Source organism: Choristoneura fumiferana, chromosome 27 (assembly GCF_025370935.1).
Source record: "Choristoneura fumiferana chromosome 27, NRCan_CFum_1, whole genome shotgun sequence".
NCBI lineage: Eukaryota > Metazoa > Arthropoda > Insecta > Lepidoptera > Tortricidae > Choristoneura > Choristoneura fumiferana.
In genome coordinates this window covers 8,477,516-8,528,827 of record NC_133498.1, presented here as the reverse complement: position 1 = coordinate 8,528,827, position 51,312 = coordinate 8,477,516, and the positions used below count along the sequence as shown (strand labels likewise).

Below are 51,312 nucleotides of genomic sequence, written 5' to 3'. Positions count from 1 at the left end.
AGAATAGAGTGGTCAGAGATAGCGATAAGTAACTGACTGGTTATTGGTATTTATGTATTGGTAATACTTATGTAACTTGATGCAGGCTTGGAATAAATAAAATTTTCGTTAATACTTACTAACTTTTACCCCGGCAAGGGTTTTGATGAAATAAAATCAAAGATTAATCTTTTTTTTACTGAATCAATTTCTGGGTAGGTACAGTCACCAGCATTAATATCTGACACAGCGGACGTGCAAAATATCTGGACACGACCTTCCGGCCCTAGAAATAGAGTCATATCAGATATTAATGCACGCTTGTTGTGTCAGATATTGGTGCTGATAAATAAATAAATAAATAAATATCACGGGACAATTCACACCAATTGACCAAGTCCCAAACTAAGCTTAGCAAAGCTTGTTATGGGTAGGTACTAAGCAACGGATAAATATAATTATATAGATATAGATACCCAAGACCCGAGAACAAACATTCGTATTTTTCATACAAATATCTGCCCCGACATGGGAATCGAACCCCGGGACCTCAAGCTTCGCAGTCAGGTTCTCTAACCATGTTTTAGATTAAGGATGAAGGCCGAGAAACTTATTTTTTTTTGAGTTTTAGAGTAATAAGGCATGTAGTTTTTTCGGTCATGTAATTTGATTTCATACAAAAGTCATATTTGTGTAAAATTCATTTTGCGTCGCCGTGTGGCATATACACTGGCACGACCTTTTGATATAAATGTCCCCCATTTAAGTTAAGTAAGACTGGGCCGGGCATGTCTGCCGGATGCACCCACAAAGATGGGCGCACAAAGCCACATGGTGGGTACCACATGACGGGCACCGACGGCAAGGCAGGCCGAGGCGGAGATGGCGAGATGGCCTGGACGCGGAAATTGAGTGAGTGGCCAAATATAGCTCTGGATAGGGAGATGTGGAAGTCAAGAGAAGAGGCCTTTGCCCAGCAGTGGGACACAGTTATAGGCTAAATATAATTTATATTTTAATAAGTTCAAAAAATTACCAGCATTATAGAGCTACGTCTTTTTCCTCAATCAATACAAACATAGTTTTAAACTAAACCCAGGATTATTTATACTTCATATTTTAACCGCATCGCCGACAGCATCTGTCTTTAAATATTAATTAACAGCACTAACCGTTCCGTCCGTCTGTCTGTCGTCGCACCTTATCTCCGGAACTTAATATATCTCTTAGCGGGGCTGTTAAAACGTCGCTAACTATAACGTGGTTAAATGACTAGCAAAATTTAATGACTGAACGTGTGGCTTTGTTTTTAAATGTTTCAGTAAAACAGTGTGTAAGTAAATATGGACTGTTTACTGAATGAGGCGTTATACTTTGCGGAGGTCCATATTAATGTACTATAAATAATTACTTCGCTCAACCTTACGATAGCTATATAGGCAACAAATGTGTGTTCATGCAGCTCACCACACCGTAAAGACATCTAATATCTGGTAGCTTGGTGAATAGTTGCGTTACTCTGATGATGAACTCTGGTTGGTTCGAAACGTGTCGGCGTAGTGCGGCAGGAGAGATAGTCGGGTTTATGTGATTTGTATGGAAGTGGAGGAGCTTGCTTACTTAAATATTATATACCTATTAACACAACAAGCACACGAACAACAACAAAAAACCGGCCAAGAGCGTGTCGGACACGCCCGAAATAGGGTCCGTAGCCATTACGAAAAATTAGTAAGTAATATTTTTCTAAGGATTTCGTTTTTTGTACGGAATATTCCAAGTTTAGGTATATTTTATACCTTAGGCTGCTATTTACTCTTAAAGTACTTACTAATAATTCTTAAGAAAACTTAACCGTTATAGTTTTCCTTGTAAGTTTGATATTACTAACATCCTATTTTTTAAAATTTTCCACCCATCAGTTTAGATTTAGAGAGTTGGGACGCTCGATTTTTATGAAAAATGCACTTAAAGTTGAATATTTTGCAAGCAAATGACTAAATCGAAAATCGTTCTAGCAACCCCCTATAAAATACCTATTCAACGATACCCCACATTACAAGGTTCGTTGAGAAAAAAAAACACCCCACTTTACGTCTATGGGGAGGTAAAATAAAAAAAAAATAAAAAAATATTGTACCATTTTGTCGGCGAAGTTTACATAGGAGTATATATTTGTGTAAAATTACAGCTTTATAGCATTGATAGTCCCTGAGAAAGCCGCGGACGGACAGACAGACATGGCGAAAATAAAAGGGTTCCGTTTTTGCCATTTTGGCTACGGAACGGAATTTGCGAGTAAAATTTTATATTTGTAAAAAAATATATATAATCATTCTTCCAAATATTGGCGATACGTTAGGCTGCGCTCTTGGCAGCGCCGCCCTCCGCCTCCTCCATGTGTCCTGCAGCAGCACGCGCAGCAGCTTCAGTACGGGCAATGACTCATTTACCGACCACGGCTCGTAAACAGTGTCGTAACATGCAGGCTACCTTGGTTGCAACCCCCCAAATAAAACCCTCGACCTTAATGTTCTTGTCGTGAAGCCCAAGGTCGGTAAATGAGTCAGTGCCCGTACTGATGGTGCTGCGTCGTGACCACGTGCACACGCACGTTGCGGCGCATGCTGCGGGAGGGGGAGGGGAGGGCGGCGCTGCCAAGAGCGCAGCCTAAGGTATCGTATATTTGGAAAAATTATATTTTTTCTTTTAGAAATATAACATTTTACTCGCAAATGTGATGAAAAACATTGTAGGTATGTCCCACGGGCGGTACTATAGAATTACGAACATCGACTCATTAAAGCCCTCAGTCTTCGACTTCGGGCTTCTAATAGACTCTCGTTCGTAATTCCTTATTTACCGCCCTTAAGACATAATGTACTAAAATAACCAAGACTCGAGAATCATTCGTATTTTTCATACAAATATACCGGGTGTAGCCTGTAATATGAGCAAATAATTAAAACATAGATCTTACTCCTCAAACAGCTGAACAACATTAGTCCAGCGGCTTTTAAAAATAATTAGTTTTTTAATTTTTATTACATATTTAAGTTTATTCGAAGTATCAATCTAAAGCAAAATGCTTGATGCTTGTAGCGTGACAGGCGACGTCAGTTGTGTTCTAGGATGGCGTACATTGATAGCAGTAGATATTTAATTTGTATCATCATCATCATCCCAGCCTATATACGTCCCACTGCTGGGCACAGGCCTCCTCTCAGAACAAGAGGGCTTGGGCCATAGTTCCCACGCGGGCCCAGTGCGGATTGGGAACTTCACACACACCATTGAATTGCTTCGCAGATTTGTGCAGGTTTCCTCACGATGTTTTCCTTCACCGCAAAGCTCGTGGTAAATTTCAGCCGTGGTGGCCTAGTGGTTTGACCTATCGCCTCTCAAGCAGAGGGTCGTGGGTTCAAACCCCGGCTCGCACCTCTGAGTTTTTCGAAATTCATGTGCGGAATTACATTTGAAATTATAATTTGTATGAAAAAGGAAAATTCAAAGACTCCATTATTTTTAAAAGTCGCTGAACTAATGTTGTTAAGGTTTACGAGGGCGATCTATGTTTTAATTTTTTGCTCGTCTTACAGGCCACACCCGTATATGCCCCGACCGGGAATCGAGCCCGGGACCTCAAGCGCCTTCACCTTAGGCCCCACATTATTCACAGTCCAGTTACGCAAAATAAATCTTGTAAACCCATACAAAAACCAAACCACAAAGATTTTTCGTCCCGAATCATTGACGCTGGCATTTTACGGTTCAATATTATGAAATATGGCGGCGTGCTAATTGGGAGCCAATTAGAAGTGTCACTGCGCATGAGAAATTGCTATTCTATTTTAGTTTCGGAGTGTAGATAGACGGATACACAGTAAAGCGCGTGGCAAATGGGGTTCCAACTAGTAAGATTGGTTTTTGGAGTCTTTTTGTATTTTTTCATTTCAACTCCAAATTTTGTTACTTTTACGGTCCCGTAAAATCCATATCGAAAACACAAATTGAAACATAGATGCAGAGAAAAACCAGAAAAAGAGACCAGCGCTGGGATTCGAACCCAGGTCCTCAGCATTCCGTGCTGCGTGCTATATCGCTACACTACCATTGGACTGGACTGGACTGGTCCAGTGGTAGTGTATTGGTATAGCACGCAGCACGGAAAGCTGAGGACCTGGGTTCGATTCCCAGCGCTGGTCTCTTTTTCTGGTTTTTCTGTGCATCTATGTTTCAATGTATTTTCGATTTCCAACTAAGTCAACTAGTATTAGTCGTCCCAGCCAGTACGTTCCACTGCTGGGCACATAAAGTTCCCACACAAGCCCAATGCGGATTGGGAACTTCAGCTTGTTTAAGGTGCGCGTGCCGCGGCTGCTGATGGGGACCGTCGCGTGTGCTGTCTTCTGGCCGAAAGACGTCGTATTCCGGTTCCGGGTCACCATGCCGCAGATGATAGCGACGTCGGGGACGGTGACTCAAAGGGGTCACGCCGCTTTGTCACCTAGTTAGTTTTAAATATTATTGATTATAAATAACATATGTTTGTAAGGTATTTACAGTATGGGCCAAAGTTGGAAATAAATGCATTTTTTTTTCATTTTGTCATTTTATATTTTAATTTTATATTATTGAATTTTGGTTTTGTTTAGTATAGTTTTAAGTTTATTTCAGTAATGTATGTAATGTATATGTGTTTTATTTCATGTGGTTTTGTATTGTTTTTGTTTTTTTATTTGAATTGAAATTTGGCATGTGTGTACTTTTTTATATGAATAAAAAAATATTATTATTATAACGTTTTAAACTTTCGTGATTCTCACTCATAGTCAGAATACCATGAACGGGACTTATGCACCCTATTTGTACACGAGTAATATTTACCTCGACGTTTCTGCAACGTTACAGTTGCCGTGGTCACGACAACGTTGCAGTGGACGTGTGACCACGGCAACTGTAACGTTGCCGAAACGTCGAGGTAAATATTACTCGTGTACAAATAGGGTGATAAGTCCCGTTTATGGTATTTTTTTCAATTTTATAAATGACCTTTATTTCGAAAATACAAACAGAGACATTATTCAATGATTTAAATAAAATAATACTAATAAGAAGAAGACAAAGAAAACTTACCTAAGAAACCTTAACTAAATATAACTATATATATATTATGGTATTTTGAATATTATTATTATTATATCATTGAATTACTTCGCAGGTTGTGCAGGTTTTTACGCGACATAATGAGTTTGCAGCAATCTAGCGAAAGAAGGCAGCGTATACTGCGCATTATAAATTTGACGCCAATGCAATGTCTGTCTGTCAGTCTGTGGCAGGCATCGTAGTTGTCTAACGGATAGACCAATTTCAATGCGTTTTTATGTAAAACGAGTTTCTTTGCGTTGGTTTTTAAAATCGATTCTGCCGTTTTTGAAAATTGAAGTTTAAAATGACAATGTTGGAAAAAAAATGGCTGATTATCACATTGAGTTTAAGAGCTGCAATGCCATAAGCAGACAGATACATATTGGCGTCAAACTCATAATGCCCTTTTTTGCGACTGTGGTTAAAAATAAGAAAGGACTTACGTGGTTGACTATTCCTACATTGAGAACCTAAACGTGTTACATTTCGCAAATTTTAAATTACCATTGCTAAATAGCTCTCATGTTAACTGGAATAAATCATACAAAGCTGTAAATCAGGCGTTAAGTCAGCCATGATTTAAGTGTTCGCGGAACCTACGCGACAAAGTCCTTTGATCTAAGTTGGGAGCAGAGTCGGCTTCGAATCTAAGTCACAAAAAATTCTAGGGAGTACTTTTGTTTCCAACTTCTATTTAAATAATCAAAATAAAACTTCAGACTAATAAGGTTTAGGTAAAAAAGTCATTTTTATTACAAGTTTTTTTTTGCTGACCGTACTTTTTGTTGACTGTACTTGCATTGTTAATTAAACTACATTTTGCATATCGAAAATACAAACTGAGACATGGATGCACAGAAAAACCAGAAAAAGAGACCAGCACTGGGAATCGAACCCAGGTCCTCAGCAATCCGTGCTGCGTGCTATAACCCCTACACCACCGCTGGCCAGGAATCTAGACACGATTTTTTCCTATGCATACATATCTCAGGTTGCTTATATTTTCTACTACGCTACTTTCGTCTAGGAATTTCGTGATCTGGCGGATTTTACGATCGGCAAATGCCAACTATTTATTATTAGTTATTTTATTTTCACCTCGACACCTCCTAAGTATACTGGTACAAGTGCATAATCATAATTTACAGGAGAGCTGTTCAAAGGTTCCAAAACCTGTAACTTTCTCATTTGATGATATAACTTTCAAAATTTTGCATTGGTTCCAAAGAAAATATTTGCTTTCTACCTGTATTCATGGAATTTTGAAATTTCTTATAGTTTTTGAGAAAAATGCAGATACACTACTATACGCGTATTTTACATCTTGTAGTTGTGCGGTATACTGAGCTAATTACCACTTGCTTCAGTATACGGCGTAATGTGTAGATTACTGATCTAACGATATTTTTATATTGTATATGAATTTTTCGATGAAATACTTATATGGCTTGCAATTAACAATAAAACAGATGCTCTTTTACCATCATCCATTGATTTATAAACGTTTTTATCACTTGCATCAATATACGCTAGCATTAGCATGTCACTTGTACCAATATACCGCTAGTAATGTTTTAAACGTGCTATGCAAAATACAGAAATATACCTTTATAAAAAACCTCACTTGAAATATAAATGGTTTTATTAAGAAAAGTAATTGTATTAAGTGCTTTAAATTAATGGAAGCACATTCAATGGATTCGTATTCCTGTTCAAATGTGTACTCGTATTTTATTGTGAAAGGTTCCTCATGTGATACATATATCGCACCCATTTGTATCCACATAACGGTTTAGCTATTTGTGCCTCTTCAGGGTTCCGTACCCAAAGGGTATAAACGGAAATCCTACAACTAAGACTTCGCTGTCCGTCCGTACGTCCGTTCGTCTGTCACCAGGCTGTATCTCATGAACCATGATAGTTAGACAGTTGAAATTTTCACAGATTATGTATAACTGTAGTCGATATAATATATATAACAAAAAATAGAACAGAATAAATATTTAAGGGGGGCCCCCATACAACAAATGTGATTTTTTTGCCATCTTTTTGCTAATGTCTAATGAATGTTGTATAGATGGTACGGAACCCTTCGTGCGCAAGTCTGACTGGCACTTAGCTCAAGACAAGCCTTGACATCAAATATTGAGTCAGTCAAAATATCTTTATTCAATTTAGATTCTAACAAGCACTTATGAATGTCAAAAAATTTACCACCGGTTCGTAAAAACCTCTATTGAGAAGAGTCTGGCAAGAAACCTCAGCAAGGTATATTTTGTAAACAGATTAACAATCATATTTTAATGATATCTATACATCACAAGTCACAAGTATTTAACACAACTACATATTTTAAACAGTTCTCAATTCGCTATTTGGAGTAAGCACTCGTCAATGCGGATCGGAATTATTTCAAAATTTCCCTATCCATGATATAATCATTAAATTTAATAATACGCCTTATATATCAATGTCTTCTTGACAATAGATAGAATAGAATAGATTTTTTTTTATTTATTGTTATTTGTTGTGAATTGTTGTATTCAATTTTGTGTCTGTTTTTGAGTCTTGGGAAAATTCTATAACTTCATACGGGTTACCCGTTTTCGCCATACGCATAGCCAGGTACCATTTCTTAGGTGTGTATTAAAAATGTGTATGGGGTGTTAAAACAAACCTGTACTATACTTTAAACCACATTAGGGCTACTAATTACTAATACGATGCAAGTGAAAAAACACTGTGATTCGAAAAAAAAAGTTTTGTATGGAAGTGGAGTCGCAAGAAGACTTTCTAATTTCAATGTTTTCATACTTATATCGTGTTAGTAATCAGTAGTCCTAATATGGGTAACAGTATAGTACAGGAATTTTTTTATCAACCTGTAGGTATATTTAAATTGACTGTTCTCATTTTAATTAAAGCATGCACGCCTTCGCCTTCTTTTTGGGGATGCTCAACTACCAGAATGCAATGTACCTAATACTGAAATGTTATATTTCTAGCACGCGTACATGTAGGTATAGCCGAGGAAACTGAATCACGTACCAGGGTGGAACCGTTGTACTACCAATGTTATGTTGACATCCCATACATTTTCCCAAGAAATCATAGCGAAATAGATCACGAAAAGGTTCCACATTGGTACATGATTCAGTTTCCTTGACTGTCTATGAGAAAAACGGCTATTAAAACATGATATAACGATCAAAACATGTTTTTTTATAGAATTACTATCAAATTATGTGCTCGTAGAACAGTTTAAACGGTCCGCACGCAGCGACGGCTAGCGCGTACACTGAGGCAACTGCCAGTTATGCTTGACTTCCCCGGCCCCGTGACAATATCAGTGCCGCGTATAGTGGTGCATGTCAGTTGCCTCAGTGTACGTTGCACCGATTAGCAAAACGGTGTTAGATGCATTCATATACGTCACTTTATTTCCAAAACTAATAGGAATATCCGTGCAAATTTTTTGTGGTAGGTAAATAATGAAATATTAATCACAAAATTGCAAAAAACTAAAAATCAGAATTTTGTCACTTGTACCAGTATACGTAGGAGGTGTCGACCTGTCCCGTATCTGTCTGTCTGTCTGTAATCAAATCTTGCAAGTTAAATTTGACAAACTTCCAGCAGTTAGATTGACTTGAAATTTGGAATACTTAAGTAAATCGCGTGACAATACAATAATCTGGTAGTGACATCCTGGTAGTCCGGCCAGGATCGTCTCCGCAGGATGGAACTCTTCAACGGTTAATAACGTCGACTTAAAATTTAGTATGCAAATGTAGTTTGGGTGACAATGCAAGTACAGTTAACAAAAAGTACAGTCAGCAAAAAAAGCTTGTATTAAAAATGTTTTTTTATGGTTAGGTATACTTATGACGAAAAAGAGATCAAATCTACTTTGCAAGTATCTTATGTCTTTCAATAACTTTTTGCATGGAAGTTTTAATATCGGTTTTTTTTTACTCTTGCGTTCAATTTTTCAAATATTTTCATTCATACAAACCTGACAGTGGGCTCGTGTTCTAAAGAATTCTATTTAATTAGTCCGCCAATAAGATTTTTAATAGTTTAATATTTCAAATCAAATAATTAATAATCTAATACCAAATGTCAAACAAAATTAAATGCACACACAATAAAATAAGATCACAAATGAAGTTAAGTAAAATAATAAAATACTTAACATTCTCTATTTCAATTAAAAATATCTTTAAGTGGAGGCAAAAAGCCCCCCTCGGGTTGCACCGGGCGCAAAAGTGGCCATCGCACTTGCCCCATTACTACGCTGAATAGCGAGTAACTAAATTGTACAACAAGAGCATAAAACGAGCCATTTTACCCAAGACGTTCATATAGCCACACGAGCCAGTACGGTGAGGGTGAGACACATCGAGGGGGAAATGGTTTGAATGCTCGAGTTTAACACTCTGCTTTTCACTTAGATTGCGAGGAAATGAAATAGTAACAGTGGAAACAATTATTCACTTTCTATATAACTTTTATTTTTCATTTATTATTGTTTAAATAAATATTTTTAGTTTTATTGAGTTATTTTGATTGATTTTTAGTTTTATATAAACTAAAAATTATTAAAAAGAATTAGAAACTTTTTTGTTTGTGGCTGTTGACGCCTGATTGCCTTGGTCTTAGACGAGGAGACGACTTAGACTTATATACGAATGTTTGTAAAGTTTGTTTGTTTGTCAGCTCAACCGATTTAGATGAAACTCGGTATACAGGTAGTTTGAGGCCCGGGAAAAGACATAGGATAGTTTTTATCCAGTAAAATTATATATGGTTCCCGCGGGATAGCGAGAATCAAATTCTACGCAGACTGCGTCGCGAGCAGCAGGTTTGTGAAAAATATAAGCTGGTCCAATCCCGCGAGAATTTTAAAAAAATCCTCCTTAATCCTCTCTCCTTCGGTCTTTTTTTCTTGGACTTTTTTCTTTTACAGTACTAAACATTTGTAGGCTCAAAGCCCATATTAACTACCTACATATTTCGTTGTTTAGCTAAATACAAAATCGACACGTATAAAAAAAACAGTTATTTTTTCGCATTTGAAATGGGAATTTTGCGATTTTCTTTTGAATCATTTGTGTCACTTTTACATTATTATTTAAGCAGCAATTTATTAAAGAATATTTGGATCTTATTTAATTTTTATATTAGGAATAGATGGAATGAAACGAAATATAGAATTTGAAAACCATAGATATAATTTATTACTTTTTACAATTAAAACTAAAACAGTCAAGACCGAACATCGATAATAGATTTGTTTAAAATTAAATATTTACAAAACGAAATTGGAAGAAAACATGATTAAGTTTATTTAAATTAAAATAGATACAATCAACGTCAAAAGTGTTAAAGAATTCAACACATTTTGTTTCTCACATTTTTTTTGGTGAAAGAAAAAAAAAACAACTTTATTTTTCTATTTATAATTCGATCGGAGGCCGTATTGCCGTTAGGTTTCTGACGCTCGCGATCGCAATCAAATGACAGTTTAGGATGCCAAATCTGTCATTTGAATGCGCCAGAAACGTTAGACAATACGGCCTCTGATGTAGTTTTCCCTTCACCAAAAAAAAAACAATGTTTTTATTCGTAAATAGCCTGATATTGTACTTACGGTATACTTAAAATTCCTACGTTACAATTAAATTACATCTTTCAATAACCATTTCGTCGATGTAACTGCAATGCTGCGTAACCAACAAAGACTAATGTCGTGTATCTGACTATAGAAAATTTTGTACAGCAGAGTTATAAAGTAAGTTTCTGGTACAAATTTCATTTTTAATACAAGTTTTTTACTGTACTTTTTGTTGACTGTACTTGTATTGTCACCCAAACTACATTTGCATACCAAATTTCAAGTCGATACCATTAACCGTTGAATAATTCTGTCCTGTTGAGACGATCCTGGCCGGACTATCAGGATGTGACTACCAGATTATTGTATTGTCACACAATTTACAATCCACCAAATTTCAAGTCAATCCAACGACTGGAAGTTGATCGAATTTAACTTGCAAGATTTGATTACAGACTGACCACGGGACAGGTGAAACTAAATAAAAGCTTGTAATTAAGTGACTTTGTGTATATAATACCAGCTGTTTATTATCAAATTGGCTACTTTTCGTAGATTGCGTGGAATTAGACAATGTTAGTTCCGCGTCATTGCAGTATCATCGATGATTTCTCATTTATTTTAAGTGCAAACTATAGTAACTGTGAATTTGACTTTATTCATTAATCTTACGCTATTTTGGTTACCATTATCGCATCATTTACCGAAATCCGCCTAAATTCTACCAAATTACACTACATCTGAAAATATGGCATCGAAAACGTAATTTCCAATTAATCATTGCCATTACTCAATCAAACATAATATTATAAATTATATAATTTACACTGTATAATAAAATGAATACTTTTTTATATTTCACCAAATGGTGGGGCAAGTATCTCAAAAAAAAATCCTTTTATGATCACTTAGTTGTTCGTCTGTCTGTCTGTTTGTTAGGGACCATTCAGGTATCAAGCTGAAATTAATATCAAATACTCAAGACTACGCTTTGAAGCAGTGAAAAAATCTAACTTTTAAGTCAACGGTATCAAAAGATATACACAGTGTTAATTAAATAACTGAAAAACTCAGACATCCCAACAATATTTTTTCATTTCAAGTTAGTTGATTGCATTTATTTTTTAATACCTTCATTATTTTAAAAGATATTCGTGTGTTTTGCTTAGTCAGTAATTCTACTACATTTCTAACTGCACTCATAATTTTTATTCATCAGTTGCGCTTTGACGTTTTTAGATGAAAATCACACATTGACACCAAAACGGCCAGTATTAAATTATCGAAATAGTATTCAACCTCGCTAAAATGTTTAATTGGCGCCTGTTGCAGTCGTAACTTTCAGACTCGGCACAATAAAAAAGGGATTTAAAAACACAAACACAACCTAATTTAAAACATAGTGTAATCGATTCTACTCTCGATTCTGAGCAAACTACTTTCTGGTTTTCAGTTATTAAATTAACGTTTTGTAGTCTTTTAAAATGGTGTTTCCGTAAAAATTGCCATAACTGAAAAACCTGTAGGGTAGGTACTTCCGGCTGTCCCAGTCCAGTCGCTACCAGATATATCGGAGCGGCCAAGGTGGTCAAAAATATCGGCACATGCACTCTATTATTAAGGTATTAGAGTTCATGTATCGATATTTTTGATCACCTTGGCCGCTCTGAAATGGCGACTGTACTAGTCAATGTTCAAAGTGTGGCATGATTATCTTTTAATAAAAAAAAAACATAAACACCTTGCACCTTACACCTTTACCGTCTTCAGTCAAACAGGGACAACTTATACACAGAAATATTTAAAATTTCTTGGACAACCTGGTTTATAATTATATTACTTTCTACAATAAAGAGTTTTTACAAGTTTGTGACTTAGCGATGATAATATAATTTATTATTATGACCATATTAAACTAACCAATATTAACGTATCTAAATGTGTATAGTTGGAATCACAAGGCAAAAATGCTGTAAACAGTTTTCGAGTTACGACATTTTTGTTTTCTTTACTTACCACATTTTTGTAAATGGCATTTTATCACTAAATACTTTTAATGCGAACTTATTCCCTAATATTCACGTTTTATTACAAAGAGAAATAAATAGTTATTATACTGTTATTTTAATTTTAAAATACAGGAACATTTTATATAACTTAAGTCTATTATACCACCTTATTACAGACAGGCCATTTTCAAAAACTTCAAACATTTTTGCTTTGTTTTTGAAATTAATTACCAGTCGATTTGATGTAAAAAGTGACAAAACAGATACAAAAAGACACTTCAAGACACTTTTTACTGTAACTGTTTATCAATTTTAAGTTAAATTAAGCCTCTACAAACTTGAACTATATTTACAAAATGTGTTTTTACAGTATAAACTAATCTGAGATTTTGCATCGTGAAAATAACACTATCTTCAAACGATGTTGTCAGAAATTCAATATTTACAATGATGTAGTGACAAAAGTCTGTCTCTTATTTTCCTTGACAAGTGGACCAATTAACAAAAATATAGTTCTGCACTACTACTACTACCACACTCAAAGACGTAAATCAACTTTCCTCAATATTTAACTCAAGAATATTTTCTCATTTTCATTAGAGAAATCATAATAATTATGTTAACTTAAAATAAAATTTGACTACTGCGAGTATAGCATTAAACCCATCCCAAAACTTAATGCAATTTGCTGTTGTTTTTAAAAAAAATTCGCTAATGATCAATTAAAAATGATGACTCTAAATGTAACATTAAGATTATTTTATCTCATAGAACCTACAATAAATTTTGAAATCGCAGTTTGAAACTTAATATCAGTCAAGGAAATTTACTATTCACTTTTACAAGTTACCATTTGATTTATGCCCTTAATACTCTGGTCTTTACGAGGATTAGGTATCTATAATCTATAGACTTGACCAGAAATAACATCCTTAAAGTATAACCCATAGTGACCGATTTGCCAAGGTTGATTTTAACTCATCATCATCATCATCATCGTTAACGTCCTAGTGCTCGACATACTAAAGCCCAATAGATGACACCCTGCTATCACCTCTATTGCTAATGACATAAAATAAAAACTGGCAACTGAGACAGTGATCAGCAGTCAGAATACTTTAACTTTACAGCTTATTGCCTCAAATTACTGTTTCGTTACAGTACTCCCCTTAATTTTTCAAACTTAAGTCACGCTTATTTCCTCTTCCTCGTCGCTCTCAGTGGCGGTGCTATGGTTGTACAAGCCCTGTGCCATGAGCTGCAATGCCAGGGGATTCCTCTGTCCCACTGCCTTCTTGATCTTGGCTCTCTTGTTCTGGAACCAGATCTTGATCTGAGCCTCCGCAAGACCCAGTTCTGAAGCCAGGGATTGCCGGCGGCGTTCAGTCAGGTAGCGGTTCTCGGCGAATTCGTGCTGCGGAAAAAGTGTATGGTTAGATTGTACTTTAAATCAAAGTATACATGCACCTGATGGGGCAAGCTTTACAGGGAATATCCTACGGCTGATATAATGATGATGATGATGATGCACCTAAAGGATTGATATGGTTCGCTTAAGAAATAGTGTGTCAAAGGGAAAAATTAGCTATCTGGTGGTTGAAGCACCACCTCACATACAGAATCGCAATGCTAGAGGATTGTAAATGCATTTCCAGCCTGGAGGGCTAAGATAGAATACTTTTTTGTATTAATAAAGGGCTTCTGTTCAATGGGATAATTTTGATAGAATACGTCGTATACCAGTATTTTTATCGGCGGTCTTACTCTTCACGCTGTGCAAGCACTGCTACTTTCAGAGAGGATTAGCGAGTACAAGGCGATCTGGATACCTAATTCTTGCCATACTGTTTAAAGTTTGGTCATTTTGACTTAAGTTATTGAAATTCATTTGCTTAATTGCCTTTCTTTTCTTCTGCCTTATTAAAATTATTTATTGTTCCTTAAACTACATTACGTTATTAAGGGAACCTTCCAATATCGCTAAAGCGCAAACTCGTCGACATGAGTGTCCTGCCCACCATAACCTACGGCGCGCAAACGTGGTCACTTACCGAAGCTCAAAAGTCCAAATTCAAGGTTTGCCAGCGGACAATGGAGCGTAGCATTCTTGGTGTCCGAAGAACGGACCATATTAAAAACACTGAGCTGCGCTCAAAGACTCGAATTGCTCACGTGGGCGTAAAGACAGCCATGTTAAAGTGGGACTGGGCTGGACATGTCTGTCGAATGAACCCAGAACGTTGGGCCAAAATTGTTACGGAATGGGTCCCTAGTGACGGATACCGTAATAGAGGCAGACCGAAGAGGAGATGGAGGGACGACTTAGATGCCTATAATGTGGGATGGCGGGAGCTCGCCTTTGATAGGCAGGAGTGGAGCAAGAGAGGAGAGGCCTTTGCCCAGCAGTGGGACACAAAAATAGGCTAATAAAAAAAACTACATTAATGTTTACCTTTAGCCTAGCGAGCTGAGCAGCACTGAACGCAGTTCTTGGTCTCTTTTCTTCTGTGGTATCTCGCTTTTTGACCCTCCTACTTCTAGGACCTGGTGACAAATAAAAAAGTAGTTAAGGTAAATATATTCTGAGATAACCTGCTAATGGCATAGATATCAGCATGGTGCCGTAGCAACTCAACTTGCACTGTATTTCCATTTTTACAAGACGTCAGTGTCGTCAGTAATGAAGAGTGTGGGAAAAATCACACAGTGTACAGTCGCAAGTACGGGAATGTGAACTCGAGTGGATGCTTTACGCTGCAAATGTGATTTTGGCATACCACACAGTCATATAAAGTGTGGTATGTCAAGTTAACAAAATATTCACGATATGATTATCGTGATATTGATTGTGGAAATGTTTCTACATAAGTACGCGATTCAGATTCTTCGACTAGGTATACATTGACAACGAGGTTTAAAATAATGAAAGAGAACATTTAATTTTGTACGTGGCATTTCGGAAAGAAAACATGGAAAAATAAGATCCGAAGATATTCTTGCCTTACATTTCCCTTGCAATATTAAGCCCACTTCACTGATGGGTCGTAAATTATAGGCTGAATTATTGTAATTAAAAAAACCTACATCTTATCGTAAAATTGTACTTTTGTAATAAACCAAACTTACTAAGCAATTACGAAGTATTTTTTTACAAAATCTTTAAGTATAATCAAAGTAAAAAAGAAATACTACCTTTCAGGTAGTAATTTTCTGCAAATACGTAAGTAAATTAAACGTTATATTGAAGACAATTAGAAGTAATGAAATATAATTTGTAACCCTTTTACCAAAATAGTAATTAACTACCGTAACGTCTTTTAAAATTGATCATTAATTATTTCGTAATGGAAGCCTTTCGGTTAATTATGGATTAAGTGAGAATGTAGTATCACAATTTATTTGTTCTTTCAATATTCGTATAAAACCATTAAAGCTCCAAGTAAAACATGAATTCTGAGCGCTGGTCACTGTCCCAGTATGTATTATTATTATTCCCCTCAATGGCGGCCTTAAGGCAAATGTCAGTTAAATTAAAGATAAATATATTCTTCTATTTCACGTTGTACGGTCATTGTAGTTTTTGCAACTTGATCAAAAAAATCCACAAACAACGCGGAGACAACTTGTGCATTAAAAAATGTGAGACACGAGAGCAATATAGAATTTTGTGATCACTGTTCACTGTTAAGGTTAATAGCCGCATAAAACACTTTTGATAAAATTATACTTCAACTAGCCAAAGAGGCAGAAATACCAAAATTAGATTTTGTCTACATCCGCCATGTTCGAATGCTACAAATCGAATCTCCGGCCCAGTATGTAGTTGCCATCCTTTCATAAGCCATAAAAGTGACCGCAGGGTGACCATTGGGCTTCACCGTGTCAAACACAAGGACATTTACCGTAACTAACTACCTACACCTATTTACTTTGTTATTTCGCTACCAAACTCTACATCACACAGTTATGAGGTAAGAAGAGCAAGGTTAAAAGGTTTTTTGGCTTAACTTTCTGATGACGATACTTGCTTTACATCCAAAATATTGCAGTGTCATCCAACCTACATACAAATACCAAATTTAAAGTAAAGTTCGAATAAAATTTGCCCCAAACTAACACGGCAAAGCTTGTAATAATCACAATATTACCGCACTTATTCATATCCCTCAACTCCACAGTCTACGCTACCCTATTTTTACAAACCCGTATTCCGCCCCACATCTGAAACCTAATAAATATTACATGGCATAACCTAATTGTGGAGATACAGCATTTTTCACGCCGTCATTGGGCGGAACCCCACCCACGCCAATTAACGAATAGGGGTCCGCAACAACGTGCCATAACGTCGTAAGTGGGATTATGTTTGCGGTAATAATTACTTACAGTTATGGTCCGAGTTGTATTTAATTTTATCGTAGGTAATTTTTTATATGAAATTGGATGTATTTAATGTAAACTTTTTTTCTTTCATTTATTTAGTCTTAAGTTAGCCCGCTGTATAGCCATGCATGCTGAATAGTCAGTCGAAATATCAAGTTATTGTTTTTTGGTATCTAATCACACATAAGCATATATTTTACAAAGATTACAAAATTAATGTCAGTTTACAACATTTTTTAGCTCTAATTAGTTACCTACTAAGTATTTCTAACATAATATGGGTTGTCTAAAATAAAGACCTGAATTAAAAAACAACGCGAAGGAATAATTACTGTCATTTTGTCTAAATTTCGTTTTTTTTTTAATACTTAGGTATTCAATAATTGATTGTAAGTCTAACCCGTAAGGGATTTTTAATGAACAATCATAAAAATCGTGTACTGCATTTCGTGTGCAGTGTATCTTGAGTTACGACGTTTTTGCTTTTTAGATGTCTAATTGAGTAATATTTTTTTATTACAGCTGAACGATGATGGCGGCTTATGTTCGTTATTAGATAAAGAAGCAATAGAATTAATTGATAAGATATTTTCGATTGTACTTACTCAGTAATAAAACTGTAAGTAGATGTGTTTTAAATGTACTTAAATACCTTTTTTTTTGTTTAAAATAACGAAGATGGAAAAGTATATAAAAAGAGTCATTGCTCTAAATACAGTTGTGCAGACAAATACAGGCTATTAAAAAAATAGACACAATTATGTATAAATATGATAATAAATACACAGAAAAACAGACACACACACACACATTATTTTTCTTTGTTTAGTAATCATAATCATTCAACCTAATTTAAGAGTACGTACCTACATTATGTAAAATTAAATTTAATATTCAATAAACATGAATTATATATATAACAGTACGATATTTCAATTCAAATTACGTTATAAAAACTACCTCCCGCATAGCAAAACACTTTAAGTGTAAAACTAAAAGAATCCAAGAAATCCAATTTCCGCGTGAAATATATAAAAATTTGCATAAAGTTAATGTCTTCTGAACACGAGGTGTTAATAATTGGTATAAGCGGGTTTATGAATAAAACCGCACTTACTACAGTTCGTTTTGAGCGGATATTAGTGTTGTAAGTTTAAATAGATATACTTTTAATTGATACAGAATTTATTGATGTTCTTTATAATCATATAACTGGTTCTTGTTAGGGAAAACAGTTACATCTGTTATTGTTTTTTCTTATAAGGAACTCTAAATCAAATATACTATAAGTAGGTGTATCTGAAATACTATTATAAAATGTGCAGATTTGTATCTATATATGTAAACCTTTTTCTGTGCAAAAATAAGGAAAGAAACACAACTGACAGCATTTGAGAATTTTGAGATACGTGTGAAAAGACAAAGTTATGCCTTTAAGGGATCTCTAAAATTAACTTTTCAGTAGATGGGAGCATTTAGTTAGGGATACAGATGCCACAATTATCTCGAAAACAGCTGTAATGATCTCGATGAATGTCTAAGGCAAGGGCTATTTTGCTAGAAACCTATCAGTAAATTAAAAAAAACTGAAAATTCAAAAACATCACAGTTATTCTGTAAGTAGGCCGCAAAACGCTCTTTTAAGTATTTTTTTGAAAAGAAGAACGCGCCGCATAGATTACGCGTGAGCAACTCAGTCTTTCGCTAATCGAGGCCACGCAAAATCCTTAAAATTAGGATTAAGGACTCACTTTAATTATTGTAAAATGCTTTTTGTTCTTTTGCTTGAATTAAACAGCTTAAATTATTATTATTATTTTTTAGATATTTCCATTTTTTTAGTGGTTGCTGGTAACCCAGGTACCTGCTATTAATTACTAATGCAGTAAATGGCTTCTAAATTTAGTTTACAGTTTCCCAATTTTAAAGCAATACAATCTTTTGCGGCTCAGTTTAAAATATGTACTAGATTCAGTCTAATCTGTTTAATTCAATTGTGCTAACACTATATTAAATCACTTTAGTATCGCGAAAAAGATCTAACAGTTTCGCGTGCGACTGTACCTACAATAAATTTAAGTAAATTAAATGCTAAACCACCTAACTACAGCTCTCTTGCCAATGCAAAAACAACCTTAAACCTATAGGAATGGAGTTGAAATTTGCACTGTAGGATATTGTATTTATGCTGTTTTTGCTTCGAATAGAAGCTATCAGCAAATGCTATAAACACTTCTGCGTCTTCCTGTGCTGAATTTATTTTCAATTTTTAAATAAAAAATCAAACGGGATTAGAAGTTAAAAAGCTTTGGATAAAGTTGAATTCCAATTGGCATTGTTAGAAGTAGACGGGTGTTAAATTTTACAGTTTTTTTTTTTTTTTTTTTAATATAAAGTCCGTTGTTTTTGTCTGAATGCAATAAAGTTTTCAGCTTAATACCAATTGTCGCTTTATTTTTGTTCAAATAAAATATATATGAATTGACGTCTGTGAGTACCTACTGAGTACGACGGGATATAAAAAAAATTACAATTCTAAATCATACAATTGACGTCATTTGTCTGAAATCTCTGCCAAATCTTAAGGCCAAACCACTAAAAATATTAAAACAATTTATCAATAAATTAAACCCAACAGTACCTACACTTTCTCTTTAACACTTCAAAATCAATAACAAGCAAAAAAACACGATTTGACGAAAATTGAATTTTATCGCTATAAGAATAGCACAGGAAATGTTCTAAACACAAATCTTTTCGGCCATTTTAAAAACGTACAGCGAATTGCTTTCCGTCACACGCTAAAACCAACCTTAGTTTAAAAAGTTACGTTATTTTTTTAAACAGCCGCGTTCGAACGTTAGGAAACAGTTTATCACCCTATAAAGCACCCAGCAAACTTTTTATTCGTGTTTTTAATTAAACAAAACGCTGCCAAAGAATTTCCCGTAACGAGGCGCAATGTTTTAGGCTGGAAAATACGGCTGGCAACTGTCGTCTTGAAAAAAAGAGTTCTAATGTGGATTCTGTTTTTGTTACGTCAGTGGGGTTAATTTAGTATCTATTTATTATGTAAATTGTCGAATTTCATAAGTATTTGACAGTATGAATACTGATGTACTTCTTTGTCTCTTTGTATCTATATATACATAGCTATGTAAAAGTTATCTATCTGAAATTGATGAAAATTAAGCAGGCAGGCGACCATCGATAGCATAGTTTTCATTCGACAACGAATGGGTATCCCCATACAAGGAGCAAACGCAACCAGCCTTTTGGACACTGCCCAATAGCAGAAGTTAGAGCGATATAATTAATGTAAATATAGCTTATTAGTTTTAGAGCAAGTAAATTTTAGTTGGCCTGACATAGCGTCAGAACGGGAGTTGTGGAGGTTGAGAGCGGAGGCTTTTGTCCGGAAGTGGGACCTCTATAGGGTTCTTAAAAAAAATCTTTTACCTACCTACAGCAATTTAGGTTTTTAAATAATTTTAGACACCACGCACCACGACAGCTGCAATGTGGCCGAAAAGTCGAGGTAATTAATGCAAAATTTTAGGTCGCGATTTAGTACCTACCAGGTAATCTATGTATAAATTATCTATGTTACTGCTTCTTCTTCAAAATAACAAAAAAGGAACTTATTGTGCATTTTTCCACTACTCTTTTTTTTAGCGACCGGAAGTCAAGCCCGCGTAAAAACTTTTTTCACGGTATTTTTGTTTTCCTCCACTACAGAATCCTCAGTAGGTACGCGAGTCCTGGCCGTTTCTTTCCTAACCCAGGAAGACCTTAGCCAACACATAAACAAATGTCCAACAGACGTGCAAAAAGACATAACTCTCGCAAACTGCGCAAGTTGGGTAGTTAGCATTCCGCACCAACCTTAATGGACATTTGTGAACCCTGCTTGAAGTATAGCTGGTTAAATTATAATGACTGTTAGTTTTAGAGTGAATTTGTATGAGACGGAACGAACATTGTAATCCTGATTAACATGTCTGTTTGTCAGACTTACTCGTTGAAATTATTGGCTAGAATAGTTTTTGTCCCGAATATTGGTAGACTTCCACTCAAAGGTTGACTGGCAGAGATCCCTTCAGGAATAAGTCCGCCTTTATTTTTCTTTTGTAACCTTTCTGTTTTTCCATTTTGTACAATAAAGAGTATAAACAAACAAACAAAACAAACTTCCTGCCGGGATAACGGTAAACAAATTCTAATAATATTGTTTCAAATATAAATGAGACATCTTGTGAATATTATGTGTTATTGTTACTTCATTAAGGTCTCTACCCATTACACCGTATCATACCATGATCGTAACAGCAGCGTGTCAGGCAAAAACATATTCTTTTCACTTCTCATGCTCATAAAATGTTACTTGGTCAGTCGATTTTGAGGTATAGGACTTAGAAATGACAATGTCGGGCGTTTTCCACTTTTTAACTTGCTTAAGTTAGGTTATTTAAGTATGAAAATCGAGGGGGACTTCGTTCTAGAGTTAGCCATGAAAAAAATGGTGCTCTCTTAATTAGTAAAGTCAGTATCTAGAGCGAGTACAATTGAACAAACTGAATCATCCCATGACATCCCATACTTTTGACAAGGAAATCATAGTGAAATCCATATTAATACTAACCGAAACCTACCTAAGAGATAACCGAATTCCATGCGGGCGAAGCCGCGGGCAAAAGCTAGTTGATTAATAAAATGTTCCACTCTTGTGCGTGCATCAGTTTGTTTTGACTGTACAGTACAACCATCCAATTATCGTTTTCATTTTCAGAATCGTACCTTTTTGGTCGCTGTACAAATGAGGCTGATAATTTATTTATCCCCAAGATAAATTGTTTATCCGCTGGATAAATTCATCACGGCAATTAGCCGAGGGGCAGAAAGTCGCAACTCGCAAATTAACGCTTTGAAGTTAATTGTTTTGTTTGCGATACTGTCTTTACGGGTTGCCAGAAGTAATACCTAGGTATTAAGCGAAATCATATTGCGTTACAGAATAATCAAATTATATCTATTTACATATATTATTTTAAATATCGCAATGCCCTAGCAGGGTTTAGAGGGGCGAATTATATTGTATAAGATCTCATGTACCTACCAAATAAAGCGATAAATATAATTATAATAATTTAAAGAAATTGACATTAAATTTTAACATAAATTGTATTGACAATAAATATGAATAATTTAAGATAAGAAGAGATTAATAAGAATTATATAAAATGTGTCATAAATAATTATACTTAAGTAAATATTTTAATAGATAGACATTCTATACCCTTACAGGGTGTCATGTACCTACCGTCTTGTAAAACTACCATCTAATAATGTAATGAGCATGAATTTGAATGAATAAATATGAATATGAATATGAATACATACAACTATCCCACGCTTTTTTTTTATTCGACTGGTTGGCAGACGCGTTGCCAACCTAGAGGCCTAAGATGGGATACCTCAAGTGCCAAGTTATTTCACCGGCTGTCTTATTCTCCACGCCGAAACACAACAGTGCAAGCACTGCTGTTTCATGGGAGGATTTTCGAGCAAGATGGTGGTAGCAATCCGGACGGACCTTGCACAAGGTCCTAAAGTGATCTGTTCGCGAAATAATCAACTTTAAAGTGCAAATATTCATTAAAATCGAGTGTCCCCCCCCCCCATCTAAAATCTAAACTGTTGGGTGGAAAAATTTGAAAAAAATCAGTATAGTAGTAAGTACATCAAATTTACGAGGAAAATTATAACGGCTAAGATTGCTTGAGAATTAGTAGTAGTTTAAGAGTAAATAGCAGCCTAAGGTATAAAATATACCTAAACTTGGAAGATTCCGTACACAATACGAAAGAAAAATATTAGTTGATTTTTTGTGATGGCTACGGAACCCTATCATGGGCGTGTCTGACACGCTCTTGGCCGGTCTTTTCTCTAAAAATAGGCAAATATCTAATGTCAAAGTCTTTATTTAGGTTTCCCCAACACCTTAGAATTACCTAAAGCTAAATTAACTTAAACGCCAAAAACATTTTCCTTCCGGAAACGACTTAGTAATTGCTGTTCATAAAACGGTATGATTGCGTGTTATATTCGGCTATAAATTTTGCCCAAAATTAGGCCGAAAATTTTATAAACATCGGTGCTCTCCGTCCGCGTAGAATTCGTTTGTGGCTATCCCACGGGAACTATGCAATTTTCCCAAATAAAAACTATCTTATGTCCTTCCCCGGGACTCAAACTATCTGTATATCGAATTTCATCTAAATCGGTCCAGCAGTTTAGACATGATGAGAGGCCTTAGTTCAAATCACTACGCTACTAAAACTGCCGGTAAAATCGAATAAGTAATCAAAAAAATCAACGACTAAACCAACTAGAAAAGTGTATAAAATAGAAACACCACACCCGAAAAACATTTACCTATGAAATTACACCCCGAAACTACCCTTGGAAAATCAGGAAAAATCAATGCTTCACAAATGGCTACCCAAAATCTAACACCATTTTTGTTTGAAGAAAATTCAACCATTTTGCCTTCTCCTAAGTACAATATTGTGTTCTTGCTTCTTTGGCGGGAAACAAAATTGCTTTTGCATTAGTATTGGACGAATATGGGTTTTATGTCGACGTAATAAGGGTGGTAAGGTGGCGTTTAGTTAAGTTGGCAGAGTGGAGGCGTAAGGATGTGTATTGAATATTTAATATGGGACATGGATTGATGTGTTTTAGGTGTTGGAGGCGGTACTCTGTTTTTAGGGTTCTATATATCTAAAGGTTAAATCCCACGGGGACCATTTCTAGATTTAATTTGTATTAAAGAATAAATTTTATTTAGGCATGGAACACAATAATAAATTAAAATTAGACTAATTTAAAATATTAATAAAAGTAAAACAAACTAATAACTAAACTATAACTAAAAGAAATTTGAAAATGTATCCCTCCACGGCATGGACCCAAAGAAGCTGGCAGCATTTCCTCGCTGTATAGCAATGCTGATACGTTGTGCGAGGAAGCTGCCAGCTCCATGGTCCCCTGTGGTATCCGAGAGACGTTTGGATAATTCTTTAAATATAATTTTTACGCTGGGCCTTCACGGACCTAATGTCTCAACCCCGAATGGAACAAAGTTGTATTCAGGGCCGAGACCTTTGTATTTGTTTATTTTGAGGTTTTCCGCCGCCTCTGCTGCTGCACCAGCTTGAATAGCTGTTCCGCGGACGTGGGAAGGAGCTAGTGTGTATATGCAAGTAGCGTCCCATACCAGCACACGACCTAATTTCAATTAAAGAATTGTTTTTTTTTTTTTGTTTTAACTACCTTTTGCCCCGACTCCGTCTGCGTAAAATTCCGGAAATGCTATTTTCCGGAATAAAAATCTTATCTTCCCCGGGATTCAAACTATCCTTACCGACTTTCATCTAAATCGGTTTAGGGATTTAAAAAGAAAGAAAGAAAACATTTTATTCGTGAGAACATTGGAAGAAAAAATAAATTATTTAAAAGTATGTGCATGTCACAAAATGGTCTCAAATCAGCTAAAACTGCAGTTTTATATTTATTGGCCGTTGTATTTATGTAGAAGGTAACAAACAAACAAACAGACTTACAAACTCTCGCATTTACAATATTAGTGGTATTGTAGCATTATTAGAGCATACTCACTACCGCCTCCAAGTTTTCCTTGCCTCAACAATCACTTTGTTTCCGAAAGTGCCTGTAATCTTAACACCCCTACCCCCTTTACCCCATGGGGTGGGGGGATGTTACAATGTTTACATTGTAACGCTGTTTGTATACAGGGGCAATAAGACATTTGAACTAACTTATGTATAGGTACTTGAGGTAAACGTACGAGTGTTCGTACCTGTCCCAATGGTTGGCATTTTGGCATCTTTAATTTTATGCCATTAGCAATTGATCACTTTTTTACAATGTTGACTAATTCCAAAACCATTTCGAGGAATTTATTAAATCATTTTATAACATTTTTGTAAAAAATACTAATTGATCGTGTGTATATTTAGCAAAATAACGTTTGACCTTTGTTTGACTTTCATCGTAAATAAACGTTATATTACTAATCCGCCTAATTCTAACACTGCCCGGCGACAGAAGAAACTACGTTTTTTTTATATATTTGAGATGGATGGGAAACGAAAAACGTAGTTTATAACGCCATGGCATCTATGGTTAGCTATAATTCCGGTAACTTCTTAATAGGGTAAAAAAATTAAAACGCTACTTAAATTCGCCTATTTTATGAAAAAAAAAATTAAAAATAAACATTGTTTTTTTGAGACCAATGCCAATTGAGGCGACAGCTGGGTGTCATCTACTGGGCATTAGCGTGTCGAGCACTGGGACGTTTATCTTAAAAGGTTATTATTTATAAGTCTTATAAACCGTGAAGTCGAGCAAATTAATTCAACTAATTCCTACTATTTCTACTAATATTATATGTCTAACGTGGTGAATGGTTGTGTTGCTCTGATGATGAACTTTCGCTGGGTTTGAATCGCATCAGCGTAGTGTGGTGGTGGTGATAATTGAGTTTGTGTGATGTGTGTGTTCTTACAACGTGGAAGCAGAGGAGCTCCATGGACAAATTGTTGCATAGACGTAACTCACGCTTATGTCTTTTAAGGTCACGAGTGAGAAAAGTAATTGTTCATTAGAAACGTAGAAGTTTGTGAGTTTGGGTACTTGTACTATTACTTTTATGAGTTATGAGCGAGCGTGCGTATACTATTTATACTTTCACGCATTCAGATGATATTTGGTATGTAGATAGCACGGAATTCAATTAAAATCCCAAAATTGTAGCCACTAATAAACATACATGAAGATCACTTCTTGGGAATCGCATGGAAATTTAGTGAAATTAAAATTTCAATTCGACCAGATTTAATGGTTTACGCGGGTATAGCCGCGGGTAATGGCTAGAGATGAAGAAAGAAAGAAAGAAAAAGCATTTATTGCCCGTAAAAAAACAACAGACCAGAATTAGAGTCGTAAAGTGAGTGCTTTCGAGTTTTAGTCCGAACAAAGTTCGGTCGTCTAGGTATGTCTTTAAATTGTCAAATTAAAACCACATATGTACTCAATACCAATTTATAACATTCCACAACAATGATCCTCAGATACAGATAATTGCGCAAATACATTAAATCTGTCTGTCTGTCCTAAAAACCGTCTAAACGGCTCTGAATCAAGTCATTAGTAAATACTTGGCAGCAAAAAAGCAAGTAGCAAGGAGGTCCTTTCTCAGTATAAAGGGAGATGGCATTATCGATATTGATCGATATCGATAAATAAAAATATCGGTATTAATTGATTTTAGTTCGTGTTATCTAAGGTATATGTCCTAGTGTTCGACATGCGTATGCCCAATAGATGACAGCCTTCTGATGACTTTATTGCTAAGGACTTAAAATTAAAGATGACAACTACTAGGACAGTGAGCAGCACTTGGACGTCTACCTTAACTACTTTTGTCCTACTTTCATTTTTTTAACCCCCGACGCAAAAAGAGGGGTGTTATAAGTTTGACCGCTATGTGTTTCTGTGTGTGTATGTGTCTGTCTGTGGCACCGTAGCTCTTAAACGGGTGGACCGATTTGAATTCGGTTTTTTTTTATTTGAAAGCAGGTTTTAAACAATTGTGTGGATTAAAAAAACTTTAGTTAGGAACATTTAAAACGTCATAAATCTAGAGCTATTACTCTTTTTTACTTCGCATAATTAATCATCTTTTTTTATAAGAGTTATAATACTAGAAATTTACTTCATTTGAGATCTTATGCGCTCCACTAGAGTTAACGGAACTCAAAAATAACACGGTGTATATTTGCTAAATACTAATGACATGATAGAAGGTCAACGCACGTCTCGGTAGCTAATTACACACAATGATTACGTAGTGATTACAGTGATCAAGGAATTACTAATAGCAGATTATTAGGTATATTGTTTGTTGATAGATTTTGTAATGATTAATGTGGTACAGATACAGTGAATAATGTATTTCGTCTTTGAAAAAAACTCGTACCTCAAAATCGATAAAATTTTTGAGTGAACTTTATAAAAATTATGTCAAGGTTCAATTTTGATGACATATTGATTTTAGATACGAGATTATTTCAAAGTGGTAATTTCATTTAGTTATAGTAGTGTCAATAAATTATTTTATTTAATGAGTGACATTTTCGTATCCATTATTATGGGACTTTATTAATAGTGTCAAATGTCAAAACGACTGAACGATGGGTACTGAGAAGCTAATGGACAGAGCATAAAGGATTCGATTTGTAGCATTCGAACATGGCGGATGTAGACAATATCTAATTTTGCTATTTCTGTTTCTTTGGCTAGTTGAAGTATAATTTTGATAGTGTTTTATGCGGCGATTAACCTTAACAGTGAACAGTGATCACAAAATTCTATATTGCTCTCGTGTCTGACATTTTTTAATGCGCAAGTTGTCTCCGCGTGGTTTCTGGAATTTTACTATCAAGTTGCAAAAACTACAATCACCGTACAACGTGCCTCTCAAAGAGAGTTTACCTTGACACTGGCGAAATTGTCCTATTAATTAGGACAGAAAAGCCATATTTTAAAAGAGAAGAAGAGAGAGAGCGTGAATAAGAAGTTTTCCGACAAAGTACGATGGTAAACTATAAGTGCGGTGTTGTAGCTATGGATTACAATGAATGTGTGTACATGCACCGGACATTTTTCCGGGGACTTAGCCATACAACACCGCAATTCCGGCAAAGAAAAGGTCCATTGTCCAGAGAAACAACGGACGTCTACAAGCTTATACACTACATCTATATTAAAACTTTTTTTTAACTTAAGGAGCAGCCGCTGTCGCGTTGCTCCGAAGACGAAGGGCTACGGATTAGCCCGAAACATGTCAGGCTAAACTCGATTTAAGACGTGAGTTATCCGGGTCAATATATGGATGTATGTAAACTCTTTATTGTACAAAAGAAAAGAAACAAAACACAATTGACAAACTTTGAGACACTTGTACAAAGGCGGACTTATCCCTTTAAGGGATCTCTACCAGTCAATCTTTGAGTAGATGAGAGGAGCAATCAGTTATGGTCCTACAAAGAGTGAGTTTAAAAATAAAAATAAAATGTGGAAGCTACTATACAGTATTTTAATATAAGTATATATATAATATGAGTGAGTCTCACGGTACTTTCATGTTCAAAATTAAGGAGTAGAGTTCTAAAATGAAATAAAACTTGTGAAAAGGTACGAATTTTTTAAAGAAACAAATACCGACTGCAAATAAAATTATGAAATGATGCAGAACGATGTAATCATTCATAAAATATTTCATTCGTTCTTCATATAATTCTATGGACTATTAAAACAAATGTACGTGGTATCACTATTTCACAAAATGACAGATGGAATTGCTTAGTATACTCCTTTAAATCAGTCTAGTAAATTTCTTAATGCATGCAGCGTTGCTTTGCAAACAATTGCTGATTACGTTAATAACCAGTTATTAAACCGTCATCAAGTTTTTTATAAGTCAAGTATAATGTCATACTTAGCACGAATACAGTGGATAACTTTTCACTGCTAATGCTATGTTAAGGAAATAAATAGAAACGCTAATGGTGACTGAGACTCGCGCACTGAGAGTTCAGTACAAATTGAAAAGCAAGCAAAAAAGGTACGAGTATGTAAACTCTTTATTGTACTGTAGTGTGAGTTGCACCTCACACAGACACACTCTCCCAACATATGCAACTTAGACTATAAGTTAGACCTAAGGCTTTAGAATAGAGACAGTATTTACACAGCACCCGTGAGTTTCACTCGTCTCCTTGATCTGCCTCGAAGTAAACAAACACAATTGATAAACAATGAGATATACAAAGGCGAACTTATCCCTTTAAGGTCTTCCGATTCATAACTTTCCTAACGTAAGATAATTTAATAATAATAAAAAAACATTTATTGCCTCATTAAAATAATAATAATACAACAATTTTATCTTTTAATTAATATACTTCTCACGATTATAGGCCAGGAACAGTGTGACTAGTTTCGAACTTTTCGAAAGATCATTTTCACAGATGGCGCTCCTCGCAATGCCGCGCAGACCGTTTGTAGTAATTTTAATCTTCAAATTTTTTATCATTTATCTCTATCTTCTTCTCCCACCGGGTGGATCAGACCTCGTGAGCAGTTGCAGTTGTCGTTCATTGTGGCGTTCTAAGGGGTAGACCTGGGTTCAGCAGGATGACGTCCCTTTTACCACCATCTTGCTCGCTAATCCTGCCGTGAAGCACTGCTGTGTTTTGGCGTGGAGAGTAAGACAGCCGGTGAAATTACTGGCACGTGAGGTATTCCATCTTAGGCCTCTAGGTTGGCAACGCGGCTGCAATACCCCTGGTGTTGCAGATTTTTATGAGTGGTGGTGATCTCTTACCATCAGGAGAGCCACTTGCTCGTTTGCCATCCAGCCGAATAAAAAAAATCGATAGTTTTATCCATAGCCAACAGCCCTAATCGTCCGCAATTGTCACGTTAGCGGGAAGTACAATAATTAGTGAATTCGGGCCGCGGTACTGTCGCTGCGACAAGTTACTGAACGCTAATTTATCCTTATCCAGAGTACTCAGAGATGACGGGTAAAATTAAAAAGTTATGACTATTTTTAAAAATTTGTGCAGTTGTTCACTTGTTAAAAAAAAACCTGACGCTATTTTAACACAAAAAATAAGTAATGTGTTTAAATATAATACAAAACCTTGTGGTAAAGGTAATAAAAGTCAGATAATCTTTGTTGAGGCGTTATAGGCGCAGGTGGTAGGACCTTGTGCAAGGTCCGCCCGGATTGCTACCACCATCTTGCTCGCTAATCCTGCCGTGAAGCAGCAGTGGTTGCACTGTTGTGTTTCGGCGTGGAGAGTAAGACAGCCGGTGAAATTACTGGCACGTGAGGCATCCCATCTTAGGCCTCTAGGTTGGCAACGCGTCTGCAATACCCCTGGTGTTGCAGATGTTTATGGGCGGTGGTGATCTCTTACCATCAGGAGACCCATTTGCTCGTTTTCCATCCAGTCAAATAAAAAAAAAAAATAATAATAAAATAAGGGGGAGGCCTTTGTCCAGCAGTGGACGTCTTCCGGCTGGTGATGATGATGACGAATCTTTGTTGTTGGATCCAATAGAAAGTTTCGATGTAGTTACAAAATTACGATTTTTTCCTCACAAGATTTCGTGACGTTTTCCTGCCGTCAAGAAATTTTGGATATTTTATGCAGTTTGTTTTATGATCTCGTCCTTAGTGATAATAATTTTTTGACAAAACTGATTTCTTGGCAATTTCATGACGAGACAACTTTTTGAGAAATCACAGAATTAAAGGATTTGTCGTGTACTTTTTACTAAGCGTTTTGTAATGTGAATTTGGCGTATTCAAATATCAGAAGGAAGAATAATTTTATATATCTTTCATAAAAAATACAATGTAACTTATGGGCTACCCTTATTAAGCGAGACAAATAACACACATGTGTATATGTGTGTTGTTTCACAAGAAATCGCTGACATTCAGCCTTCAATATTTCACAGAAATGTACCTAGTTTATTAATACCTTCGCAAAATATCGTCTGAATTATTTGGTCGAACCGCTTTTCTCTGCGACTGTCCGGCACTTTTTGCGCACTATTTGGACTGGCCTGCGCAGGAGTTCCCGGATCACATAAAATTAAACACCTTCCGACTGTCCGGTTGTAGCCACCAGGTTCGATTCCTGGATAGTACAGAAAAGGAAACCAAAAAAGTTAAAGGGGTCTTCATAATTAAATAGAGCCTTTCTAAGCTAAAATGTCCCTCTTGTTCTGAGAGGAGGCCTGTGCCCAGCAGTGGGACGTATATAGGCTGGGATGAATGAATGAATGAATGAATGAAGCTAAAATGACGCGTGGACACTCAACTTTTGTTGTATTTGTGTATCTTTGTGAGAGTGAATGAATCTCTTCTTTCTTTAGTTCTGCGCCATATTGAGCTGAAATCTGGTATAGATACTAAAATCTTGTATAGATATTTATATAAATCTGGTATATTTATCTGAATCTGGTATAGATACTTATATAAATCTGGTACTTAAAGATACTTATCTAAATCTGGTATAGATACTAAAATCTTGTATAGATATTTATATAAATCTGGTACTTATAGATATTTATCTAAATCTGGTATAGATACTTATATAAATCTAGTACTTATAGATACTTATCTAAATCTGGTATAGGTCAATGTGGCCAAGACCGGCATACTTCATTTTTTTTTTACCTCGGAGTGATCTAGCTGCGTTAATTATTCACCTGCGTTAACAATTGTACTTGCATACGATGAAGAATTTCATAAATAATAGTTAAGCTATAGAGACAGATCATTTTATTCACAAATCAAGCAAAAAAATAGTATTTTCTAAAATTCGGCGAGTAGACGGACTTCCCGTGTAGTTTAAGGTAAGTCCGTCTAGTAATGATATCGGCCATACTATGGGTGCTTATATATAAGTATTCGAATCCTTAAAAAAAATGAAACAAGACAATGAAAAGTGTACTTTAAACGTGTGAACATAAGGTTTAGATTCGGAATAAACACAATTTTTCTTTTTCAAAGGCAAGTCCGGCCATATATTACGTAAATGGGGTGGTAAACCTTTTTTGGCAAAAAAATATATAATAAGTACTTACTTATTTATAAGGTTTCCCAAATAAAGGATCAATTGAAATTTTAAATTGTATTTTAATAGTTTATTTTTTAATTTACTGAGATCAAAGAGGGTCACCTAGCACTGATAGTGCAAGCTTTGCTTAGTTTGGGGCTAATATTTATTTGATTATTTATTTATTTGATAGGTATTTTTAATTTATATTTTCGGTGACATAGTGCCACATCATAGTGCTGAGGGTGAGGGACACATTTCCGTACTAGTTTCAAGATCAAAATGCCTTATGAAATCGTAATAATATTGAAATCGTAAAAACAGTTGGTAACTTCTGATTCAAGGGAAGTCCTGGAATATGACGGACTTGCCTTGTACATAGTAGACGGACTTTCCAACTTAACGAAATTTTATTGTGATAAATGATATAATATACGTATAATTACAAAAGTAAACCAATTTCTGATAAATTAAACACAGAATAAAGATAGCTGGTTCTTATATTACTTCTGTAGTTACTTTCTGGTGCAAAATCTTGTCACGAACTATTTTTAACAATTTTGTTGGCAGAGACCGTCGCACTATCATTTCGAGTTCCATACATGCAATTACTTGTTTAGGCGGATTGCTCTGAAGTTCGTTGTCACAGCGCCATCTGTTTTAGAGTGAGGGAACAAGCGCGACCAACTGCTTTATATACTGGACGGTAAAGCAGGAACCGCTTTCAAATTCAAAAGTTATAACGTGTTGACGGACTTGCCTTATAGACGGTCTTGCCCACATTGACCTTAGTTACTTAGATACTTAAATCTTGTAAAGATACGTATATAAATCTGGTACTTATAGATACTATGTAAATCCAGTGACAATAATATAATCTGGTTGCGAAATTCTGGTCGTCTTTGCAGGGGGAACTCTTCAATGGTTAATGGCATCGACTTGATACTTGGTACTTGGTGTAATTAGGATAACAATTCATGTACGGTCCACATTAAATACTGTCAATCTGGTACTTGCTGGCATGAATTTCAATTTGCGTGTACACGAAAAGCAGGGTCGGTATGCCCTTGTTGGTAAATTGAAGCCGGTAAATAGTGACTCCCCATAAACAATGAAACAGACAATAGTATGTTAAAAGTTTCATGTTTGCAAGAAATTAAAAAAAACTTATAAACACCGTTAATAGTTCCAGGTTACCTAAACTGGCTCGTTAGTTAAAGATCAAACCCAACACTTTATTTTTTAATTACTATAGTTTTATAAAATTGGCCGCAAATGCACCTCGTCACGCAAAAAAAAATTACTGGCAACACTTAAGTCTTACCTACTACTGAATTATCGCTGCCGTGGTACGCACCTTTTTGCCGGTGGCAACTGGGCGCGGCCAGTAGGGTTGCTAGGAACGAGAATTTGTTTAATATTTGCGGGAAATTTGACTTCGTTGGTAAGGGTGACGATGGGAAAGTTAATTAAAAGAGATCTATTTAAGGGGCTTCATCGATTTTTGACAAGTTTTGAATCGTATCTCCTACTTTTTCACTACACATAGAATTTTAAGTCAAACGGCTATCGGTTCTCCAATCTTTTATCTCCATTTTTGTCTACTGAATTTTGAAACAAAATGAATACTATATATGTATGATTTTTTTAAACATTGTCTGAAAAAACACTTATTTCGTATCTCTATTCACGTGAAAGATCTAACATATACGAAATCTACATATTTGGGTTCGTCTTTGACGTCTCTATAAACTGGTCGAGGTTTTTCATTTGAAACTAATTAACACAAAAGTTATGGCCAGAAAACCAGTTTTTTGGCCTAAAATTGTTCAACTTTGATGCCAAATATCTCGAAGACAATGAACTTTGAAGTAAAAATGGGATACTATATTGCTTAAAGCCGTTGTTGTTAATATAATAAGCTACAAAAACATTAGAAAACTAAGGAATTCGGATCGAACGTCATTGGGGCATGGGATCCCCTTAAGGGTTGAGTTATTAGAGTGAGGCCCTATTCAATATATGTTTTCTTTTAATTAAACTAGTCTTTACCCGTGGCTTCACACGCGAGAATTACTGTAAAAACAATAAAGAAGAAAAAAAATTGCATTAAAGGCTGACCAGAATTATAAAACCTCGCCATATTGCGGAAAACCATTAGAACTAGATTCTTACATTGGTAACACTAAATTCAAATGTCATCTGTCTATTACTGTCAAAGTTTAACTTTGCTTGCGCGTGGTATTTTAAAGTGTTTTCCGTTTTTGTGCGTTAAAATGCCGAAGATTATCCATAAAAGGAAAATAATTCACAATGTATAAAAGTATTTAGCATAGGGAAAGTCCGAGGTATTAGAAAATATTCCTTTAAATAATATCACCGACACCGTTGTTAATATGACTGATAGGTATCGTATAGTAAGTGTAAAGAATGTTGCAATATAAAACGTAGAAGTGCTGCCCTCGCGTCAGGTTTATTATATTCATGGTCAGCCTTTAGTTGGATTTTGTAAAAAAAATATATTTTATTAACGTGCCAAAAAGAGTTGCTGTGATCTAGAAATAAGAGATGCAATAATTAATTAAGTTCTCTGTAAATGTCATTATCGATTTTATGTTTTGAGTCGAATTTTAACTGTTTAAAATTATTATCATGTTATTGTTGCTTCCTAATTTATTATAAAAATACACATACATAATATATGGTATTTTTACGGTATCAGATTGTCACGTATTTTTTCCAACATCCTGGCAACCCTGACGCCATTACTAAACAAGATGGCGGTCCAGAAAAAAACGCGCGAAAATAATTGCTGCTAAATTGTTTCATTACTTCACCTGTACTTAAACGCAATGCAGTGGGTAAATTTAAAGTCGTTGCATTCGCAATCTTATTACAATGCATCAAAGTACCGTTGGGTTTTCGCAATGTGCTTAATAATTTGGCAATCGTATAAGGGAAATTAGGTAGTATCGTTGTGTGAATGAAGTCTTTATTACTATTTATGCTTTCCGTTATTATATTTAAGGTTGATTATTGTTTAAATATTGTGAATATCGCGAGAATGATAAGTAATTATGTTGTCAACTTCATACTTTTTTAAATAGGTGCTTTTTAGCGACCAGTTCTAGGCGTAAGAATAATAACAGGTTTTTTATGATCTTAATGTCTCGTTATACCGTGCTTTTTATTTTTAATGGCGTTAAGGTCTTCCTTTTTTGAATAAACGCCATTTTGAAGTGGTCGAATCGTTTAATTAAGTCCAATAAATCGTTGACGAGACACATTTAAAAAGTAAAAGCTAGTAAGTCAATTTTATTCATTAATTCCGTGCACATTTTTAGGGTTCCGTACCTCAAAAGGGAAAAACGGCACCTTTACAGGATCACTTTGTTATCCATCCGTCAGTCCATCTGTCTGTCAAGACCCTTTATCTCGGGAATGCTTCAAAAATCAAACTTCTTTGTCAATGCAATCAAAAGATACAACCATTAATGGTGTTTCCATACAAATTGCCTTAACCGATAGATTTATAGGGTACTTCCGGCTGTCCTAGAAACTTGAAATGCATGAAGGTAGCTTTTAAATCACAATCAATAAGAAAAATCCTGAAAATCATAAGTAGTTCATGTCTGACTGTCTATGTCAATGAACCATCTAAAATGACCCCACACTGCGAACATTCTGCTTAGGAGAGGGGCTCTGCTAACACTGGATATTTATAAATACTTATCTACAAATTTGCGCGGTACCAGGTGGTAGGACCTTGTGCAAGGTCCGCCCGGATTGCTACCACCATCTTGCTCGCTAATCCTGCCGTGAAGCAGCAGTGCTTGCACTGTTGTGTTTCGGCGTGGAGAGTAAGACAGCCGGTGAAATTACTGGCACTTGAGGTATCCCATCTTAGGCCTCTAGGCTGGCAACGCATCTGCAATAGCCCTGGTGTTGCAGATGTTTATGGGCGGTGGTGATCTCTTACCATCTGGAGACCCACTTGCTCGTTTGCCAACATATAAACCCTCGGTGCGCGACTCCGACTGGCAATTAGCCGGTTTTTTCGGTAAGTGGACAAACTTGAAATGACAGGTTTCTTGAAAAGAGATTTAAGGAAATAGGAAAACAAACATGTTTTTTTCAGTTTCTTTGACGAAATTTACTGAGAAACATGTGACAGGTGTGACGTTCTTAAGACAAGGATGTGAGACCTGTGACCCCGGTTCTTGAAACTGATGAAAATTTGAACCAAACGAGTTTCTTTCAATTGCATATTTATGCATAGGTACTTGTATTGAGTTTGGATGACAATAATACAAGTATTTAAGTACTTGTACTAAGCAGGTGATATCAAATCAACAACAAACAGTGAGTGTGCATCAAAAATATTGTTTTCAACAAAAACTCATTTAGTTATTTTAAGTAAGTAGCATTATTAACACAAAGTTTGCTGACAATAAACTACTACTAATATTATAAATACGAAAGTGTGTGTGTTTGTATGTTTGTCCGCCTTTCACGTCAAAACGAAGTGACGGATTGACGTGATTTTTGGCATAGATATTATATAGTTTATGGGCCAGAGAGTGACATAGGCTACTTTTTATCCCGGAAAAATTCACAGTTCCCGAGGGAACAGCGCGCGATAACCGAATTCCACGCGGGCCAAGCCGCGGGCAAAAGCTAGTTACATTAGTGTCAGCGGGAGGTTACGATACGAACTTCGATTTTCGGATCCCCTGATCCGTATGTCATCACTGGCAACTAGGGTTGCCAACCGTACTCTAAAATAGAGTATTGCACTCTACATCATGTAGGCGTACTCTATAATTAATAACACTTATAGCTAAAATACTCTTTTTTACACATTGTTTACTATACTAGCGCCAGTCATATAATTATATGCATGCAACATTTATCATAACCAAAAAAAGTCCGTACTCTTTATTTACCTCCTTTGAAATCAGATATATTCTATTTCTGCTAATAAAAGTTGGCAACCCTACTGGCAACACACAAACAAAAGATTGTAGGCAAGAAAAACCTAGCTTGCAGATTATTTGTGTGTTAAAGCTACCTTCAACACAATAGAATAAATGGCGCTGTCAACGTGACAGCTGTCAACGCAGACAGACACATTATGCTATTATGATTGTCCCTTTCCGGCTTGTCTGTTTGTTTGTTTTAAATGACATGTACGATTTGACAGGCTGTGGAATTAAATCAAGGCATAATTATGTTTTGTCTGCTTTAAAAATACTTCGGTTTTCGCTTGATAAACCATCTACCTACGTACAACAAGAACAAGATGATTACCCTTTAATAAGACCCTATTTACTGGAGCATATTACCACAGAATCAAAAGCAGCTATCGAATACATACCTGGCAAAGGATATTTTTAAAGCTGGTAGTATTTGTGAATGAATATTGTAACTTATTACTAAAACAATAAGGTTGAATTTCCAAATCAATGCACGTGGTCGCTTAATCGCCTCTACCTTATTAAGGGTTAATGTCGCTCGGAACTCGACACTCTTGACCACAGATATAGATTACACTAGATAACGCAAACACCTCAATCTGTATGAAAACCAACCGTGTCACTTTTTTATATCTACTGTGACGTCTCAAGAGCGAATTAGCCATGTGAATTCCCCGATGTCCCGAAATCGATTCAAATGCGCCGCCCGCCCGCGCCGTGGGGCTCGAGTCAGTCACTAGTCATGATTAGTCAGTTAGCGGTCAGTCTTTGTATGGGGCCAACCCCGACGTTTGGTCGGGATTCTAACACTAGAAGTAGATGCATTTGCGTAATCTAGTGTAATCTATATCTGTGCTCTCGACACTCCTTGAGTGATTGGTATGTATTTGTGGAAGGTGGTGATCATTTCCTATCAGATGACCCTCTTGCTCGTTTCCATCCTTCTCATGATCATCATCATCATCTCCGCCGTAGCACGTCCACTGTTGGACATAGGCCTCCCCCATAGACCTCCTGTTGCCCCGGTTGGTAGCGGCCTGCATCCACCGTGAACCCGCGACTTTAGCCAGGTCATCCGTCCATCTCGTTGGTGGACGTCCTTCTCATAATCATCATAATAAAACAAACCCTGAATGTACTTTAATATAAAAATCCAGGTATCTAATTTATCTAATAATAATAATCTAATACCTTTAAACGAGCAATGTACATATATATCTCGGAAACGGCTTCAACGATTTCGTTGAATTTTGGTACGTAGGGGTTTTCGGGGATGAAAAATTAATCTAGCTTGGTCTTATCTCTGGGAAAACTTTGGTACGGAGTTTAGCCCGAGCGGAGCTCGGTCGCCCAGATATTGTAAGTAAACAGCGGTAACTTCAAAACGCTATCATTTCAACACAAACAAATTAAATTATAAGACCAATTAGTGCTCACATAATAAGTTAAAACAAAATTTTATTATTTTCAGTCGTTAAAAACCCATTGTTTTGCATTTGATATACTTAAAACCTTCAAAAATGTGATGGCAATTTGAATCTTATTACATTACGAATACAGTGGATAATTGTAAATACACCGGTAGCATGCAACTGTTTTTTAATTTGTTTATAAAAACTTGTTTTTAACATCTCTTTATGAACTGTCTTAAGTTAAGATTTACATAAAATTTAAATGTTTCAAAATTAAGCTATTAAAACCCTTAATTAGGTTTAAATTATTATTGTAATCCAAATAATTAGTAGATTGGACTGCCGGCGGGAAACTTCGCAGCAATTTGAATTAATTAATAAAAATCCCTACATTGTATCGCATAAAATGGTTTGGCCTAAAGTTCACAGGTCGAACGATGATTTCACATAATTTTCTATAGTCAAGTTTGAGCCTAGTTGAGCCTATAGACTTTTTGCATATTATAAGAAAATTTACCTACTTATTGTGTCTAATAAGAAATGTATTATGAGAAATTCAGTCTCATTTATAGATTTACATCAATAAGTAAGTACATATAGGTAACAAGATATGTTTAAGAATCTAACTGAATGCTCCTTTCGTTCACTCAAAGGTTGACAGGTATAAAAGGGATAAGTTCACCTTTGTACACGTATTCACATATCTCAACGTTTGTCAATTGTGCTTTTTTTGTAGAATAAAAGGTTTTTGGGTACCTCAACCTCCCATAGACGTAAATTGGGGGTGATTTTTTGGGTGTGTAATGATTTGACATTTGGTATAATTTCAAAGGATAGGAGCTCACAGAACTTTTTTACAAAATAAACCAAATCTAACGCAAAGTAAATCAAATTGAATTAATATCAATAGAAATAAGTTTGGCTTTAAGATAAATTGCATTATATCAAATGAAAATTATATTATTTTTTGTTAATCCTTCGTTACGTACCGGGGTTTTTTTTCTCGATTAACCCTATAGTATGGGGTATCGTTGGATACGTTTTTAAAACCATTGGGGGGGGAGGTGTTGCTAAAACAATTTTTCGATTGAGTGTTTGTGAAATATTTAACTTTAAAGTGCAAATTTTCATTACAGTCGAGGTCCCCCCCCCCTCTAAAATCTAAACTGTTGGGTGGAATAATTTGAAAAAAAAAGCATGATGGTAGTAAGTATATTAAATGTATTTATTCTTTAAACAGCTGGACTATGCCAACCTTCACTGAATTGAGTTGACAACAAAACTGTTAATAATAGCCTTAGGGGCCTAATAGATTCAAATATATCCAACGTTTCTATCGTTGTTAACAGAATAATTTAAAATTATACTATCAAAACATTATGAATAAAACAGTGGAATATTTATTTGAATACGTTTATAATAAAAAAACGGCCAAATGTGAGCCGGAATCGTGCTCCAAGGGTTCCGTAAGTGTCTAAATAAGTTGTCTGAATGGCAACTTTTTACACAGAAAAAAAGGAATTCATTGACTAAGAATATTCATAGTCTCAGGAATATTGTTTAAATCCAAGTAATTATTTTCTTTAAGTAAGATAATAGTTTTAACCCAAAAAAATATTTTGTCTTTATTCAATACAATATGGCGTCCGGCTATATACGAAATATTATTGTCTTGAGCAAGGGTATTATTGCTTAATCTAAGACAAAAAAAAAACCGTGTAACCTAACATCTAGCATGGTGAATGGTTGTGTTGCTCTGATGGTGAACTCTGGTTGAGTTCGAAACGCGTCAGTGTAGTGTGGTGCTGGTGATTGTTGGATGTGTGCTATTTGTGTGTGTTTTTGTAGTGTGGAAGCGGAAGAGTCGCATGAAAACACTTTAGTTGCATAGACGTTGCTATCATAAAGTCGCAGGTGAGCATGATCTACTTACACTGCAAAATAATACTTAATTATTTTTAGTTCGAGAGAGAGAGAGAGAGAGAGAGAGAGAGAGAGAGAGAGACTTATTTACACATATTCGATACACAGAAAAACACGTTAATATGAAATAATAATTAAAAAAAAACATCGAATAGTATAAATTGGGACACACTCAGCATAATGTTGCGGCAAGCCACAACGCTGGTTTTCAGTGGGACCCAAATGACAGGTGAGGTTGGAACAGGAAAAATGAAGGACTCCAAAGAAAAAAAAATCTAATGGCTTCTCATTCCTTTGTTTTTCAATAGATATTTTTGAAACACAAAAGACTTGATGGGGTAGGACAAATTTCTTTTTACGCCCCCTTTAGCTGTTTGGAAGGTTCTTTTTTACAATGTGTATGGCTTCATTTGGTGTTGACCCAAAGCCTGGGACCCAGATGCATACTATGAAAATTTCAAAATTGCTCCAACAGCTTGACTGTAAGTAAGACCTGTTTGACAGACTGACATGCCTGCAGCAATCGGACAGCAGGGTGCCGTTTGAACCCTTCAGGTACGGAACTCTAAAAATTAATCACTAGTATTCGATACAAAAAAAGTAAAAATAGGTTGAAAGTTGTTGCTTATAAATCCTAACAGTACGAAACTCTAATCTGTTTTATACACTTTTCTCAAAAATCCTTAAAAGTCTTTATTATTAACTTTTCTTCTTCTTCTTCTTCAACCTTGAACCCAATGCTGAGTAAAGGTCTCTTCCATTTTAGACCATTCTGTGCGGTCCTGAGTTTTCCGCATCCAGTCCTTCCCAGCCGCTCGCACCAAATCGTCCGTCCATCTTGCTGGCTGCCTCCCCACATTCCTGAACCCCTTTCGTGGTCTCCACTCCAACCACTATTTTCCCCATCTTCCATCTAACCTACGGCAAATATGGCCCGCCCACTTCCACTACCTAGAACCTAGAGGATATGCAGGTTTTCTAAGTCAGTTAGTCCTGTTCTCTTGCGTATTTCGGTGTTCCGGACGTGATCGCTTAGAGAAATCCCCAGCATAGCTCTTTCCATATCCCTTTCGGAGACTTGTAGTCGATGGACGAGCTGCCGAGTCAGCGTCTAAGTCTCGGCTCCATAAACCCTTACGGGCAGTAGGTACACACTGTTCGAATGTGCGGCGCGAAAGTTTGTCGGTTTGTCGAAAGCCCCCCATCCCAACTGATAAGTCGCTTTATCTCACGTTCTTTATTTAATAGTTATGTAAGTACAATATCAGAAGGCGAAAGGGGCGATACGTCAGTCCAATATTAAAAAATAACAGTGCTGTAGCGCTAAACTCTCCAACAATATTGCATACAAATTCCATAATTGTTTAGTTAACAACTTTTTATATCGCAAAAACGCCGGTATAAAATGCAGGCACAAGACTATACACCCCAAATAAAAAAAGTACACCAAGTTTTTTATCTGTATTCTGTATCTCTTCAAATGACTTTGAAGACCTGGCCTAGGTAATAAAATAACGCACCATGGCTTACTGAAATAATAAGTTATGAAATTATGTAGGTAAATAAGACTTGTAAGAAACTGTTTAGCATTTTATCTATATAGTAATAAATGGTTTCCAATTAGTTACATAAACTAGGTGACTTAGCAGCAATGTAATGTAAAATACATAAAACGTTAACTGTATAACAATACTTATTTACAAAACACTTGCAAACAAATGGTATAACCACAAAACGGCTATTTATGCTAACCGCAAAAAGGCAACTGAAAATTATTCATTTATCGATTTTAAAATTGTACAATGTCTTTAATAAGTGTTGTTTTATTAATAATGCTTATTTGCTTGCTGCACTTGGATGTTTAACCTCAACATATCACCCTGAATGTCATGATTATTATGCATAAGAACATATTAACTTATACTTTTTTAAGTTATTGACAATGACTGCTTTGACAATGTAGGTACTTTGTTATCAGTCTGTCAAAACTCTTTTTTGGGTCATTATTCGAGCGTTTATTCTTAGTACCTGGGTGACCGACCTTTGCCCGGGCTAAAACGTCTAAATCATTAGATCCAGCAACTGAACTGAAATTTCGGGATTTGTGACGTTATACATTAAACACAATTATGTCAAATTTCATGACTCTAAGCCCAGTGGTTATCATTTCGATATTGTATCCCTATCCCGTAGGAATATGGGATTAAAAAGCCTGAATATTTTATTCTAGATGTCCAGCTATCTACATGCCAAATTTCATCCAAATCCGTCCAGCCGTTTCAGCGTAAAGGAGTAACAAACATACGAACTCACTCACAAACTTTCGTATTTATAATATTAGTAGTATTCACCTACTGTGAAGGAAAACATCCCGAGTATAAATCTGAACACATCCGCAAGGCATTTCAGTGGTGTGAGTGAAGTACCCAATCCGCACTGGGCCCGCGTGGGAAATATACCTATAGGCTAAGATGACTAGATAAAGAAGGAAAAACTTGGCACTCTAAAGGTTAACCTTAAGAAATATAGCACACATTTTTATGAAGTCATGAATACATACGTTTTACTTGTAATACGCCGTCGGAGGCGTTACAAAGCTTGTAGGTAGGTATATAGAGAAATATGTTCATGGTTTAAAATATAAATACATGTATACTTTAAATGCTTTTCATTTATTTTGCATTTATTATGAAGACCAGCGCTCTGCGTAAACTTTTTAATTATATTACAAAACTAAACAAAATCTTCTAAATGATTAAAATCAAAATAACTATAAGTAGCAAATTGTTATTGTCCTTCACATCAGTTTCGATGCCGGCTACCATGATTAAAACAATATACCTAACTATTTATGTTATACAATTAACGCCATCATCATCATCATCATCATCATCATCATCATCAGCCTTAGGACGTCCACTTTGTCAAAAGCGGGGAGGCTAAGATCTCCAGTTGCTTCGATCGTTGGTAATGGAATTACAAAAGCACAGTCATGATAAGTTTACCAATTTTACTTCCATCTCTTTTTAATTTCCCTATTTTCTATCATCGCGCTCTTCTGTACATCAGCTATTGGTTAAATATTGCTATAATCTGTAATGCTGTAAACCTTCAATTGAATCATCGTGAAATTTGCTGTTTAATGGCACATTGGCAAATATTATTTAAAATCCATCCAATGCTGGTTTTCAACCAGCGATTTGATGAGCAGGGATCTTTTTTATACAGCATCTAAGGTACTTTTTTTGTTTGTATTTTTCTATCCTGAGTGTGTTATTGCTGTTACAAATAAATGTTTTTTCTTTTTTACATTCGCTGACAATATATTGAATACTATCGTCACTCAAAAAGCGTGCATAGAAAAGTAAATTATTTAACAGCTTCCAAATCAAGTACACCTAAATTTACAGAGGAACCTGTCCTAACATCTCTCATTCTTTTGTCTCCTTTATACTTGGTCGATGCAATTTGGAAATAATTCTGAATTATAGATATCTAAAGACTAACCTGAGCTAGGCCTATCGCTGTATCTCGTACAGTACACCCAGGCCGGCCAAAGAGTAGTATTCCCTGGAGCACCAGCTTCAGTACTGCCACAGGTAGATGGAGCTCCACTGGACGTCGAGGAAACTATAGAACTAGCCGAATCAGGCCTCTTTGTTTCCACAGGCTTAGGGATCTCTTTCTCCTTTTGCACCTCGCCAATTTGCGACACCGTCTGCCTAAGTCCTCCTAGAGGTGGCAATCTATTGAAATCAGGCTCTTTAGATTTCAAATAATCGAAACTGTACTTCTGAAATTCAGTCTGCTTCGATAAGTCGTAAGGTTTGTATAAGATGCTGTGGTTCGGTCCGACGGATTTCGGTCCTTCTATTTTGCTCGTCTTTCTCAAAGCGTTCAAGCCAAATTCAGGATGTAAGATGTTGGTTATGGAGAAGTTGATAGGAAGAGTTGGTTGTTGTCTTTGATTTCTCTTTTCTGCATCAAATTCTTGGTTGATAATCGGTTTGACGTCAGGCGTTTCAGGTCTGAAGTAATTTTGGTATTCCTGTGGACTAGGGGGTGGTGAATTGGGCTGGACTTTCACGATTGTCATCGGTGATCGGTCGTACCTTGGTTCGATAGTTGTACAGGTGTATTGGCTAGGTTGGCAATAGGATACCAGGTTTTCTGCATGAGGAGCTGGCACCCGAGCTACTGGGCCAGGGCTGTTCGCTTGGTTGGGGCTGCAGCGGTCTTCGAAAGCCATCTTCACGTCACTTCAAAGTAAGTGTCACTCACTTGGATCGACACATCGATTAGTTCAGTTTCAAATTGAGAACGCGCTGTCAGAATGACAGATGTATGCGACTGCGCACGTCGGCGGTGGCCGGCAGACTGAGGCAATAAAAAGACACGCCCCTCGACAAACAAGCTTTTTTTTAACCCCCCATCAGTTTTGTGGGCGTCAACCGTTTGGGTTTCGACGCTTTAGTGCCCCGTTCGTCTCGCTCGTGCTTATGTGGTTTGTGACGGTTGCAAATGAGATGGGTGTATGACAATTGATTTAAACTTGTGTATTTAGTGGGCTTGCTACGATTTGTAATTCAGTTGTAAATTGGCGGTATGGCTCTTTCGCCATTATAATGTATCAATAATATCGTGCTTTTGTAGTGAATTTCAATTAAAGTTTGACAGAATTATTATATTGATAGGCATTGATGAATTATTGAACGTTTTGGATACTTCTTTTAATAATGACATAATAGTGTAGGTAATTAAGTTGTTATGTTTTTAGATTTGTTAGGTAACTGTTGTTTGGTTTCCAGATACACGAGTTTTTAACGGAAATTTCAATGCCATAAATTGTCATTTTGATGAGATTTACATAGATACTTTATATGCAGGTACTTGTTCAACTTTATTTTCTTCTTTTTCTTTACTTAGAAAAATATTTTCGAGCAAAGCTACTAAAACGAAAATAATGGTATCCGAAAAACTTAAAAAACGGGCGTTGGGACGACTTCTGCCCTCGCATGTTAACGATCTATTGTATTCACGGTTTTGTGTTTTTTACGGTTGTTCGCTTTTGCCGCGCGGCCCCTTGTTAAGTCCCGAACAAGGACTTAAGTTTTATTTTTAAATTTTCTTGTAAATTATAATAACATGACACTTACTTTACGAAAATAGTTTTCGTTACCTTCTTCACTCGATGTAAAATAACAGATTCACCTGTCTGTGTGTAGCCATTTAGATCCCGAAACCACAAATAATTTTGACGTTAAGATTGTTTTTTTTTGGAATCTTTTTGTATTTTTTATTTCAATTCCAAATTTTTACTTTTACGGTCATCCCGTAAAACCGAAATTGAAAATACAAACTGAAATATAGATGCACAGAAAAAAACAGAAAAATAAGACCATCACTGATCACTGACTGATGGTCAAACCATCAGTGGTGTAGCGGTATAGCACGCGGTACGGATTACCGAGGACCTGGGTTCGATTCCCAGTGATGGTCTTATTTTTCTGTTTTTTCTGTGCATCTATATTTCAGTTTGTATTTTCAATTTTGACGTTGATTTTTTTTGAACTAAAATAATTTCTTTGCTCACCCGCGACCTTATGATAGCTAAGTTTATGCAAGATATCCGCAAAGTAACGCCTCATTCAATAAACTGTTGATTATTTATCGCATTATGGAATGACGATGCTCGATTTCCAGACCAAACTTTTTTTTTTGTATTCACATCTTTGTACAAATTGACAACTAAGATTTTATTTTATTGCAGTTGCACACTAGTTTTTAATAATAAAATATCTTGACAGTGTTTAGTTTAATTTTATTTTGTTTTATTGTTTACTCGTATTTGGACGGCCGGATGACCAAGTGGTTAGAGAACCTGACTACGGAGCTTGAGGTCCTGGGTTCAATTCCCGGCCGGGGCAGATATTTGTATGAATAATACGAATGTTTGTTCTCGGGTCTTGGATGTTTAATATGTATTTAAGTATGTATTTATCTATATAAGTATGTTTATCCGTTGCCTAGTATCCATAGCACCTACAAGCTTTGCTTAGTTTAGGACTAGGTTAATTTGGTGTCAAGTGTTCCATTATATTTATTTATTTTTATTAATTTATTAATTATATCTAGATTTAATTATATTAATTAAACGTAGGTAAGACGTATCAAGTATCTAATTCATAATGTATCATAATTAAACGTAGGTAAGACGTATCAAGGCATCTTAAAGTTCAAAAAATAATTTGCGTTTCTTTATCACTTAGAATATAGATAGGCATAGATAATGTTCACAAGCAAAGCCCCGCTCTTAACTTGTTTAACTTAATAATTAAATTACAGCGTCAAACCTCTTTTCTCCAGCCCACGGCATAGACAATAAAAAAAAGTAATTCCATCATGGCGCCGCTAACAAGCCGCGCTGTCAGCTTTCCCGCCTAAATAGCTGTCAAATGTCAATCCGCCGCCATTGTTGTGGCGCAACGAAGTAAAACAGAAAGTTCACTAAAATTAATAAACGCCGCATTAAAAGCCTCCAGTATAATGAAGAAGGGAAGTTTTTGAAGCTGGCATTAGAGAATATAATATTATAAATATTTTTTTAGTAACTAATCTAATACACAATATACATACTTGACAGTAGGTAATGTCGAACCATCTAATTCCTGACCCACGAAAGAAATAAGTATCACTTATGAACTGTTTAGCATTTGATTTTTGTAATTTTAAAACAATTATGTTTAACTAACATAGCAAATTAATCGTAAATTAAGTTCATTGATATGACCTCCGCAAAGTAACGCCTGATTCAATAAATTATGTTTAACTAACAGTTTAATGAATCACTGGGTGGGATTTAGTTACTAAATACAATACCTATCTTGCATTGCACTTCACGCGCAGAAAGCCTTATGCCTAGTGGAGTTGATTTCTTATACTTCTGACCAAAAATTCATTCAAAAATACCTGAACAACAACACACAGACACACAAAGTAACACTAGAGTGACATTTTCGATCTAACTGGACTGTACTTATTAAGTGGCTAAAGGCAAGATAATGAGCATCGTGCAGTGATGATTGATACTCATAAAAACGATCTTATTCTTATATTAAACCTGCAGGAAAAATTGTGAGGTCAATTTACACTGTGGTTCTTAGTTGACCACTAAAGATTAATTCATTATATGGAATGAATAAATGCGTCAATCAACTTTTAAGTGTAAGTTATTCAGTTCCCTATCGTATCTCAGGAGACATTCTTAGAAAAAATATTTGCAATGTTTAAATATTTGCATGCCTAGGAGATCAGCCATGAAGGAATTGCCTTAGAACTGTCATAACTTCTAACTTTAAGTGGATTTATACCTACCCCATAAAATCATACTGTTCTTAAGTAACTCAGGAGACGTTAACATGGTAACAAGATACACTAAAAAGATGATTGACCGAAATAAACAACACTAAACTAAGTAGGTACTAAACCATCACTTCTGGACCACTGCGTTACCTTAATCCCTCTAAGTGCCCTATTATTCTAAATACGCGTAAGCTGTACTTACTGATAAGCACCGTTTTAATTACTTGTGACATATCTTTACGCGTCTACTCTGTGTAGTTCCTTTGAAGCCGACGACATTTGTTTTAGAGCTGTTTGAGCAATTGTTATTCAAATGCCTTTGACAATGTAACTTACGTTTAATTTAAATTCAGTAGCAAATTAAATATTCACATACAGAAGGCTTTAGGGACGTAAGACGAAATAAGTTATGTTTTTTTTTAAACTGTCTACGTAAAAAGGCACATTAGACCATAGAGGAAAATATTAAGTAGAAAAAAACGCATCACAATATTCGTTATATTCTTGTAAAATATACGTTAGGGAGTTACAGTAACAAATCAAAACTTTTGTTTTGGTTTGTTAGCCTAATATCTGGTAGCATGGTGTACAGTTGTGTAGCATAGAAGATGAGCTCTGGTTGAGCTCGACACGCGTCAGTGTATTGTGGTGGTGGTGATAAATGGGTTTGTGTGATTTGTGTGTGTTCTTACAGTGTGGAGATGGAGGAACTGCATGAACACGCATATCTTGCATAAACGTAGCTATCACAAGGTCGCGGGTGAGCAAAGTGATTGTTTTAGTTCATTGTTATGGACCTCCGCAATGTAACGCCCGATTCAATAAATTACTAAATAAGTATACCTACATTGCTCATTTAACGATATAAGAAATGAGTTTGCTGAACTTGCTTGTTTGTATATTAACCCCGACCCATCACCTTGAATGTCGTTATTATCCTACTTAAGTTTTTTTTTATTCTCCTGGATGGCAAACGTGCAAGTGGGTATCCTGGTGGTAAGACATTACCACCGCCCATAGACACCTGCAACACCAGGGGTATTGCAGATGCGTTTCCAACCTAGAGACCTAAGATGGGATACCTCAAGTGCCAGTAATTTCACCGGCTGTCTTACTCTCCACGCCGAAACACAACAGTGCAAGCACTGCTGCTTCACGGCAGTTATAATTATAAATGCGAAAGTTTGTGAGTGATTATGTTTGTTACTCTTTCACGCTAAAACGGCTGGACGGATTTGGATGAAATTTGGTATGTAAATAGCTGGACATCCGGAATAAAACATAGGCTACTTTTTATTCCGATATTCCCACGGGATAGGGATAAAATCTCGAAACAACAACCGCTGGGCTTAGAGTCATGAAATTTGACATGTTTTTAATGTAACGTCAATGAAAACCACGATTTAATTGTTTCCACGGGATTTTTTAAAATCCCGGAATTTCAATTCAGCTGCTGGACCTAATGATTTACGTGTGCGGACCCGCGGATAAACACTAGTTTATACATACATATGAACGTATTACTTTATGTTCTTTTAAATTATTGGTGATGTCTGATGATGATTGGTGATCAGGAGACCCATTTGCTCGTTTGCCATCCAGTCAAATAAAAAATAAATAAATAAAATAGTCTCCTTTGAACTGTATCACCTTTAGTATTTTCAACACCTCATTGAACCTTACCTATTATTGGTTTCGCCGGAAGACCATCGCTGACTCCATCCGAAGAGTCTGCATTTACGCTGAGGCGGGACCATTGCGGGCACAAAATAGAGTTTCACATTGTCAGTTACCCTCCTATTCTTTTTTTTTATATTTTGTCTCAATTTTTTTTAATTTCATTTCATTTTAACCCTTGACGCAACAACGGAAATAGTGTTCATGTTAATAAAGCTTTCATCACCATCGTCATAACCAGCCGTAGGACGTCCAACTGTTGGACATAGGACTCCTCCATAAATAAAAAAGCTTTAGGTACAGTCAAGGGCAAAGATATCGACACGGCCAAAGTTACAAAAATATGTATACACGACTTTATGCTCTTAATATTTTTGCAACTTTGGCCGTGTCGATATCTTTGCCCTTGGCTGTACCTATTACCAAAAATTATAATTATAAAATAACCCCACCAGAACATCATAGAACGCAGTTGTCATAATATTATTGTTATAATAAAATATTTTATATCAAACGATTACTTATAAATAATATTATTATTAGAATATGATTTTTGTTTGCGTTGTAAATGCGTCGGGAAATAGACGCGTGCGCATAGTGTGGTATACTGCAAGCGAGTAGGTATAGCTTTTGTATAGTTTCAATATAGGTAATCTTTATCCAAGATGCTTTATAAATATTATTATATACTACGAGTACAACACTGGACTGGAGGTTGAACGCCGAACATATTCCATCTCTTTCTTTAGTTAGGTTAAAAAAGAGATGGATGTCATTCGTGAAATGTGAAAGAAAGAGATGGAATATATAAATAGATAATAAAGGTCAAACTTCTTCGTTCGGCGTTCAACCTCCAGTTTTGTAGGTATATAAACTCCTTGGTCGTGACCAACTCGATTTTTTTTATACTCGGCCGAGGCAAGTGGCCAGGTCGAAAAGGTACCGTTGGAGGTTGGATATAAGTAAATTTAATTTACTGAATACTGAAATTCAATTTAATGATATTCTCATTTTTTGTACTATTTTACTTTCCTCACAGTCGAAATGAAAAGTAGAGTGTCTAACTCGGGTGAAATTACCCATTTCCCCTCGAACTATTGAGAAATACCTCAGGTGAAATGGGTCACTTTCCACCCTTGGTTATCAATCTACTATTACATCTTGGTTTGTCAAACAATCAAGATATATCTAGATATTCTAGATAAACAAATAAAACAATAATAATAAAGCCAGTTGAGTCTACTCGTGACCACGGCCACTACAATGTGGCCGAAACGTCGAGGGAGGTAAGTATTAGCGTGTGTGTTAGCGTGATAAGTCCCGTTTATGGTATTTTAAGTATGAGTGAAAATAACAAAAGTCTAAAACGTTATAATAATAATAAAGTATATAATTACACGTAATTCACAATAAACAGATGTCATAAAACAAACAATGGTTGCATATTACCTATTAAACAATTTCGGCTGGTTTATTAATCATTTTCAACTCATAATCACAAATAATCATCGTATAGTATAGCTACAGTATATCTGGCAGTGCATCGCGGCCGGAACGTCGTGTGTGGCGCACGCGCAGCCAGACGTGCTCGATCCACGCGCAGCGCTAACTACCGACTAGTGATGTGTTGCGTTGGACCAAATGTATCCGTGGATACGGATTAATCCATCTTTGCCAGCCGTAATATCGTGGATAACAAGCCGAGACTGGCACCCATTGCCAAACCTTTAGCAAACTACGGTAGTTTTCTTTTACTTTTTTTCTTTTAAGTTTTTTGGCAATAAACATTTTTTTTTTTACTATTGTGTGGCTTAAGAGATTTCATCACATGGTATAAATACAAAAGCGATTTGGAAAGCAGTATAATGATAAATTATTCATAAAACATCCAGACAAACTCTGCTTCCTAAGTAGGTAAAACATGTGCTTTAGGATAAGCAGTACTCCTCCCCAAAATACACAATTTCAGAAGTTTGTTTGAAAAACAAAAAAAGTCTGTTAAAAATGTTCATTAGTCATAAGCCGTGGTGGTTTAGTGGTTTGACTAAAGCAGATGGCCTCTCAAGCAGATCGTGGATTCAAATCCGTGCTCGCATC

The 51,312-nt window shown here is 35.8% G+C and overlaps 1 protein-coding gene across 1 annotated transcript; it reads right to left on the bottom strand.

The window, feature by feature from the left end:
- Positions 1-10,402: 10,402 nt before the first annotated feature.
- On the bottom strand, positions 10,403-44,544 carry LOC141443420 (segmentation polarity homeobox protein engrailed-like). Its single transcript, XM_074108715.1, has 3 exons — positions 43,684-44,544; positions 15,206-15,297; positions 10,403-14,167 (listed from the first exon to the last, which is right to left on the bottom strand). Exons 1-3 carry the CDS (start codon positions 44,423-44,425, stop codon positions 13,937-13,939), a joined length of 1,065 nt encoding a protein of 354 aa, XP_073964816.1. The 5' UTR covers positions 44,426-44,544; the 3' UTR covers positions 10,403-13,936.
- Positions 44,545-51,312: the final 6,768 nt, after the last annotated feature.

Excerpts from the sequence above, each read along its gene's own strand:
- LOC141443420 (XM_074108715.1), bottom strand. The coding sequence starts at position 44,425 with ATGGCTTTCGAAGACCGCTGCAGCCCCAACCAAGCGAACAGCCCTGGC. Across the intron at positions 15,298-43,683 it reads CAGCGATAGGCCTAGCTCAG|GTCCTAGAAGTAGGAGGGTC; the intron begins GTTAGTCTTTAG and ends ATTTGTCACCAG. Across the intron at positions 14,168-15,205 it reads CTCAGCTCGCTAGGCTAAAG|CACGAATTCGCCGAGAACCG; the intron begins GTAAACATTAAT and ends CTTTTTCCGCAG.